Below are 72089 nucleotides of genomic sequence, written 5' to 3' on the forward strand. Positions count from 1 at the left end.
GGCCTCCCACCAGATCGGAAGGTCAGCTCTTTCCTCTCACTTTGGCTCTCTTCTCCACCGGAGTTGGCCGTTGGCTCCTGAGAGATCCTGGGACGGTTCGGGGGGGGGGGGGGGGTGGGGGTGTGATACGTCTCCGACGTATCGATAATTTCTTATGTTCCATGCCACATTATTGATGTTATCTACATGTTTTATGCACACTTTATGTCATATTTGTGCATTTTCTAGAACTAACCTATTAACAAGATGCCGAAGTGCCGATTCTTTGTTTCTGCTGTTTTTGGTTTCAGAAATCCTAGTAAGGAAATATTCTCGGAATTGGACGAAATCAAAGCCCAGGGGCCTATTTTTCCACGAAGCTTCCAGAAGTCCGAAGGAGAGACGAAGAGGGGCCACGGAGGGGCCACACCCTAGGGCGGCGCGGCCCCCCCTTGGCCGCGCGGCCCTGTGGTATGGGGCCCCCGTGCCGCCTCTTGACCTGCCCTTCCGCCTACAAATAGCCTCCGTGACGAAACCCCCAGTACCGAGAGCCACGATACGGAAAACCTTCCAGAGACGCCGCCAACGCCGATCCCATCTCGGGGGATCCAGGAGATCGCCTCCGGCACCCTGCCGGAGAGGGGAATCATCTCCCGGAGGACTCTACGCCGCCATGGTCGCCTCCGGTGTGATGTGTGAGTAGTCTACCCCTGGACTATGGGTCCATAGCAGTAGCTAGATGGTTGTCTTCTCCCCATTGTGCTATCATTGTCGGATCTTGTGAGCTGCCTAACATGATCAAGATTGTCTATCTGTAATTCTATATGTTGCGTTTGTTGGGATCCGATGAATAGAGAATACTTGTTATGTTGATTATCAAAGTTATATCTATGTGTTGTTTATGATCTTGCATGCTCTCCGTTATTAGTAGATGCTCTGGCCAAGTTGATGCTAGTAACTCCAAGAGGGAGTATTTATGCTCGATAGTGGGTTCATGTCTCCGTGAATCTGGAGGGGTGACAAGAACCTCTAAGGTTATGGATGTGCTGTTGCCACTAGGGATAAAACATTAGTGCTATGTTCAAGGATGTAGTCACTAGTTACATTACGCGCAATACTTAATGCAATTGTCTGTTGTTAGCAACTTAATACTGGAGGGGGTTCGGATGATAACCTGAAGGTGGACTTTTTAGGCATAGATGCAGTTGGATGGCGGTCTATGTACTTTGTCGTAATGCCCAATTAAATCTCACTATACTCATCATGATATGTATGTGCATGGTCATGCTCTCTTTATTTGTCAATTGCCCAACTGTAATTTGTTCACCCAACATGCTGTTCGTCTTATGGGAGAGACACCTCTAGTGAACTGTGGACCCCGGTCCAATTCTCTTTACTGAAATACAATCTACTGCAATACTTGTTCTACTGTTTTCTGCAAACAATCATCTTCCACACAATACGGTTAATCCTTTGTTACAGCAAGCCGGTGAGATTGACAACCTCACTGTTTCGTTGGGGCAAAGTACTTTGGTTGTGTTGTGCAGGTTCCACGTTGGCGCCGGAATCCCTGGTGTTGCGCCGCACTACATCCCGCCGCCATCAACCTTCAACGTGCTTCTTGACTCCTACTGGTCCGATTAAACCTTGGTTTCTTACTGAGGGAAACTTGCCGCTGTGCGCATCACACCTTCCTCTTGGGGTTCCCAACGGACGTGCCAACCACACGCATCAAGCAAATTTCTGGCGCCGTTGCCGGGGAGATCAAGACACGCTGCAAGGGGAGTCTCCACTTCTCAATCTCTTTACTTTGTTTTTGTCTTGCTTAGTTTTATTTACTACTTTGTTTGCTGCACTAAATCAAAATACAAAAAAATTAGTTGCTAGTTTTACTTTACTTGTTATCTTGTTTGCTATATCAAAAACACAAAAAAATTAGTTTACTTGCATTTACTTTATTTATTTCATCATGTTTCCTTTTAATTTTACCACAAAAGACATACCGGTAGGACGTGGGTCTATAGTTGGGAGAAATAATATAGAAGAATTTTTCAATCATGTTAGTACTATTGAAAATTTTGAAGATAGACACTTGGTAGACCTTGCGCCTACTTATGAAATTGCTGCTGCGCATTTAGTTCGCCTGTTGGAAACTAAATTTGTTAATCTTAATCCTATAATCCAACACATGTTTTTCACACTTGGCGATATGGAAGAAGGGGAAAAGAAAGATTTTGTTTTAGAAACCCTTCTTAGAGAATTTGGTGGTCTAGCAAGAGAAGCTAGAAAGGTCTTTGCTAAATTTAATATGCTTGGTTCTCATACTAATTTTGTTAGTCTCCTTGAAAAGATGGACATGGATAGAATAAGATACACTAATAATATTGATGATGGTGGGGAGATTAAAGCACCAATACCATGTAAACTCTTAGCTATGAATGATGCACTAGAAAATAACTATGCTTGGCTTGTTCCTGAAAATTTGTTTGATGAGAGTAGCACGCCTAAGACTAATGAAAAAGGAGATGCTAAAACTTATGTATCTAATATACTATGCCTGGTTGAGAAAACTCCGCACCCCGCTGAGAATGCAACACCCTTCGATAATACTTGATATACACTTTCTGCGCCTAGCTGAAAGGCGTTAAAGAAAAGCGCTTATGGGAGACAACCCATGTTTTTACCTACAGTACTTTGTTTTTATTTTGTGTCTTGGAAGTTGTTTACTACTGTAGCAACCTCTCCTTATCTTAGTTTTGTGTTTTGTTGTGCCAAGTTAAGCCGTTGATAGAAAAGTAAGTACTAGATTTGGATTACTGCACAGTTCCAGATTTCTTTGCTGTCACGAATCTGGGTCCACCTCCCTGTAGGTAGCTCAGAAAATTAATCCAATTTACGTGCATGATCCTCAGATATGTACGCAACTTTCATTCAATTTGAGCATTTTCATTTGAGCAAGTCTGGTGCCATTTTAAAATTCGTCAATACGAACTGTTCTGTTTTGACAGATTCTGCCTTTTATTTCGCGTTGCCTCTTTTGCTATGTTGGATGAATTTCTTTGATCCACTAATGTCCAGTAGCATTATCCAATGTCCAGAAGTGTTAAGAATGATTGTGTCACCTCTGAATATGTCAATTTATATTGTGCACTAACCCTCTAATGAGTTATTTCGAGTTTGGTGTGGAGGAAGTTTTCAAGGATCAAGAGAGGAGTATGATGCAACATGATCAAGGAGAGTGAAAGCTCTAAGCTTGGGGATGCCCCGGTGGTTCACCCCTGCATATATCAAGAAGACTCAAGCGTCTAAGCTTGGGGATGCCCAAGGCATCCCCTTCTTCATCGACAACATTATCAGGTTCCTCCCCTGAAACTATATTTTTATTCCATCACATCTTATGTGCTTTTCTTGGAGCGTCGGTTTGTTTTTGTTTTTTGTTTTGTTTGAATAAAATGGATCCTAGCATTCACTTTATGGGAGAGAGACACGCTCCGCTGTAGCATATGGACAAGTATGTCCTTGGTTTCTACTCATAGTATTCATGGCGAAGTTTCTCCTTCGTTAAATTGTTATATAGTTGGAATTGGAAAATGATACATGTAGTAATTGCTATAAATGTCTTGGGTAATGTGATACTTGGCAATTGTTGTGCTCATGATTAAGCTCTTGCATCATATGCTTTGCACCCATTAATGAAGAAATACATAGAGCATGCTAAAATTTTGTTTGCATATTTGGTTTCTCTAAGGTCTAGATAATTTCTAGTATTGAGTTTGAACAACAAGGAAGACGGTGTAGAGTCTTATAATGTTTTCAATATGTCTTTTATGTGAGTTTTGCTGCACCGGTTCATCCTTGTGTTTGTTTCAAATAAGCCTTGCTAGCCTAAACCTTGTATCGAGAGGGAATACTTCTCATGCATCCAAAATACTTGAGCCAACCACTATGCCATTTGTGTCCACCATACCTACCTACTACATGGTATTTTCCGCCATTCCAAAGTAAATTGCTTGAGTGCTACCTTTAAAATTCCATCATTCACCTTTGCAATATATAGCTCATGGGACAAATAGCTTAAAAACTATTGTGGTATTGAATATGTAATTATGCACTTTATCTCTTATTAAGTTGCTTGTTGTGCGATAACCATGTTCACTGGGGACGCCATCAACTATTCATTGTTGAATTTCATGTGAGTTGCTATGCATGTCCGTCTTGTCTGAAGTAAGAGAGATCTACCACCATATGGTTAAGCATGCATATGTTAGAGAAGAACATTGGGCCGCTAACTAAAGCCATGATCCATGGTGGAAGTTTCAGTTTTGGACAACAATCCTCAAATCTCAAATGAGAAAATTATTAATTGTTGTTATATGCTTATGCATAAAAGAGGAGTCCATTATCTGTTGTCTATGTTGTCCCGGTATGGATGTCTAAGTTGAAGAATAATCAATAGCGAGAAATCCAATGCGAGCTTTCTCCTTAGACCTTTGTACAGGCGGCATAGAGGTACCCCTTTGTGACACTTGGTAAAAACAATGCATTGTGATGATCCGGTAGTCCAAGCTAATTAGGACAAGGTGCGGGCACTATTAGTACACTATGCATGAGGCTTGCAACTTATAAAATATAATTTACATGATGCATATGCTTTATTACTACCGTTGACAAAATTGTTTCATGTTTTCAAAATCAAAGCTCTAGCACAAATATAACAATCGATGCTTTTCCTCTATGGAGGACCTTTCTTTTACTTTCAATGTTGAGTCAGTTCACCTATTTCTCTCCACCTCAAGAAGCAAACACTTGTGTGAACTGTGCATTGATTCCTACATACTTGCTTATTGCACTTATTATATTACTCTATGTTGACAATATCCATGAGATATACATGTTACAAGTTGAAAGCAACCGCTGAAACTTAATCTTCTTTTGTGTTGCTTCAATGTCTTTACTTTGAATTATTGCTTTATGAGTTAACTCTTATGCAAGACTTATTAATGCTTGTCTTGAAGTGCTATTCATGAAAAGTCTTTGCTTTATGATTCACTTGTTTACTCATGTCATATACATTGTTTTGATCGCTGCATTCACTACATATGCTTTACAAATAGTATGATCAAGATTATGATGGCATGTCACTCCAGAAATTATCTGTGTTATCGTTTTACCTGCTCGGGACGAGCAGAACTAAGCTTGGGGATGCTGATACGTCTCCGACGTATCGATAATTTCTTATGTTCCATGCCACATTATTGATGTTATCTACATGTTTTATGCACACTTTATGTCATATTTGTGCATTTTCTGGAACTAACCTATTAACAAGATGCCGAAGTGCCGATTCTTTGTTTTCTGCTGTTTTTGGTTTCAGAAATCCTAGTAAGGAAATATTCTCGGAATTGAACGAAATCAAAGCCCAGGGGCCTATTTTTCCACGAAGCTTCCAGAAGTCCGAAGGAGAGACGAAGAGGGGCCACGGAGGGGCCACACCCTAGGGCGGCGCGGCCCCCCCCCTTGGCCGCGCGGCCCTGTGGTGTGGGGCCCCCGTGCCGCCTCTTGACCTGCCCTTCCGCCTACAAATAGCCTCCGTGACGAAACCCCCAGTACCGAGAGCCACGATACGGAAAACCTTCCAGAGACGCCGCCAACGCCGATCCCATCTCGGGGATCCAGAGATCGCCTCCGGCACCCTGCCGGAGAGGGGAATCATCTCCCGGAGGACTCTACGCCGCCATGGTCGCCTCCGGTGTGATGTGTGAGTAGTCTACCCCTGGACTATGGGTCCATAGCAGTAGCTAGATGGTTGTCTTCTCCCCATTGTGCTATCATTGTCGGATCTTGTGAGCTGCCTAACATGATCAAGATCGTCTATATGTAATTCTATATGTTGCGTTTGTTGGGATCCGATGAATAGAGAATACTTGTTATGTTGATTATCAAAGTTATATCTATGTGTTGTTTATGATCTTGCATGCTCTCCGTTATTAGTAGATGCTCTGGCCAAGTTGATGCTAGTAACTCCAAGAGGGAGTATTTATGCTCGATAGTGGGTTCATGTCTCCGTGAATCTGGAGGGGTGACAAGAACCTCTAAGGTTATGGATGTGCTGTTGCCACTAGGGATAAAACATTAGTGCTATGTTCAAGGATGTAGTCACTAGTTACATTACGCGCAATACTTAATGCAATTGTCTGTTGTTAGCAACTTAATACTGGAGGGGGTTCGGATGATAACCTGAAGGTGGACTTTTTAGGCATAGATGCAGTTGGATGGCGGTCTATGTACTTTGTCGTAATGCCCAATTAAATCTCACTATACTCATCATGATATGTATGTGCATGGTCATGCTCTCTTTATTTGTCAATTGCCCAACTGTAATTTGTTCACCCAACATGCTGTTCGTCTTATGGGAGAGACACCTCTAGTGAACTGTGGACCCCGGTCCAATTCTCTTTACTGAAATACAATCTACTGCAATACTTGTTCTACTGTTTTCTGCAAACAATCATCTTCCACACAATACGGTTAATCCTTTGTTACAGCAAGCCGGTGAGATTGACAACCTCACTGTTTCGTTGGGGCAAAGTACTTTGGTTGTGTTGTGCAGGTTCCACGTTGGCGCCGGAATCCCTGGTGTTGCGCCGCACTACATCCCGCCGCCATCAACCTTCAACGTGCTTCTTGACTCCTACTGGTCCGATTAAACCTTGGTTTCTTACTGAGGGAACTTGCCGCTGTGCGCATCACACCTTCCTCTTGGGGTTCCCAACGGACGTGTCAACCACACGCATCAGGGTGGGGTGGTGTGAGATCGGGACCGGGGGAACCCATGGTTGGCTGTACTACCATGGCAGTGGCGACGTCCTAGGGCGCCGTTCTTCCTCTTGAGGCTCTATTGAGGTCCCAAGTTCTCCCCACCCCGGCCATGTTCCCGGGTGAAAACCCAAAATCCTCTGGATTGGGCGACGTCGTTGGCGCCATGGGCGTCGATTCCTCCTTGGGGGCATCGCTTGGGGAACGGTTGCCGGTTGAGGGCGGTGGTGGTGTTTGGCGGCTGGTAGTGATGTTGCCCGAATGCGCTCGGTGACCTGCTCTTTCATCAACGATCGTAGCCCCTGTTTGCATTCTTTGCGGCAGCTCCCTCGGAAGGTGGTAGTATAACCTCGGTGGCTTCGTCGGGTTCGGTGAGGCGTGTCTGGTTTCTGGCCAGGTTTGGCTTGTGGTGTGCATTCTCCATAACTAAGGGGAGCGTATTCAATGTTCGACGGTTCGGCGTCCTTCGAGCCAGGACGAGAGTGAATGGATCCCTCTTTGACATTGTAAATGGTTGTTGGTACTGCCCCTCCCAATCTATGTTGCAGATGACATCTTCCCTCAAGGCAGCAGGTGGCTCCATCGGACATGTGTTGCGTCTTCTTTGGTGGCTTCGCGAGGAGGCTTCGACATCGACAAGCTATTTTCTTGTTTATCTTGTGCTTTTGTTGTTCGTTGTGTTGTAAGCGGGTTAGCACCTTGAAATAAACCTTGGCTGTTTGAGGCTTTATTAATGGAACGTGCCGAGCGTCCCCCGGGGGATCAAGTCATACGATCCACCGGGTCCTCGGCCATCCGATGGTGCAGATATCAACCGTTCACATGGGTCAACGCTCCCGCACCCGCACAGCCAGAAAAAAGAGGAAAACACACCGCTGATAGCATGTGGCGCCCTTCTTTGTAGCACCTCGTCGGCACCGCGCCTAGCCCGCAGGGAGACGAGGGGATGCACCAAGTATGCGGCGTCGTTATCGGCGGGCTCGGCGCCATAACTCCGTGCCGTCACCCATGAGAGAGAGAGGGAAAAGAGAGGTGGAAGGAGCAGGCGCGGCGGGATAGGGGTGGAGGCGGTGCAGAGGGGGTGGAGGCGGCTCGCCGGTGGAAGTAGGTTGGTGTGCAAGAAGGCGCTGTCAACGTGGGGAGAATCAGAGGTTTTTCTTAGGGAGGATCAGTGGTGGTCTCGCAGGGAAGAAAGAAGGGAGGAAGAATGGTAGAGGAGATAACGTGTGAGGATAAGGTTTGATGGTAGCCCACCCTTTACTGACCACTAAAAAGGAACGCGTGGCGAGCGATGTGGGTGGAGGATGGAAGGATGTGATCCTCCGCCGGAACGCCAGCGTTTTCCTCTATTAATTTAAAGCTGAGCACTTGTGTCCTCTATTTAAAATCAGTAGGGCCATGGCCAGTGCCTCGTTCAGTAGCTGCTCCTCGCCATGCTAAGCCTCGGCCGGCTGCGCCTCAACCGGCAAGACCTGAGTGAAAGTCGCGTTCGCCCGCGCACGCGCCCACGACCGACGCTTCGTACTGCTTCCTTCCGCTAGGCCGGTCCGCGTCCATGTTATTGTCATGCTCATGGACATGGCCGGCGTCGTCACCACTGGCTGGGTTGTTAGGTCCCTCTGGAATTACGAATGTGCTTCAGTTCTTGAATTGGAAAAAGGACTCGTGCGGCGGCCGCTAGCTTCGGACATCTTGCATATATATCGGGCGCATGCTACCCACCGGGTGAGTAATAATTTCCGTCTGCGGACCGGCAGCTGCAGCTCTACGGTCGCTGTTCGGACTTCCGAGGCAGTGTACAGTCGAATACAAGGAGAACTCTTGTACGTAGGATCCACGCTTCACATGCTCGATCGGAAAGAAGAGAGAACATCTATTGTTTGCGGAGATAATTACAAAAATACAAAAAACCATCATATTACAGGCTAGTCTATATATATTTATACCTAATAATAAAGGAGCTAACATAAAAGAGTCTTACGTGATAGAATATAGCATAAATATAAAATTATCTCATTTTTTCAATCTACGGTTTCGCATTGCCATAAAAATTTCAACAATGGCACCATCTCTTACATTAATGAACACCCATCGCTCGATAAATGTCACTAAGCAATGGTTCAAAAGCTAATCACTCATACTATTTCTCAACTTGTTTTTCACTAAATCATAAACAACATGTTTTTTCTTTTCTTTCAACAAGCTTAATAGAGAGCTCACCTGAGATGATTGGCACATTTGAACCTATCATCTTTTCTCATGGTTCAATAAAGATCTCACTCTCGATATCGGATTGAACCGGAGGTGCGGAACCAAGGTACGCCAACAAAAGCCCACAATCTTCGACTTCTTCATCATCCACGATATCGGATTGGACCGGAGATGCAAATCTTCTTTGATGCTTGTTTATGAAAAAAGTAACGCAACTTGGCTATTCCTCTTCATTTCTATACAATTAAAACATTCAAATATTAACAATTTAGCAATTTTATGTACACATGTACACCGAACATACATACAGAGACACATGTACACAGAGCACTTCATCTGAAAATAGCTGAAATGCTGAATCTTCCCGAGAGTTCATCATACAGAGACTCACCTACACCTCGGTTCTGGTCGCTCGGCGTTCAGTGCGGTGGCCGAGGCGGCGGTGCTGGGTGACGCCGTGAGCCCGTCTGCCCGTGAGGGCAAGTCTGCAGAGAGCGGACGAGCGCCGTGAGGACAAGGGACAGCCAGACTGTGGCCGGCGGGCAGCGGCGGAGCCGGGTCCGGGGCGTGGGCGGCGATTGGAGCCTCGTGACAAACCTCCTGGGCAGTGTCCTGTGTACGTTGTGGCTGTACAACTTAAAACGTACGGAGCGAACTAGCGAAGGGAGGAATTGCACACCATGGTTCGAACAACCAGCGCGCTGGATGAGTCGCGTAAGTTATTAGTGAGTTGCATGGTGCAGTATGGAAAGCATTGAAAAACAACAAGTATGGTAGGGTAAGGATCGGTACATCCAACGATGCCGTCCCCTGGTTTATATATTGATCGATACAAGGATTACAACGTACAAGGCAAGATATGGTTTGCCAAACCTTCCAATCACAACAACTTAATTACAAAGATATGTTACGGTATATATATATATATATATAACGTGACAGACACGTTGTTTATCATCCTCCCTCAATCTCAACCGACTCCGAAAGGTTGAGATTGCGTCGACATGCCTCAAAAGCTGGTAAGGGGAGAGGTTTTGTGAATATATCAGCCACCTGATCTTTGGATGAAATAAACTTGATTTGAAGTTGTTTCTTAGCCACTCTTTCTCGAACAAAGTGAAAATCAACTTCAATGTGTTTTGTGCGAGCATGAAACACAGGATTGGACGACAAATAGGTAGCCCCAATATTGTCACACCATAATATAGGTATCCGACTCTGAGCCAAACCAAGCTCTGTGAGAAGAGACTGAACCCAAATAACTTCTGCTGTTGCATTTGCCACTGCCTTATACTCAGACTCAGTACTAGAATGAGACACCGTAGCTTGCTTACGTGCAGTCCAGGCGATCAAATTGCCACCATAAAAGATGGCATGTCCCCCAGTAGATCGCCTGTCATCAAGATTTCCAGCCCAATCAGCATCAGAAAAAGCTGACAGCAGTGTATCAGAGGTATGCCGTAGCTGCAGGCCATGAGAACAAGTAAACTTGATGAACCGAAGTATGCGCTTCACAGCTGTCCAGTGAGGATCTCGAGGAGCATGGAGAAATTGGCACACTTTGTTGACCGCAAAGGATATATCAGGACGAGTGAGGGTAAGGTACTGAAGCCCTCCAACTATACTGCGGTAACGAGTAGCTTCATCAGCAGTAAGAAGGTTTCCCTCATGAGCGGAAAGCCTGTCAGTCACAGTCATGGGAGTGGAAGCAGGAGCACACTTAAGCATCCCAGCACGCTGAAGGAGGTCAATAGCATACTTCTTCTGGGAAAGAACCAGACTAGAAGACTGATGGTGTACCTCAATACCGAGAAAATAATGAAGTCGACCGGTACTTGACAGCAAACGCAGCTCCCATAGCTCGAATCAACCTCTCAGTAGCTGAAGAGGATGAGCTGATCACAATAATATCATCCACATATACCAGGAGGAACATAGTAAGGCCAGACCGTGATAGAATAAATAAGGACGTATCAGCTGTAGATGCTCGAAAACCAAGAGATCCAAGCACAGAACTGAGTCTGGCATGCCATGCGCGAGGAGCCTGTTTCAGGCCATAGATGGCCTTCTGAAGATGACAGAGATGATGTGGGCGAGTAGGATCCTCAAATCCTGGAGGCTGCCGCATGAACACCTGTTCCTCAAGAACCCCATTCAGAAAAGCATTCTGTATATCTATCTGACGCAAGTGCCAACCACGGTACACTGCAACAGACAGAAGAAGACGTATCGTAGTAGGCTTCACAACTGGACTGAAAGTTTCTTCATAATCCTAACCATATCTCTGTCGGAAGCCCTTTGCCACTAGTCTTGCTTTGTACCGCTCAATGGACCCATCAGAATTTCTTTTAATTTTGTAGACCCACTTGGAGTCAATTACGTTAACCCCGGGTTGTGGAGGAACCAGCCGCCATGTGTGATTCTGCAGAAGAGCACGGTATTCAGTGTCCATACCTTGTTTCCAGGAGTTTGTACTGAGGGCATCATGAAGGTCCCGAGGCTCAGAAGCAGCACGCTCGGCTGCATGAGCCATGCACGTCGCACTCCAGGCGATAGTGCCATCCAGACGCTGTTTGGCTGTCTGATGCCACGCTGCAGGCGAGTCACAACCCGCTCGGGTGCTGCCGGAGGTGCAGGCGGAGGTAGATGGGCCGACGGCCCAGAAGCGACCGGTGACGAGAAATCGAGACGGCGGGGGCCTGGAGCTGGTGCCGAGGATGGTGGTGAGGCAGGCTCAGGAGCAGTAGCCGAGTCCGAGTGGGCCGAATGCGACCCAGCATTACGCTGCACGCTTGGCGAGGCATGCAGCTGATCGACGTGATCAGCATCCTGATCGCTGGTAAGAAGCTCCAGGCGAGCACCTCTGCCGTTTCCTGCACCGTGGTTAGGGAGAAGCAATTGTGTATATGCAATATCATCAAATTGGCCAAACTGAGGAGTGGAATGATTAGTATGATCAGGTGATGATGTTGGCAACTGAGAAAAGGGAAAAACACCTTCATCAAAAACTACATCACGAGAGATATAAACTCGATTGGTTGGGACATGTAGGCACTTGTATCCTTTGTGTAGGGAACTGTATCCGAGGAACACACATTTTTTGGAACGAAAATCCAATTTATGGTTATTGTATGGGCGCAAGTGAGGCCAGCATGCACACCCAAACACACGGAAAAAGGTATAGTCAGGGGCTTCACCAAGGAGACGCTCCAAAGGAGATTGCATGTCAATGACACGACTAGGAAGCCTATTGATGAGAAAGCATGCTGTAGAAAAAGCATCACTCCAAAAACGAAAAGGCACAGAGGCGTGTGCTAATAGAGTGAGCCCAGTTTCAACAATGTGTCTATGTTTTCTCTCGGCGGTTCCATTTTGTTGATGTGTATGGGGGCAGGAGACTCGATGAGACACACCAAGATCACTAAAGAATTTGTTCAGCTTGATATACTCGCCTCCCCAATCGGTTTGAACATGGATAATTTTGCGATTAAGAAGCCTCTCAACATGTCGTTGGAACTGAAGAAACACATTGAACACCTCATTTTTGCGTTTAAGCAAGTATAACCATGTAAAACGACTATAACCATCAACAAAACTGACATAGTATGTGTGTCCACTAACAGAAGTTTGGGCAGGACCCCATACATCCGAATATATTATCTCAAGAGGTTCTGAAATCACTCGACTAGACAGAGAAAAAGGCAACTGGTGACTCTTGCCCTGTTGACAAGCATCACAGATTACATTATTGGACAAATTTGATGAAGGAAGCTGGCGATGATGTAAAATATGCTGAACTATTTGTGTAGATGGATGTCCTAGGCGACAGTGCCACTTGTCACGCGACACTTTTATTCCACTGAAGATATGTTTGGTTGGAGATTCATCAAGTCGGTAGAGACCACCGTAACACCTCCCACTAAGCAGAATGGCCCTCGTGTCCCGGTCCTTAACAAAAAAGAAATTTGGGTGAAACTCAATGAATACTCGATTGTCTATGGTGAATCTTCTAACAGATAACAAGCTACGAGTGACGGAAGGAACATGTAAAACACCTCTAAGATGCAATGACTTAGATGAAGAAGTAGGTAAAGAGGAATGGCCAATGTGATGAATATGCATACCATTCCCATTCGCGGCGTGGACTTGATCGGTGCCGGTGTAGTTCTCCTTCACCGTGAGCTTGTCGAGGTGGTTTGTGAGATGGTCGGTGGCGCCGGTATCCATATACCACCCGGAATCAACATTGTATCAAGTGGTTTGGCCACCATGGCCATGTGTTGTAGCAGCAGCGACCTGACGGTCCATGTAGCGACCATCATTATCGACGCCAAGGTACTCGGTTTTGAACCGCTTGAAGCACCGTGACGCAACATGACCCACCTTATCACAGATTTGACAGATGGGTCGATTTCCTTCATCACCACGGCCTCCATTGCCATGGTTGTAGGAGTTGTAGCCTCCACCTCGGCCACCGTTGTTGTAGCCGCCGCCGCGGCCACCATGGTTGTATCCGCCGCCGCGGCCACCATGATTCGCAGAGCCTCCGCCACCACCGGAGTTGTAGCCCATGCCGGCCGGTTTGTTGAAGTAGACCGGCTTGCCCTGATTTCGAGGATCAGGGCGATACTCGCTGTGGTAGTCGCTGCGATAGGGCGCCTTGGCACCGCCTCCCTTGGACGCGGCATTGGCGGAGTGGAAATTATGACCGCCGTGCTGCTCGGCCTTCTTTGCCTCCACCCTTTGCTCCTTGCTCAGAAGCTGTGCAAATAGATCACGAGTAGATATAGGTGTAGTCCGATTGGAGATTACCTCGACGATAGCCTCGTAATCATCGTCAAGGCCTGCCAGGATATAGTCGATGAACTCCTCGGGGCGCAGAGGCTGGCCGATCGAGGCCAGTGTATCAGCCAGGCCCTTGACTTTGTTGAAGTAGACAGTCATGGTGGAGTCGAGTTTCTTCGCCTCCTGGAGTTGGCGACGGATCGCCATGTATCGCGCCGTGGACTGCGAGGAGAAGCTCGCAGCAAGGGCAGACCACGCATCATGCGCGGTGGTGGAGAAGATGACCATGCCCTGCACGGCTTCAGTAGAGGTAGACATGATGGCGGAGAGAATGGCCGCGTCTTGCTGATGCCACGCGGTGAACTCGTGGTTGTAGATGCGACGCGGCGCCTTTGCATCGTCGACGGCCTTGGGATTGTCGACTTCTTCCTCAGGGCAGGGAAAGCTGCCATCGATGAAGCCAAGAAGTAGATGGCTGCGAAGAACTTGGATTACCTGAGTGCGCCAATACAGGTAATTGTCGACGCCGAGTCGAACGGTGATGAGCGGGGCGAAGTTGAAGGGCCCTGCCAATGAGGACGACGATGAGGAGCCGGCGGAGAAGTTGAGTGTCGGATTGATCACCCTGGTGCCGATGCTGCCGATGCTGCTCTTGGATGAGGAGACAGAGTCGCTCCCGCTCGAGGTGGTCATGGCCATGGATGAACTAGATGCTAGGTAGATTGGATCTGGTAGATGATGAGCCGTGGCTCTGATACCATGAAAAACAACAAGTATGGTAGGGTAAGGATCGGTACATCCAACGATGCCGTCCCCTGGTTTATATATTGATCGATACAAGGATTACAACGTACAAGGCAAGATATGGTTTGCCAAACCTTCCAATCACAACAACTTAATTACAAAGATATGTTACGGTATATATATATATATATATATATATATATATATATATATATATATATATATATATATATATATATATATATATATAACGTGACAGACACGTTGTTTATCATCCTCCATCAATCTCAACCGACTCCGAAAGGTTGAGATTGCGTCGACATGCCTCAAAAGCTGGTAAGGGGAGAGGTTTTGTGAATATATCAGCCACCTGATCTTTGGATGAAATAAACTTGATTTGAAGTTGTTTCTTAGCCACTCTTTCTCGAACAAAGTGAAAATCAACTTCAATGTGTTTTGTGCGAGCATGAAACACAGATTGGACGACAAATAGGTAGCCCCAATATTGTCACACCATAATATAGGTATCCGACTCGAGCCAAACCAAGCTCGTGAGAAGAGATCGAACCCAAATAACTTCTCGCTGTTGCATTTGCCACGCCTTATACTCAGACTCAGTACTAGAATGAGACACCGTAGCTTGCTTACGTGCAGTCCAGGCGATCAAATTGCCACCATAAAAGATGGCATGTCCCCAAGAGATCGCCTGTCATCAAGATTTCCAGCCCAATCAGCATCAGAAAAAGCTGACAGCAGTGTATCAGAGGTATGCCGTAGCTGCAGGCCATGAGAACAAGTAAACTTGATGAACCGAAGTATGCGCTTCACAGCTGTCCAGTGAGGATCTCGAGGAGCATGGAGAAATTGGCACACTTTGTTGACCGCAAAGGATATATCAGGACGAGTGAGGGTAAGGTACTGAAGCCCTCCAACTATACTGCGGTAACGAGTAGCTTCATCAGCAGTAAGAAGGTTTCCCTCATGAGCGGAAAGCACATCACCATAGTCATGGGAGTGGAAGCAGGAGCACACTTAAGCATCCCAAAGACGTCGAAGGAGGTCAATAGCATACTTCTTCTGGGAAAGAACCAGACTAGAAGACTGATGGTGTACCTCAATACCGAGAAAATAATGAAGTCGACCGGTCCTTGACAGCAAACGCAGCTCCCATAGCTCGAATCAACCTCTCAGTAGCTGAAGAGGATGAGCTGATCACAATAATATCATCCACATATACCAGGAGGAACATAGTAAGGCCAGACCGTGATAGAATAAATAAGGACGTATCAGCTGTAGATGCTCGAAAACCAAGAGATCCAAGCACAGAATCGAGTCCGGCATGCCATGCGCGAGGAGTTCGCTTGTGCCATAGATGGCCTTCTGAAGATGACAGAGATGATGTGGGCGAGTAGGATCCTCAAATCCTGGAGGCTGCCGCATGAACACCTGTTCCTCAAGAACCCCATTCAGAAAAGCATGGCGGGGGCACAGCTCATCGGATGCCAGTGGCCATGTGCCCATGTCTGGATCGTGCTCATGCCTCGTGGTATGAGGCTGGTGTGTGGACTTGGTAACGATGAGCACAACAGAGGCAACTGAGACAAAAGTGGTAGCGCCGTCGACCGATCTCAACCCTGGTGGCACTTGCGCTCCAGGTCGGGTGTCAATGTTAGCGTCGGCCGAGCTGCTGTATGTATTGCTTGTGTTGAACGATGTGTGTGCGTGCTGAAAGTAATGGGGCGGGAGGTAGCTTTCATGGGTCTTTTTTTTGAGCTAATTACATCCCAGGTATAACAACTTGCACCTCATGTGCAAATTAGTACAATAAGTTGCAAAATGGGAAACCGGAGTGCAAGAACTTGTAAATCTGAATCATATTAGTTCAAAACGTCCCTAATGGTGCCATGGTGGACCCTGTAGCAATTTCAAGATTTATCCTTGAGCTATTTTTTCCCGTACTGGGTCCTTCCTCACGTTGACATGTTATCTATATCTAATAATAAAGGAGCTAAGGTTTCTGCCAAAAAGTTTCGTCAACGCTTTTTTTAGACTGTTTTACCCTCCCACCAAATCACATAATACATCAAATTGCCATGTAGCCGTTCGTTTGTTTTGTTTCCTCCGGCTTCTTCTTCCCGAACGATCCCCTCCTCCACCCGCACACATGCCCCAGTAGAAACGCGGCCGCCGATCCCCAATTTCTAACTTCACTCTACCAAATTTCTCTCCGTAGAATTGGATTCCTATGCTCCTACTCCCGATTAGATGCTACCGGTTCGCGTTCGCTCAAGCATCTCCGGCGCCTTGGTCACCCTCCCAACATCGTCCCGTGGCTGGCTACTACCTCGCCGCTGCTTTGCTCCGGAGCGGCTGCGGAAGAACGGTGAGGACACCACGACGAGGCCCCACGCTCTTCAGGTGAGGGCGGTGCGGACGAGCGTCGCGACGCAGTACGGACGAACATCGTGACGAAGGGGACAGGGGAGGAGGAAGATCTCGAGCAAGTGATCCCCACCGACGGAGTGGATGGTGGCGACCGGTGAAAGTAGGTACCTGCTCCGGCGGCGGTGCACCGTCACAGTCAGTCCATGGCGGTGTCTCGTGCAGGGGATACATGCGCAGTGAGGCATGCGTTGACTTGCCAAATGCGTGCTGCAGCAGCCGCCGAACAAGGACGGCGCGGCCGACGAGCCCAAGCATCAGAGCTGGGACAGCGAGCGGCGCCGAGCGCTGAGCGCCAGAACGTGAACAGCCGGCGGCGCGGAGCACGCTACGATGGTGGAATTCAGTTTTCGGATCGGGAGGCCAATTTCCGACGCGGGTTCCGCGCGCTCCTTGCAGAGGCAGAGCAAAGATTATCTTCTCTTTTTTCCTTTTTTTTTTATTATCAAAACCGAGAGCTTTTGTGAAAACGATTCGCTCCGATTGTTTTTTTCTAGAGCAAAGACGTTCGGGTTAGCTTGTTCCGTCGGTCCCATCGCTGGCTCGCTGCGAGCGTCGCTGTGGGCCGGCTTTGTTCATACTCGGCAGCGAGCGTCTTGGCGTTGCGGCCTGCGCGCTGGACATGGGATCCTTCATCCTTGGGACAAGCACAAGCTGCGGCAGGTCCAAAGCAAACAGAGGTGCCACGCGTAGTTTTTTTAATCAATAAATAGTCCCACCTCGCTATTTAAGATTGAGTCCGGCCTCTTTATATACGTAGACGTCTGGGAAATCAGCAAGAAATAGCACCGTTGGCAAAACTACTCAATGAAAGATTCTACTACAACCCATAGAAGGTGTAGAGTGCAAGCGTGAACCAGCTATGCAGAGAGGGACCGCCTAAACAGATATGACTCTAACGGAAGGGAAGGAAGGGCTGACGCTGATGAACCACAGCGAAGCCTTAGATCAAGGCGCAACATGCACGGGCGGGATATAGATGTGATAGAGCCCGAATGGGAAGGAAGGGCCGACGCCGCTGGACCATAGCGAAGCCTTAGATCAAGGCGCAACATGCACGGGCGGGATAGATGTGATAGAGCCCGAATGGGAAGGAAGGGCCGACGCCGCTGAACCATAGCGAAGCCTTAGATCAAGGCGCAACATGCACGGGCGGGATAGATGTGATAGAGCCCGAATGGGAAGGAAGGGCCGACGCCGCTGAACCATAGCGAAGCCTTAGATCAAGGCGCAACATGCACGGGCGGGATAGATGTGATAGAGCCCTATGTGATGGCCATAGTTAAACGGGAATTCCGTGAGCAGCTGAAGGAGGCAAGAGAGGTCAACCGGGGAGGCGGTTATTGGCAGCGCAAAGACCTGCTACACGGAGTACGACCCGTGCCCCTCACACCTGCTTTTTACCACATGTCCGTTGACAATCATCGGTGATGCAGTACTGTCCGTACAATATATTTCTTTCTCCCGGTGCAACGCACGAGCACTTAAAGGAGCTAAGGTTTCTGCCAAAAATTTCGTCCAACATTTTTTTGGACGGTTTTACCCTCCCACCAAACCGCATAATACAGCAGTTTTGCCATCATACCGGTTCGTTCTTTTCCTTCTCACCTACCCGATCGTACGAGACCGCTTCCTGCTGGAGCCGCTGGCGTCTGCTCGCGTGCGGTCGGGATTCGGGAACGAGCAGATCTGCGAGCGGTCCGAACTTTCCCAGATCGCCGAACGACCTCTGCTTTCTCTCCTCGAACGACCTCTGCTGCCGAACAGAAGTGCTCTTTTAGATCCTAGATCGGAGGGCCTCCACGCCTCAGATCGTTGGATCGATATGTCTATTCCGCAGCCTGGGCCAGCCCATTTTCTTGTTTTATGTATGGCTGGGTGTGAGCTTTGTTCCGCCCGAACGATCGAACCAGGCATCGATGCTAGATTTTAGTCCCACATCGCTCCATCATAGAGACTCATGCCTGTTTATATAGTCAAAATTTCAGGAATCAACAAGCCGCCTTGGAAACAATACCATTGATTGGTATATCATCTAATGGTCAGAAAGAAATTAGATGGAAAGAGAACAACGAGAAAGGGGAAAGCAAGCAAAGAGAGAAGAAAAAACTGAAAATACTTAGGCGTGGCGTCACGGGCGGCCGGAGACGGAAGACCGGCCGAACGGCACAACGGCCGGAGCTCGCAAAGCGAGTCGCGCTGCCAGAGGCGCTGGAAGGAATTTGGGGGGAGAAAGCTATTTCCTAGCAAGGGAGGGGCGGTGGTCGCCTTCGATTGAAGGGCCGCGGCAGCGGAGGATCCTGGCCGACAATGGAAGCGGGTCGATTCGATTTGGGGATTTTCTTTCCCCTGCCTCGCTAAACATAGCGTACGAACACATAGTTTAAAAACAAACATGTGTTTTTTTATAAAGAACGAAACCACTTTGTAAGCAACACTATGCCCATTTCATCTGAAATAATTATATCTAATACTTCCTCGTTTTATGAAAGTTGTATGAGATTTATCAAAATTTAGGTAAATTTCATAGACAAAGGAAGTATTACAGTTAAACTATATATATTAGTCATGGTTTGCATGACGCCGTTCCGGTACGACGAGGGGGCGTGATAAGGCAGAGAAAGATTTTTTTAAACGAGGTAAAAGTTTTGCCTTTCATTGGTATAGGAGAAAAGAGTTGGCCCGTTTATGAGGAAAACTGACTGAAAAACCGTTACAACACGACACCACACGCCAGCCCCGAGGCTGCGCTCCACACGGGTCGACGACCAACCAGGTCGACACCACACCTCAACACAACAGGCGGAGGCGAAAGACCGTTGCCACCGCTCCAACTACCACGCCGGCCCAAGGCCGCGCCCCGCCTGGCCGAAGACGAACCCGCCTCCGCCGAACCACCTAAACACTCCACAAGTCCCCCCATCCGGTGGACGTCCAAAGTGAGGCCCCAAGAGACAAAGCGACACAAGAGCGCCGCCCACGCCCGATCCCGCGAGGGATCTAGGGTTTCCCCCGGAGAGCCCGGACGGAGATCAAGAAACACCCGCTTCGACGATGCCTTCAAGAAGGATGCGGCGCCCTCGGGCATCACCGTCGTCGGTCCTAGCCAAGACAGAGCTTTCACCCAGCGAAGAGTCCCAAGACCTCGCGCCCGCCCAACAAGGACCGGCACAAACCACCACCTACATCCACCGCATCGCGACCCCCGGAGAGCCGTCATGCGCACCCCGCCTGGCAACCTGAAACGCTCGACTTCTTGCAGCATCCTCCAGGCCAACCTCTAGCCACCGCCGCGCAGTGGGCTGCACAACCTGAAGCCAACGGAGCACTGCCGAAGAGCACCGTGGGCGCCGCCAGAACGCCACATAGAGGGGACGCCGACCAACACCGATACGGGGCTCAAGGACGAACACCGAAGCCCGCAGACATGAGCTCCCCGCACACCACCAGCCGCCATCGCACTGCCTTCGCAGCCCAGGACCATGGCCAGCACCGCGCAGCCCTTGCGCCATGACGGAGACGCCGCCCAGCGCCAACAACAGCGGCCGTGGCCTGCATGACCCGACAGGCCCAGATCGGGACCCGCCCACCGCCGCGGCCTCCCGCGGGCACCACCGACGCGGCCTCCCGATGCAGCCCCGCCGCCGCGGCCTCCCGATGCAGCTCTGTCGGGTCGACGCTGGGCCGTCGCGAGCCCGCCCGTAGCCACCGCTGCCGCCTGCAGCGCCCCCGCGCCGGGGAACGCGAGGGGAAGAAGGGGAGGCGGAGAAGAAACCGCCCCGCCGCCACCATCCTTGAGGCGCGCGCGGCTTCGCCGGCGCCCCCTCCGGCGGCGGCGATGCGGGGGAGGGAGAGGGAGGGCCTAGGCGGCGGCGCTAGGGTTTCCCCCCGTGCCGCCAGAGGAGTGATGCGGGGGCTCAGTACTATAGTGAAGGCAAAGAAAGAATTAATGTCATATCAACCAGGGTCTACTTCCACTTAAGGTTGGATGTTGCCGAGGAGTACTTCCACTTTTGAAAGTCTCTCTCGCAGCAACGCGCGGGCATTGTCCTAGTCTATACCTAATAATAAAAGCAAAAGGGTTTCTCCCTCGGTCGTTTTTACCTTTTCCGATTTTACCCCTCCACTTGTAGTAATTACGGGGTAATGCCACCGCCAAGTGAAGTTTGCTTTTGTTCGGTCAACGCCCGAAACGTCGAGCCATGACTCCATGAGAGCGCCCCGCCCAGCCCCGCCCAGCGAGGTACGGCCGGCGTTTACTGCCCCCGCCCACCTCCGTCGGCAAGGTACGTCTTGGCTTCCCCGCCGCGCCCCGCCCCCATGGCCTCCCATCCTAGCTCCGCAGTTTCGACCCTGCGAAGGGGAGACGGCCGGAGCCGGCCGCACATGCCGAGCGGGCGGCGAGGTCACCGCCGGTAAGCCCCGTGCCCCTCCTCCTCCGGCGCGGCACGGACTGGCTCCATCCGAGTCCCCGGAGCCCCCCGTACCCATGGCCGCCCAGAAATCCCGGCTGCAGCCTCGATCGATCCGCCACCAGCTGACTTCGTGGCGCCGCCGCACCTCCCGACTCGGCTGCTGATTTTTTGGTTGATGCGCTTCTTCAATTTTTATACATTAACGGAAGAGAAACTTCTCGATGTGTTGCCGAGTAAAGAGAAACTTCCCTGTTTTTCTCTCTGGTTTAATGATGTGTTCAGAGTAGCTCCTGAATCATGCGTAATACGCATCAGTGCTAATGGCGGGATTTGCTTCTTTTTCATTCTTTCTTGTGGATAATGGCATTACTCATGTGTGTCTGAAGGCCTGAGTGCTTCTTTTTTCATTCGTTCTTATGCACAATGGCACTGCTCATCAGCTCATGTGTGAATGTTATGTCTCCGTTTCAACTTCAAGTGCTACTCATGGAGGCCAGCACCATAATTGCAGGTTCCAGCAGCCTCGTCTTTCCAAATCGCACATACCCTAGCCCGGCAATCTTCAATTATGCATGCAAAATTCAGAGGCACTTGTTCATCTAAACACTGCCAATCTGGGACACCCCGTCATCTGTTCTTGCCATCTTCTCCTTTCGTACACCTAGGCACTTTGGATGTGTTTATTTGCATTACTCAGCTAGCCTATTCCGGTGGTTAGTTATAAAATTTTATAAATTGTTCTCAGTAGTGTCTTACTTTGTTGGTCGTATTTCTGTGCATATATGTAAATTTTGTGGTTAACTGATCTTGTCGTGGCCGACTGTCGGCAACGTGTTCTACCGAAATTGACCAAAACATGTAGATTTTCGGAGTTCATCATCCTTCTCCCGGACTACAGCACGCAGCCCAAGGCGACGCAACAAACCCAGAGAACTCACCGCTGTTGACAGGTTACGTATGACCAGGACACATAGAGATTATGCATAGCAGGCAAGAACAAAGGATTCAAACTGAACTAAAAGCTGAATTTCTGTGGATTATTCATATCTAGGGTCAGAGGAACTCGGTCTGTTTGAGCAGGAGAGGGTTTGGAGAGCTGACTGAGCTGTACATCTTTAGCCCAGGATCCAAGTACGAGGGGTATGGAAAAACACAGTGCGCAAGGGGTGTTGGCGCCAGGGTTAGGGGCTCAGTGCCTTCGGCTTTGCGACCTGAACATGTCCGCTGTAGACATAGGCCTCTTCTGGATGAGGATGACCCTGCCTGGATTTGTCACACCGACCGTTTGTACATATATTGCTCATGGGCAAGATAATACATGTGAAACAGGGACATAAGTACATGTTTTGACGTTATCAAAAAATGTTTTCGCTTTCATCAAGTGATGTTGGCATTTGGATCATTCTTCCATATCTTGCCTGGTGATTGGTGAAGATGTTAATTTCTGAATTTCAGTGTTTCACTATTTACTGACATGAAAATATTCAGATTCGGTTCAATGGCAAGAGTTAGAATTTACAGTATGGATATACTAGCCTTTCACTTACTGAGTTTTTTGGCCCTTGAGTTTAGGATCATAATTGGTTTTCTTAGTCCATCTCTATCTCAAGTTGTTCTTTCTGATACTAAAGCGTTTTTGTTATTTGCAACTGAAATTTGGATGCCATTACTAATATGTCACCATGTAAGTAATCCCAAATATAATGAGCTATAATTGGTGTTTTGTTTCAGCATATAATTGTTTTTTTCCTGAAGAAAATTTCCATGGCCTGAAGACAGCTACCGTGGCCAACGGCCATCATCCGCCACTGGCGCCTCTCTCTGAGATCCTTTATTCTGGCCATGTGGACATATTTCAAAACAAGTCTTTCGCTTTTCTGGCCCTGTGGACATATTTGGTAGTTGCATACGATATATTTAGTGTTAAATTCGATCAGTGCTTCGGCATTTCTTCTTTAAAACTTGTGGATGTGTGGACTGATTAAAGTACAGGGAAAGGTTTTAGCAGCGCCGAGGTGTCTTTATTGTACTTTCCAGTTTGACATGTGTGCAGTTTGTTGGGTGATAGCCTGAATATCTTTGTGCTCGGAAGTGCTGAGCTCGGGCAGTCATCGAATTTACGAGCATGATACAGACACGTTGATGCACGGTGATCGCCGGCCACAATACGTTGTCGCAGGCCATGGGGATATTTTTTCAGCGCGAGAAAACGAGAAGAAGGCTTGTTGTTTGACATCGAATGTTGTCCACCGAGAATATGCATATGGTCGAGTAAGGGCTGACGTACTACCATATGTATGTTCAGAAACAGTACTACCACACGGAATCAAGAACTCAAATCATTTGGAACCGATTGAGGAATGGATCTAAACATAGTTGTTCATTCAATTTAATATGACATCGTAGCAACGCACGGGCTTTGTGCTAGTTTTTAATAAAAAGAGACCACACCTTTGTGTTTTTTTCCATCTATGTGCTTCCCTTTTCCTTTTCGTGGCAAACAGCCAAAAGGAGCAACAAAATTGCTGATTGAGATTCAGCGTATCTTCAACGGGGCGACGAGCGACCATTTGTGTCTGCTCGTGCTGAAAATGCGTCTGGTATCCTCTCTAACGGTGCGACGCAAAGTGATCGGGCCATCCGCAACGACAACATGGTCCAAAATTGCGTCAGGTTTGCGTCTCTGCGGACGCTATGCCGGACGCAGCGGTCGTCCACCCGGTCCTCGCACGGGCCCACCTAGCAGGGGCACAGCTGCTTCGTCTTCCCGACGTAACTTACGGGCGGCGCGCTACAGCTTTTCAGGGCCACGTTAATGGCGCGCCTCGGCTTCCGCGAGCGTGCGCTGCTGGGTGGCGTCGCAGTGGCAGAACACTGAAGGCGAGATGACATCTGAGCATTTTAAAGAAACGCTGCCGACGCCCATTTCCCCGACCACACTATTGACACAGCCCACCCTATCCACCCGACCGATGCCATGGGGAACAAATGCTGGCCGTTCCGCAAGACCAAGAACGACCACAAGGCTAGCGGCTCGCGGTCCGGCAAGAAGGCACGGGTCCGGCAAGAGGACGAGCAGGCGGAGCCTCGTCCTCGTCCTCGTCGTTGTTCTCCTCTTCTTCCGCGGCAATCTCGCGGTCGAAGTAGTCGACGTCGCCGAGGTAGCCAGTGCAGCGGCGCGTGTCGAACTCCCATGTCCCGATCGAGATCCAGTTGTAGGAGTTGAGCGCGTACGCCGGATCTTCTTGGAGATCGACCGGCAAGATCGCTCGGCGGCGGCGCACCTCGTCCCGACGCTCTCGGCCCTCACGTAGCACCGGGGGGGAGGGCTTGCACGCGCCTGGAGTTGAGGTACCAGCCTCCTCCAGACAGGTTTGCATCCGGCCATGGTATCGGCCTGTTTTCCTCCAAAAGGTGGCGCGCCAGCTCGATGCGGACATACCGCCCGACCCGTACCTTCTTGCTGGACCGCGAGCCGCTAGTCTCGTGCTCGTTCTTGGTCTTGCGGAACGGCCAGCATTTCTTCCCCATGGAGTCGGTCGGGTGGATAGGGTGGGCTGTGTCAATGGTGTGTTCGGGGAAATGGGCGCCGACAGCGTTCCTTTAAAAGGCTTGGACGCCATCTCGCCTTCAATGTTTTGCCACTGCGATGCCGCACAACAGCGCACACTCGCGGAAGCTGAGGCGCATGAAAGGATCGTATGCCGCACCTAGAGGGGGGGGTGAATAGGTGCTAACCAATTTTTAGTTCTTTTTCAATTTAGGCTTGACACAAAGGTAAATTCTCTAGATATGCAACTAAGTGAATTTACCTATATGACAAGGTTATCAACTAAGCAAGATATAGCTACGCAATATATAGGAGATAGAGTGGGATAGAGGTAAACGAGAGTGGAGCACGCGATGACACGGAGATGATTCCCGTAGTTCCCTTCCTTCGCAAGAAGGTACGTCTACGTTTGGAGGAGTGTGGTTGCTACGCAAGCCAAACCAACAGCCACGAAGGCTTCACTCAGATCTCCTGTGAGCAACGCCACGAAGGCCTAGTCCACTTCCACTAAGGGATTTCCTCGAGGCGGAAACCGGGCCTTTACAAGGTTCTTGGGGCACACATCCACAACCGAATTAGAGGCTCCCAAATCTGTAACAATACAACAATCAACAACAACACATCAACACAAATCAACTAGGGAACCAAATAGGAACACTAGCAAGGGGGCCCTCAACAAAATGAGGGGGAAATGCAAATTTCTTCGGTGAAGATGTAGATCGGGGTCTTCTCCTTCGATTCTCCAAAGCACAAGGGATTTGGGTGGTTGAGGGAGGAGATCCGATGAATTTGGTGTTCTTGGTGGCTCAACAATGGTGTCTTGCTTTTTGGGGAAGAAGTGAGCAGCCAAGCCATTTGGAGAAGAAGACTATAAGTAGTCGGTGGAGACGATCCGGCGATCCAGCCGTTGGAGAGGGGTGGCCGGTAGTACCGGCCAGGTTGGGCCGGTACTACCGCTCCTAGGCGAGCGGCGCGGCCAACGGGAGCGAGCCACGTGGCCGAGAGGGGCCTGGAGCGCGCGGGCCGGGAGGGGAGGCCGGAGCCTCCGGCCGGGGTACCGGCCAAGGTACCGCCGGGGCTCCAACCCCCCCTGGACATGTACTGAGCCTCTCGGGCCATCACCGGTACCACGGGCGGTACCTAGCCCGGATGCTCCGGCCGCTGCGTGGCCGGTGGTACCGCCCGCACCACCGCCGGCGACCTCCCCTCCTCACCTTTCTTCTTCTTCTCTTTTCTTTCTTCATTTCTTCTCTTTTCTTCTTTGCTCTTCTATTCTTTCTTCAACAAAAGATTCTCAAAAGGATAGCATAGCATATCTTCAAAATCTCTTCAACTTTTGGGCATACCGATCAACGCTACACCATACAAATCTTATATATCAAAATGATCATATAAAATTATTGTCATCAACACCAAAACCACAAATAAAAGATATATGTCCTTTCAGCGCGCCATTAACGCGACCCTGAAAAGCTGCAGCGCGCCGCCCATAAGTTTTGCCGGGGAAGACGAAGCAGTTGTGCCCCTACCAGGCGGGCACATGCGAGGCCCGGGTGGGGCGTTGCATCCGCGTAACGTCCGCAGAGATGCAAACCTCATGCAATTTTGGGCCATGTTTGCGTCGCTGCGGACAACCCCAGTCACTTTGTGTCGCATCGCTGGAGGGGTACCAGACGCATTTACAGCACGAGCGGACGCAAACGGTCGCTCAGCGTTGCTCGTCGGAGATGCCTGAATCTCAATCAGCGATTTTGTTGCTCTCTTTGGCTCTTTGCCACGAAAAAGGAAGCACATAGATAGAAAAAACATAAAGGTGCCTTCTCTTTTTATTAAAAAAAACATGTTAACGATGAGGAAGGACCCAGTCGGGGAAAAAATAGCTCAAGGACAAATCTTCAAATTGGTACAGGGTCCACCATGGCACCATTAGGGACGTTTTGGACTAATATGATTCAGATTTACAAGTTCTTGCACTCAGATTTCCCATTTTACAACTTATTGTACTAATTTGCACATGAGGTGCAAGTTGTTATACCTGGGATGTAATTAGCTCCTTTTTTTTCATGGATTTAGATTGCCGGCTACTTTTTGGGCCGACCATGTAACAATGGGTCTCTCGAAAAGTGTCTTTGGCTCATGGGCACCTCCTGCTGTTTAAATAAATTCAAAAATCATACATATTTATTTCAAAAAAATCTGAACATAAATCTAGACATAATAAATGACGTAAACTACAAGCGTGTAAAATTTTAATATAAAATTCTTCATATTGTAGACTACACAAAAAAGACAAAATTTGTTGAAATTTGGAGATTTGAAATATGTACACCCAGATCCACCCGTTTGTTATTTTTGTGTAGCCCAGAAATTTTTGTATTTGAAATTGAAATTTTGCACGTTTATGGGACAATTTATTGGCTACACCATGATTTTTTCTCTAATTTTTTTGAAACACGTAAATATGATTTTTATTTTTTTCTAAAATAGCGGGAGCACTGGTGCCCACGAGTACCAAATCTCTGCTAGGTCTCTTTCTTTTTTTCTTTTTGTACTTTTATGTTTCAATCATCTAAATTATTTGGAGGTTCACAATTCAACAAACTGCCACGAATATTATGAGCCCGATAGTCCCACCTCGCTCAGTTCGAACGAAAAAGCTACATGTCACGAATATTCTGAGTCCGATAGTCCCGCCTCCGTCCATTGCAACGAATTCATCAATTTTCCTGTAATTGATAAGCCACCTCGCCAAGATCTGGTTAGGAAGAAACAAACCTCCAATTGACAATGGGAGATAAGTGGGTGCGAAGGACAAGGAGAGGTGAAAGAAAAAAAAAAAGAGAAAGGAAATGAGCGATTCGAATTTGCCCTGAAATTGTGCGGATTGAGGCATTGTTTAAGGCGACCAAGCAAGGCCAGGGGTAACACATCAGGAGAAGGCCGGCGGGCAGGATATACTGGGCATCACGCCGAGCTTCGGCCGGGACGACGGAGCTCCACCGCATTGGTGAGGAACTAGAAGTCGGCGAGAGTGTGTGGGGGAGGTAGCGCTCCGCTAGGAATTAGCGGCCGAGAGAGTTGACCTGCGACAGAGGGTGGCGAGGAAACAGGGGTTCTCGTAGGTGAGTTAGGTGCTGGCTGCTGGACGCTGGTCCCTTTGGCCAGGCTGGGGCCGACCGGAGTGTTCTCTGAATTTATAAAAGAATTAACATGTGAAAACTTTCCTACCTTTTTGATGAGATTTTTGAATAATGGGGGCAAATTATTTTTACATCTTTCTATGCTCCTAAATTAGGATTGTTGTAAGCAGCGCTCTCTATCCATTCTCTTCTACGCTCGTAAATTAGAATTGTGAGAGCTGAAACAATCAGATTATTTGTTGTTATATGCGCTCAGATTAATGTATTTTATTTATTGTTCCAAAATACGCAGTTTCAGAGTTATGTGATGCATGTGAGATATTTTGGATGTTCAGATTGTTTTGGTGCATAAGAGTGAAAGTTAATGGGACTCAGGAGGTGAACATGGTGGATGCTAGCAACGGCAATGATGGTAATGATGATGCCAAGAATGGTGATGGAAATAATGGTAATGGTCATGCTATGGACATGGATCCCAAAGGTAATGCTACGGAGACTACATCAAATAACAATGGAAATGTTGCTTCAAATGTTAACAATGGAGTAGATGGGATGCAAGAGCAGCTGCATCAATTGGATGCGATTAAAATTGGGTCGATGAATATTAACCTCAGTCATGCAGGTAGTCATTCACTTGAACCAATTTTGAGTCAAAATGACCAGTCTTTTATTTTATCTACTGCTGAAAGTGTGCCACTAAAAAACAATTTGTTTGATGATTGCCATGCAGATATTCTACCCAGATCTGGCTTGGGATTGCCCATGTCCAGGCCTAGGGATCCGTGCCGGTCGGCTGGCAACGTGCAGCTGAGCACTGCGCCTGCAGGGGACAAGCAGCGGGCTCGGGACCCGAGCAGCCACTTGCGTGCCCAGCTCACACCAGGAGGAGCAGCTAGCCTGTCCAGGGATGCCACTTGTGCGTCGGTACTGCCTGAAGTTGCTGGAGGAGCAGCAGGCCTCTCCATGCCCGACACGCGTGCGGCGGGACAGTCAAAAGCTGCCCAGGCTGCGGGCCAGTTTGGCGAGCTGGCTCACTGCGCGCAGCAGGTGCAGCAGCAGACTGCATGCCCTGCACAGTGCGTCCTGGGATCTTCTGTGCACGAGGTGGCCGCGGGGGTAACAAGTGGTGCTGAGTCTGGGTTGCAGAAAATCGGCGGAGACAGAGAATCTGAGATGCTAGCAGATCTGCCAATGACTGGGATGCAGAATTTGGTTTCTCTGGGATCTTCTGTGCACCAGAAGGGTGCAGCAACTGGTAGGGGTTGTGTTATACATAATTTTAATGATACTTGGAAGGGTAATGTGGTATTTGATACAGGTTTTACCCCTCAGTTTGTATCTAATGGGCAAGATACATATGTTACAGGTACTACCAGTACATCCGTCATGGTTGACTCGTTGGACCAATCAAAGGATGGAACTAGGACAAGGGTGACACATGTGGAGATGGATACAATTGGTTTAAGTCAAACAGTGAGTACTGACTCACTCAACAAAGCCAATGGTATTTCTTCTGCTCCTTTAGTGATTCCCATATCCAGTAAAGTACCAACAATATCTTTATCCTTACTAGATAGTTCGTTTGTTTCACCAGTTCAACCCACTCTGGAGGAGGTCATTGCTTTTGGAGGGATACCCAAATCGTCTGTTCAAGTGAGATCTAGCTCTAGATTGGAAAACATGCCAAATGTGGACATGCCTCAGATGGAGAAGGCTAAGATGGCGACACAGTTGCGCCAGACTCCTGCCAGTTCAGGTAAATTGGTTATACCTAAACTTTCGATAGTTAATATCCCAAATGATGAAATTAGTCTGAGAGCGGAACGGTTAGGAATATCATTAGGGTGTTCGGAGAGGGAAGTGGAAAAATCGATTAAAGGAATTAAATTACTGGAGGAAAATCGGATACTTACGTTATTACATAATAATTCTCATGATAAAGTACACGAAGAGGAAGACTTGTCATCTCTTGTGATGTCAAAAGTCTCTACCTTATGTGAGGACTTAGTGGATGAAGATGATATCCCATTGGGGGTTGATGATGACATTGAGCCTCCAAGGCCAATTGGGAGGGAAAGAAAAACTAGACAGAAAAAAATTTATGATACTAACAATATTCGAAGGAGTTCTAGGAAACGCATTAAGAAACAATTCTCCTAATGCAGAATATAAAAGGAATAAATTGGAATCCGGGGGGTTTTGGTGATACAGCAAAGCACCTGTTTGTTAAAGAGGCAATTAGGGAACATAAGTTAGACTTCATAGCCTTATTGGAGACTGGAAGATCTAACTTCACTGTCCCCTTCTTAAATCAACTTGCAGCGGGGTATAATTTTGCTTGGTTTTGTTTACCACCACATGGGCGTTCTGGAGGTATTCTAGTGGGAATTAATTCGGATACACTTCAGGTGTTGAAGGTGACCACTGGTGACTATTGTGTCAAACTCCATATTAAATGCAAGAGAGATGGTTTCGAATGGGTTCTGGTGCCGGTCTATGGGGCTGCCCAAGATGCGCACAAGGCTGAATTCTTGGCGGAATTAGTGAGAACGTGTGAATCTGAATCACTTCCTATGCTGATAGGTGGAGATTTTAATATCATACGGAAAAGAGAAGAAAAGAATAATGACAATTTTAAGGCAAGGTGGCCTTTTGTCTTTAATGCAATTATTGAACACTTGAACCTACGTGAAATTGCACTCACTGGAAGACAATTTACGTGGGCTAGTCGGCGTGATGTACCTACCTATGAGAAGTTAGATAGAGTGTTGGCATCTATTGATTGGGAGCAGAAATTCCCTCTAGTTACAGTTCGTGCCTTATCTAGATCCGACTCCGATCATACTCCGATACTCATTGATTCAGGTGTGAAAGCACATCTGGGCAATAAGTCAAAATTCTCTTTTGAACTCTTTTGGTTGCGTCAAGAAGGTTTTTTTGATTTGATAGTAAAGGAGTGGAAGTCGGTTTTAATAGGGCCGGATCCTATGGAGAATTGGTTAAATAAACTTAGACACATAAGAAGATTTCTAAAGGGATGGGCAAAGAATCAAAGTGGAAGGTATAAAAAAGAAAAGGAGAGATTATTAATTATGATTGATCATTTAGATTTAAAAGCGGAATCGGTTCCTTTGAGTTTGAATGAAAGAGAGGAACTTAAAAAAGCAAATGAAAGCTTAAGCAAATTAAGGAGAGAAGAAGAGTCTAAATGGGCTCAAAGAGCAAAAGTGAAACACGTTCAGGAAGGGGGCAATAACACAAAATACTTTCACTTAATAGCAAATGGCAAACACCGCAAAAAGAAAATTTTCCAATTAGAACAAGACGAGGGAACTATTGTTGGGGAACATAATTTGAAGGTTTATATCACCGAATTTTATAAGAAATTATTTGGGACACCGGCACCTAGTCATATTTCTTTAGTGGAGAATGAAATTCATGATATACCGCAAATTTCACAAGCGGAAAATGAGATTCTAACAGCTCCTTTTACTGAAGAGGAGGTGTTTGAGGCAATCTCACAGATGGAACTCAATAAAGCTCCTGGCCCGGATGGTTTTCCGGCTGAGTTCTATCAAAAATTTTGGGAAGTAATAAAAGACGACTTGATGGCGTTATTCTTTCAATTTAGTAAGGGGGAATTGCCCCTTTACAAGCTGAATTTTGGCGTAATCACATTACTTCCTAAGAAAGAGGATGCGGTACAGATACAACAATATAGACCTATTTGCCTCCTAAATGTATGTTTTAAAATTTTTACAAAGGCTGGCACAAATCGCATCTCAGGGATTGCCCCAAGAGTGATAAAACCAACCCAATCAGCATTTATGCCGGGGAGGAATATTCTGGAAGGAGTGGTAATCCTTCATGAAACAATACATGAGTTACATACCAAAAAGATGGATGGGGTACTGTTTAAAATTGATTTTGAAAAAGCCTATGATAAAGTGAAATGGCCTTTTTTGCAACAGACCTTGAGGATGAAGGGTTTTGCTCCTGAATGGGGCCAAATAGTTCAACAATTTGTTCAAGGTGGAAGTGTAGGTGTTAAAGTTAATGATGACGTTGGTCATTATTTCCAAACAAAGAAAGGATTACGGCAAGGAGACCCTTTGTCTCCATTACTTTTTAATATTGTAGTAGATATGCTAGCTATCTTAATTCAGAGAGCAAAAGAGGATAGTCAAGTGGGAGGGCTGGTCCCCCATCTTGTTGAGGGTGGTCTCTCCATATTACAATATGCCGATGATACAATTCTTTTTTTGGAGCACGACCTCCAGAAAGCGATTAATATGAAATTAATATTATGCCTATTTGAGGAGTTATCAGGACTTAAGATTAATTTCCATAAGAGCGAGATTTTTTGTTTTGGAAAAGCCAAGGAGGAAGAGGATCAGTACAGACAGATCTTTGGATGTGATGCTGGCTCACTCCCCTTTAAGGCCCCGTTCGGAGCGAAAGATTCTAAAACAGGGGAATGCAGAGAACCACGGGAATGGAAAAGGTGTCCGGTGAGAAAACGGAGGATCACAAAAACGCAGGAAGTTTTGTAAAAGAGAGCGTTCAGAACAAAGGAGAGTTGATCACAGGAATCCAAAAGAACACGGACCCACAAAAGCCATGGCCTATTTGTCAGTATACTGTAATCAGTAATTAATGGCTGCCGAGCTTGCTTTTCTCGCGAGGCACGCCGCGCTCCATCCGTAGGAAAGTTTCCATGAGGTCTGGGTGGATTTTTGTTTTCCCGTGAAAAGTACAGGTAACAGGAACTTTCCAAAGGAATCCGATGGGTACAATCCTGCATCCCGAACGCTGCTCTCGTTAGTTTTCCTCCGGCTTCTATTCCTGTACTTTTTCCTTTGAAATTCCTCCAAACCGAACGGAGCCTAAATACTTGGGTATTCCCATTCATTACAGAAAACTAAGAAATTCTGATTGGTATCCAGTAGAGACCCGATTTGAAAGCAAGTTGGGATGTTGGAAAGGGAAATTACTATCCTATGGTGATAGGTTAGTCCTTATCAATTCAGTGTTATCTAGTTTACCTATGTTTATGTTGTCCTTCCTACAAATACCCGTTGGGGTAAGGAAACGTCTGGACTTCTATAGATCTAGGTTCTTCTGGCAGTCGGAGGAAAATAAAAGAAAATATAGACTTACTAAATGGAATATTGTGTGCCGACCCAAGGATCAAGGTGGGCTCGGTATTGAGGTTCTTGATATTAAAAATAAATGCCTACTGAGTAAATGGCTCTTTAAACTACTTAATGAAGAAGGGGTATGGCAAGAAATAATACAAAATAAATACCTAAGACACAATACGTTATCTGGTGTACAGGCTAAACCTACTGATTCTCCCTTTTGGAAGGGGTTGATGGAGGTTAAGGGGGAGTTCTTCTCTAGGGGTTTTTTCAAAGTGGGTAATGGATGCAATACCCGCTTCTGGGAAGATATATGGTTAGGAAAAACTCCTTTAGCACACCAGTATCCAACACTATATAATATAGTTCATCACAAAAATGTAACAGTTGCCCATGTACTAGCTCAAACCCCACTCAATATTACTTTTCGTAGAGTGTTGAGTGGTAATAAGTGGTCTTCATGGGTTAACTTGTGTCGTAAATTGATAAGGATAAATTTGAATGAAGATAATGATCGTTTTGTCTGGGATTTGACATCCACAGGACTCTTCACGGTTAAGTCTATGTATGAAGATCTTATGAATGATCATACTCCTTTTTTACGAAAATACCTCTGGAAGGTTAAGGTTCCTCTTAAGATAAAGATTTTTATGTGGTTCTTGAGTAATAAGGTTTTATTAACCAAAGATAATTTAGCCAAACGACACTGGAATGGGTGTACGAAATGTGTCTTTTGCGGTGAACAGGAGACTATTCAACATCTTTTTGTGGAGTGTCCTTTAGCTAAACTGCTTTGGCGTACAGTTAATTTCACTTATGATCTTCCGCCTCCATCAAATATTACTAATTTGTTTGGTAATTGGTTGAATGGAGTAGATAGACAATCTAAGGCTTTTATCCGTATTGGGGTTTCCGCTTTATGTTGGTCTATATGGAGGGTCAGAAATGATATTATCTTTAACAAGAAAAATTCTTTTCACTTTTTGCAGGTTACTCATATGGTGGCACATTGGGTCCAGCTTTGGTCTCTCCTTTCGCCGGAGGGACAGCGGGATGCTATGGCTACTGGGTGCACACGGCTCCTGATGGTTGCTCAGGATATCTTGTGCCAGGCTGGTTGGCGGCATACTAGGAGGCTTGGTTCTTGAGTTCTCTTTTTATGTCTTTTTTAGTAATGATTGATAGTTGTATCAATCATTGATGATACTTGAGATGTAATCTATACTTCTGTCGAACTTATTTTTAATAAATGGCCGTGTGCATCATCATGATGCAGAAGCCGGGGTATACCCCCATTTCGAAAAAAAAAAGAGTAAAATGATTGTCTAAATTTGTAACAATATTGATTTGAAGAGCATGGAGATCGGTTGGACTCAGACGTGGCTGAGTTCATCCACCTGTTTTACCCAGCGACGATGGTAGCCGGCCTCTCGCGCCAAATATGCATGTCACTGTTACGCATTTAAAATCAATGTCATATGATTTTCAATATTACACGGTACAAAAGACATGTTGATCAACAATTCTGTTCTATTTGGATTTAACTTGCATAGATTTGAAAAGCACATTTTATTTAATATTGTGTCGTAGCAACACACGAGGTTTGGTTGAAGTGTGCGGTATACAAATCAATGTAGCGACGGCTTCTCAACAACATCTTCTTAGGACGTTCTAGACACACGAGGTTTTTTTCTCTGGCCGACTCGATCGATTCTTGTTTGAGTTCAAGTAGAATTCTGTCCCGAACGTCCGTGCTCTCCCGTAAAATTCCTAATCCTCCCGACAAATCCAATCCTACAGACCAACGCTGACCCGAAAATTTCCGGCGCATGTCAGCACCATCGGCAACCTCGAGAATCGGAGGCCAGGCCACGACTGGCCGCCATTGTGGTCGGGATTCGGTCCAGATTAAGGATTTGGGGTTGGACGAAGATTTTGGGATAGGCTCACTGGGATTATCGCCGTGGTGGCCGACCTCCCTGCTTCGTTCAGGCTCAATCTCCTACCCGGTGGCGCCCGTGCGGGCGCTAAATCGCGGCGCGCTATACCGGCGATTGGGCGCACTGTATACCACTGGCGCGCGGCATAGCGAATTTGCCTCCGGTAGAGGCTCTATTTTGCAGCGCACGTTGGTGTGCGAAAAACGCACCTCCGGCAGAGGCTCTATTTTGCAGCGCGTGCGTCACAAACTGCTAATCCGACCGTTTTTTTTTTTGAAAATTCATCAAAGAAACTATGAAAATATGATCGAAAATACGAATATATTTTAAAAGTGCAACGATACAATGCGACATTTAAACGAAAATACTAAAATAAACTACTCCTCCGACTGGTCGTCGGACTCCCAGTCGAAGTCGGAGCTGCTCAGTGTCGTGTCCGACACCGGCGTTGACGTCGTCGTCCACTGGAAGTCGGAGGAGGAGGAGGAGAGGACGATGGTCGATGGCCCTGCGCCGTTCTTCTTTTCCTCCTTCCTCCTCGCCGCCGCCTCGGCCCTCGCCTTCTTCCTCGCCGCGGACTCGGCGCGGCGCTTCTCGCGGCTCGCCTTTTTCTTCGCTTTAATCGCCGTCTTCTCCTCCTCCTTCTACGCGTAGAAGGCCTCCATGGCGGCGACGTCCTCGGGGAAGCGGCGCGCCCATTCGAGGCGAAGCGCCTCGTCGCGCTCGGCGATGAGGAGGCGCTGCTCCAGCTCCCGATGTCGGCGCCGATGTTCGCGCGTGATCATCGGCGGCGGCGGCGCCAGCATCTCCGCTTGCTCCCGCGTGAAGACGTCGTGGAAGTTCATCGTCCACTGGGAGCGGCCGAGCCGCCAGGCGACGGCGTCGTACGCCCGCGCCGCCTCGTGCGCGGTGTCGAACGTGCCGAGGCGGATCCACTCCTCGCCGGAGCGGATTTCCGCGTCGAACCGGCCACTCGGCCGCGCCCGGACACCGTGGCAGCCGGAGGAGGGGCGGCGGCGCGGAGGCATCTCGCGGAGGCGGCGCGGTCGGAGGCGGAGCGGCCGGAGGTGGAGCTGCGCGGGAGGGAGAGAGGCGAGGAGGGAGACAGACGCGTGGAGGAAGTGGCAGTTGGACGCGTTCGCGCGTGGCGTGTTTATAGCGTGCGCGGCAGCGCACGCGGCAAGTTTCCCGCGCGGGATAGCGCAAAAGCGCGCGGGCGGCAAAATTTTTAGCGCTCGCGCCTTTTTCCCCGCCTCCGCTGGAGCAGCGCGGCAGCGCCCGCGCGCGGCAAACCGGCGGTTTTTTGCCGCGCGGGGCTTTTAGCGCGTTTGTTGGAGATGCTCTAAGTCGCTATTGCGGCCCTCTGCTTCTAGCTCCGTCCCACGTAGATGTGATGCAATCCTATTCCTATGGAGTTGAGGATAACATTCACCGCAGGGATTAAGGAGTTCACCGTATTTTGGGGAGAAATTTGAGCTTATTTCCTCCATGGAGATGATGACTCGTGAGATTGGAAAGAAATTTTCGGCAACGGGGAAGACGTCTTCAGAGAACGCGGAAGAAGACGAGGTAAAAACTGACACCATTAAAGTGCTGGTTTGTGACCACACAATATCTATATTCTTTCTTTTTTACGTTTTCAGACCACACGTTGGAGTAGCCAGCCAAGATGGCCGGCTGAGTTTGTGCTCGGGTGGTGTTATTTAGGTTATTCAACGGGTCGACGCAAAACGAATGCTAAAAGTATTCACTCGCTTTTGTTTGTGTTGGTTTGCGGACACTAAATTGGTTGTACAGGGTCTCCGAGTCCATTTGCGTGGGAAATACCTAGCAGGTCAGGACTGAGGCGGCAGCAGCGACCATGTCCCACCTGCAGGGGGAGCTCGCGGAGGCCAGGGCAGAACTCGTGGGGGCGAGGGTGGTGATGGCGTCGACCAGAAACGATCTGGAGGTGGTGGACCTGGCCACCATCATCCACGCCTTCGACGATGAGGAGGACGATGACATGGGATTCCTCCCCAACAATGAGGATGTGAGCGACGAGCAGCGGGTGCTGCTCGCGTCGTTTGAGAGCCTCTTGAGGCGGTCATCGTCAGGCCCTGGTGGCGGAGGCACAAGCTTGCGGCGATGCGCTCCGACCTGGCGGAGGTCGCGTGGATGGTCCGGGACCACATTGGCGCGTGGAGGTCTGCAAGCTCGACGAGGCAATGATCCCTCTACCATGCCGACCTGGTGGCAATCGTGGAGGAGGTGGCTCGCGCGGAGGCGGTGGAGGAGCAGGCGTGTGTGGCGGCGGAGGAGGAGGATCGACCGCGAGCTAGAGGAGGACATCATGGCGAGGGACGAGGCGATTGCGGCAGCAACGAGGCGATTGCAGCAACAAGTTTTGATTTTCTCCCGGTGCAACGCACGGGCACTTTTGCTAGTACATAAAAAAAAATCACGACTCTACGGGTAACACGTAACAGATAACACTGATTTAGCTAACACGCTAGTTTAATCACCAAATGGCATGTGGATCCCGTTGTCAAGCTGGAATGGCACATATGTAACAAACATAGGTGATAGATGTTGCACATTTACAAAATCTGGTTTTTTTTTGTAAAATTGCCAATCAGCGCCTTCTTTGTGGCCCCACTGTGTATCAATCATCTTCGCTCTCCCTGGACCATCATGTTGATGCCGCTGCCTACCTTCTCGCCGCCGCAGCTCTGGCTTCAGACAAAACGCGTCGCTCCTATCGCGGACCCGCGCCACCTTCCGCACCTCCCCCATTTCCGGATAATAGTGCTGATGTGACAAGGGATTAACTTGTCAATGCCTACGGGTTGTAGACTAGGGTTTAGTTAGAAGTAGAGGGCAAGTAGATCTCGAAGGTTTCAGCCGAAAAGTACTCGACGATATGAAAACTAGGGTTTGTGAGACAATGATTCGATGCTTTCTTTATCCCTCGACTCCCCCTTTTATAGGAGGTGGAGCCGAGGGATTCGTATTGTACAAGTTACAGAGTCCGGGAGGGTTTCCAACTCATCCCACAAGATTACAAATATTATCTCCTAATACAACTCTAACTTTCCTTAATAGTAATTTGGGCTTCCGATTCTTCTTATTTCTCGAGTCGTGGGCCTTCAGTAAACCCCGGGTACTATCTTCGGCAGGCCCATTGGGGATGCCTATGTTAGTAGCCCCCGAGATTTTGCTTGAATCGTGGAGTCAGGGAAAATCTCCACAGTTATATTTATTCGATAGCTTTGAACTTGTCCATATTTCTTTACATATGAATTTCTATATTGCACAGGGATAATGGTAGTTGGGGCTAATTCATCTGACGGATCAGGTACTAGTTAACTGCTCTAGTGGCAATCCGCAAAAACCTACTTCAAGATCACGTCCCTGGACATGATCTCGGGATACTGGTGTAAACTTCGACAGGTGCCGCTTAAGGTCTTACCATTCTGTCGAGTCCCAGTCATATTTATCGGGTACCTAACGCGTCTGTTAGGATTTTTCTTCGTATCTGTTGATACGGATAAAAGTAGCAAACCGACGTCAGAGACGGCGCCACGCCACACAGAACGGATCTGGGGTCTTATCTTCGCAAAGTTTTGCGGCATTCAGGAATTGCTCGCAACTTTGGCGTTCTGAGAATATATTGTCGAGTGCTTATTCGGCTGTTGGAATAGCACATTTTATTGAGTCAACGGATGACTTATATTGCTCTCCCGATGGGAGTATATGCAGAGTTATTTATAACTCGAAATATACTCTCTTGTTTTTCTTTCCCCTTTTTTATAATTTCATCGGGTACGCGAACAGCATTCCCGATGGGAGTAGCCCCCGAGGCTACAGCCAAGGACTTGTGCTTGGGTGTAGGCTCCACGCCTTATGTCACTATATTTTCTATCTCACTCGAAACTTTCAAATCTTTCGGGTGCGCGAACAGCGCTCCCGATGGGAGTAGCCCCCGAGGCTATGAGCAAATATTTGTATTTGATCATAGTAGGCTCACACCATTTCTATTTTGTCTTTTCTCGAATTTTTTCATTTTTCCAAAGTAGCCCCTTTTTGATCAAAGGCTCTCCAATATTTTTTGTTGTCGCCTTTTTTATGAAACTGTTGAGTCGAAATTTTCTCTTGCTAAGGTGACATCATTGCTGACGATAGCCACGACCGTTGTTCCTGAAAATCGCGAGAAGTTCTCTCTCGCTGCCTTGCGAGCCCAAGTTACGCATCGTATTGACACGTCGTGCAAGTGGGGGACACACGTCCTCCGCTTTTCCTGGCGCACACACTGTAACGCCTGTAGGGCAAAATTACTTTTTTACCCTTGCTCCACGTGTATACCATCTGCCTCACACTTTTTTCATCTAACGGTGCGCCGATTCGCCGCACCTCTATTTAAGGGCTTCATCTTCTTCCTTCCACACTTTCGCTTGCGCCGTTCTTCTGCTCTCCTCTGCAAAAATCTCCTCTCGCGCCCCATCGCTCCCTGAGCTCAACTACTCTCACGCTGTACTCCTGCGCCATTGTTGATGCCACCGCGCAGATTGATCAGGCACAGCACTCCGGAATCGAAGATGGCTTCCGCAGATCTGGGGAGCGCTGAGTGGGAGAGATCCAAAATCTCTGCCCAAGACATTAACTTGCTGAAGAAACTGGGGATCAGCAAGAAGCCAAAGGCGCCGTGCTTCCCCAGCGAAGAGAGCTACCCAACCCCTCCAATGGAGTATCGGGTTAGTTTTGTTGATCATCTCATCCGCGGCCTCTCTGGCCCCATTCACAATTTTCTTCGTGGGTTGCTTTTCGTTTACGGATTGCAACTTCATCACCTCACACCCAACTCTATCCTCCATATTTCCATCTTCATCACTCTTTGCGAATCCTTCCTCAGCGTCCAGCCTAACTGGGCGTTATGGAAACGCATCTTTTTGTGTCGCCGTAATGGCTCTGCCAATGTCGCCTATAACATAGGCGGTGTTTGTATCTGCGTTCGCCCTGATGTCGAGTACTTCGATGTCAAATTACCTGACTCAGTTCAAGGGTGGCGCAAAAAAAGGCTATACATCCACGAGGAGAATCATGGGTGTGTTGAAGACAACATTCCTCCTTTTGATGGTGCCGAGAAAATCTATCGCTGCCGCTCCTGGGATGCAGAGGCTACCGACGAAGAAAAAACGGCGACGGAGGCACTGATGACTCGCATCCACGAGCTTCAAAGCACCCGCGGTAAAGAACTGTCGGGTATCCAAATCACGGCATATTTCCTTAGAATCAGAGTGCAGCCTCTGCAGGCTCGCAAAAATCCCCTCTGGAAGTATGCTGGCGACAATGATGTGGATCGGCTGTCGGTGGATTTGTCGGTCAAGGATTTAGAAAAACTTGTCCGGAAAATCTCCTCCCTCAGCAAGAAAGATGCTGTCCCCTCTTCTTGTCGCGTAAAACCATATAGCGCCACCAATGCGCTTCCCAAGGTAACCTTTGTCGATTTGCTCATTTTTGTTTGACATCCTTTGCATAACTCTTTTATTGACATCCCCCTTTGTTTTTTATAGAACCATCCAGATCTTGTCTCTCTTCCTCCCCTTCCCGAAGGTGGAGAAGTCGAAGAACGAGCCGTTGTCACTGATGACAACCAGGGTGCTCCTTGCCCTGAGAGTGAACCCGCAGGTTCTCGAAAATCTGCCGGATCCTCTGAAAAGGATGCTGACTCCGAGGCTACCACATCGGCACACTCTCCTCCTCCTGCTGTTTCTCCAAGGAACAAGAGGAAAAGGACCGACGCCGAACATTCCGGCACCTCCAAAGCCGAAGAAGCTGCTCCTTCAAATCGGAAGGCAGCTTTCGATCCATACCTTGACGCCCTCGTCAGTTCGTAAGTTACCCCTTGTTTCTTACTGTTTTGCCTCTTGAAGACTTTTGTCTATCTTGCTTCTTATACTGTCGCCATTTAACCGTAGTGGTGACGAGGAAGAAACGCCAGCTATTGATGCGACTGCTCGAACGAGTACGTCGCATACTTTAGTTGTTTCTGAAGTGCACGTTGAAGGAGAAGAATCTTTGCCTCCTCAACAAAACACCGACGCACCTACTCCTCCTGCAAGCCCCCTCGTCCCTTCACCAAAAAGGGCGAGGGTTGAATCAATCACAGAGCCTACCTTACAATTGGGTAGCTCCTCGACTCCTCTTTTGGATGATGTAAGTCCTTGAATACTTTCTGATGCTATCGATGTTTTCAATGTTTGCTTCTTTTCATTTTGTGCTATCGCACTTTTTCCCATACTGACGCTTTCTTTATCTATCTTTCTTTAACAGCCTTTGATTAAGGAATTCATCCGCTTCGGTGCCCAATTCGTCGGGTACCGCGAATATGCTAGCAAAGCTGAAGGTAATGTCTTTCTGCTTCTCTTTACCCTTGCCTTCTCACTCCTTTCTTGTCGTGATTTTGACTGGATTTGACTATTTTGGCAGAAAAACTTGCGGAGGCCAACAAACGTGCCGACACACTTGCTCAAAAATTAGAGCAAAGTGAGGAGGCTCGTAAGAAGGCCGAATCAGATGCTAGTAAGGCTAGGGCAGATGCTGACAAGGCCAAGGCAGACGCTGCTGGTGTCGAAGAACTTCAGAAGAGGCTTCACGACACCGAGACTGCTTTGAGCGAGCATATAGCCGCACAATCTGCTCGTGAAGACGCGATTACTAAACGCCTGGAATCGCAAAGCCGTCGCTTTGTCAGTGAGTGCCCGAACTATTTTTCATTCTTTGGACTTGCTTTTATTTACTCGTTTGTTGATCAATAAATTTCTGCCTCGACAGGGAAAACATCTCAAGAATATGAACATGAAGATCCCGACAATGATCCTCTTCTTGACGCACTTGCTTTCCATGAGTTTCACAGAGATGAAGCACGCGAAGGTCTTACTGTGGCTAGGGAAGGATTGTCGCGGCTCTACCCTTACTTCTTCCCGAAGAAAAAGGAACCCACGACCTTCCTTGCTCTTGCCAAGTGCTTCAATCCCCCAGAAGATCTTGGACTTAAGCTTCGCCAAGAAAATATGAAGGTGGCCATGGAAAGCACTATTGCTCTGGTTGCTGATAGCCAGCAAAACATCGACTGGACCAAAGTTGGCGACACACAGGAGATGGAGACCACGAAGTGGCAATCGCTGATCAGGGCTTTGATACGTCTCCGACGTATCGATAATTTCTTATGTTCCATGCCACATTATTGATGTTATCTACATGTTTTATGCACACTTTATGTCATATTCGTGCATTTTCTGGAACTAACCTATTAACAAGATGCCGAAGTGCCGATTCTGTTTTCTGCTGTTTTTGGTTTCAGAAATCCTAGTAAGGAAATATTCTCGGAATTGGACGAAATCAAAGCCCAGGGGCCTATTTTCTCACGAAGCTTCCAGAAGTCCGAAGGAGAGACGAAGAGGGGCCACGAAGGGGCCACACCATAGGGCGGCGCGGCCCCCCCTTGGCCGCGCCGGCCTGTGGTGTGGGGCCCCCGTGCCGCCTCTTGACCTGCCCTTCCGCCTATAAAAAGTCTCCGTGACGAAACCCCCAGTACCGAGAGCCACGATACGGAAAACCTTCCAGAGACGCCGCCGCCGCCGATCCCATCTCGGGGGATCCAGGAGATCGCCTCCGGCACCCTGCCGGAGAGGGGAATCATCTCCCGGAGGACTCTACGCCGCCATGGTCGCCTCCGGTGTGATGTGTGAGTAGTCTACCCCTGGACTATGGGTCCATAGCAGTAGCTAGATGGTTGTCTTCTCCCCATTGTGCTATCATTGTCGGATCTTGTGAGCTGCCTAACATGATCAAGATCGTCTATCTGTAATTCTATATGTTGCGTTTGTTGGGATCCGATGAATAGAGAATACTTGTTATGTTGATTATCAAAGTTATCTATGTGTTGTTTATGATCTTGCATGCTCTCCGTTACTAGTAGATGCTCTGGCCAAGTAGATGCTTGTAACTCCAAGAAGGAGTACTTATGCTCGATAGTGGGTTCATGCCTGCATTGACACCGGGACGTGATGTAAAAGTTCTAAGGTTGTGTTGTGCTGTTGCCACTAGGGATAAAACATTAGTGCTATGTTCAAGGATGTAGTCACTAGTTACATTACGCACCATACTTAATGCAATTGTCTGTTGTTAGCAACTTAATACTGGAGGGGGTTCGGATGATAACCTGAAGGTGGACTTTTTAGGCATAGATGCAGTTGGATGACGGTCTATGTACTTTGTCGTAATGCCCAATTAAATCTCACTATACTCATCATGATATGTATGTGCATGGTCATGCTCTCTTTATTTGTCAATTGCCCAACTGTAATTTGTTCACCCAACATGCCGTTCGTCTTATGGGAGAGACACCTCTAGTGAACTGTGGACCCCGGTCCAATTCTCTTTACTGAAATACAATCTACTGCAATACTTGTTCTACTGTTTTCTGCAAACAATCATCTTCCACACAATACGGTTAACTCTTTGTTACAGCAAGCCGGTGAGATTGACAACCTCAGCACATTTCGTTGGGGCAAAGTATTTTGGTTGTGTTGTGCAGGTTCCACGTTGGCGCCGGAATCACTGGTGTTGCGCCGCACTACATCTCGCCGCCATCAACCTTCAACGTGCTTCTTGACTCCTACTGGTCCGATTAAACCTTGGTTTCTTACTGAGGGAAACTTGCCGCTGTGCGCATCACACCTTCCTCTTGGGGTTCCCAACGGACGTGCCAACCACACGCATCAAGCAAATTTCTGGCGCCGTTGCCGGGGACCTGAAGAAAAGTTACACCACAAAGATTTCTATCTCCCACGCCAACTTCACGCCAGCAGTAAATTTCTGGCGCCGTTGCCGGGGAGATCAAGACACGCTGCAAGGGGAGTCTCCACTTCTCAATCTCTTTACTTTGTTTTTGTCTTGCTTAGTTTTATTTACTACTTTGTTTGATGCACTAAATCAAAATACAAAAAAATTAGTTGCTAGTTTTACTTTATTTGCTATCTTGTTTGCTATATCAAAAACACAAAAAAATTAGTTTACTTGCATTTACTTTATCTAGTTTGTTTTATTTACTGTTGCTAAAATGGCCAACGCTGAAAATACTAAGTTGTGCGACTTCACAACCACAAATAATAATGATTTCTTATGCACACCTATTGCTCCACCTGCTACTACAGCAGAATTCTTTGAAATTAAACCTGCTTTACTGAATCTTGTTATGCGAGAGCAATTTTCTGGTGTTAGTTCTGATGATGCTGCTGCCCATCTTAATAATTTTGTTGAACTATGTGAAATGCAAAAATATAAAGATGTAGATAGTGATATTATTAAACTAAAATTGTTCCCTTTCTCATTAAGAGGAAGAGCTAAAGATTGGTTGCTATCTCTGCCTAAGAATAGTATTGATTCATGGACTAAATGCAAGGATGCTTTTATTGGTAGATATTATCCCCCTGCTAAAATTATATCTTTGAGGAGTAGCATAATGAATTTTAAACAATTAGATACTGAACATGTTGCTCAAGCTTGGGAAAGAATGAAATCCTTGGTTAAAAATTGCCCAACCCATGGACTGACTACTTGGATGATCATCCAAACCTTCTATGCAGGACTAAATTTTTCTTCACGGAATTTATTGGATTCAGCTGCTGGAGGTACCTTTATGTCCATCACTCTTGGTGAAGCAACAAAGCTTCTTGATAATATGATGATCAACTACTCTGAATGGCACACGGAAAGAGCTCCACAAGGTAAGAAGGTAAATTCTGTCGAAGAAACCTCTTCCTTGAGTGATAAGATTGATGCTATTATGTCTATGCTTGTGAATGATAGGACTAATATTGATCCTAATAATGTTCCATTAGCTTCATTGGTTGCACAAGAAGAACATGTTGATGTAAACTTCATTAAAAATAATAATTTCAACAACAATGCTTACCGGAACAATTCTAGTAACAACTATAGGCCATATCCTTATAATAATGGCAACGGCTATGGTAATTCTTATGGGAATTCTTACAACAATAATAGGAGTTCACCCCCTGGACTTGAAGCCATGCTTAAAAAATTTATTAGTACACAAACTGCTTTTAACAAATCTGTTGAAGAAAAGCTTGGGAAAATTGATATACTTACTTCTAAAGTCGATAGTCTTGCTGCTGATGTTGATCTTTTGAAATCAAAAGTTTTGCCTAATGAGAATCATCATAATAAAATTACTACTACAGCAAATGCCATTCAAGTTAGAATTAATGAGAATATAAGATTAATGGCTGAACTGCGTGCTAGGTGGGATAGAGAAGAAAATGAAAAACTAGCTAAAGAAAAGAATATAGCTAAAGTTTGGACTATTACCACCACTAGTAATGCTAATGCTACACATGTTGCTGCACCTCCTACTCATACTAATAAAAGAATTGGTGTTAGCAATGTTTCCACTTCGAATGCAAAGCGCGAAAAACTGCCTGAAACTGCTAAAATTGTTGAAACTGCTTGTGATAAAGCTGCTGAAATTTTTTCCAACATTGGGGATGATGATCCCATTGCTTTAGATTATAATGGTTTGAATTTTGATGATTGCCACATCTCTGAAGTTATAAAGTTCTTGCAAAAACTTGCTAAAAGTCCTAATGCTAGTGCTATAAATTTGGCTTTCACGCATCATATTACAAATGCTCTCATAAAAGCTAGAGAAGAGAAACTAGAGCGTGAAGCCTCTATTCCTAAAAAGTTAGAGGATGGTTGGGAGCCCATCATTAAGATGAAGGTTAAAGATTTTGATTGTAATGCTTTATGTGATCTTGGTGCAAGTATCTCTGTTATGCCTAAGAAAATTTATAATATGCTTGACTTGCCACCGCTGAAAAATTGTTATTTGGATGTTAATCTTGCTGATCATTCTACAAAGAAACCTTTGGGTAAAGTTGATAATGTTCGCATTACTGTTAACAATAACCTTGTCCCTGTTGATTTTGTTGTCTTGGATATCGAATACAATGCATCTTGTCCCAATATATTGGGAAGACCTTTTCTTCGAACTGTTGGTGCTATTATTGATATGAAGGAAGGTAATATAAAATATCAATTTCCTCTCAAGAAAGGTATGGAACACTTCCCTAGAAAGAGAATGAAGGTACCTTTTGATTCTATTATGAGAACAAATTATGATGTTGACACTTCGTCTCTTGATAATACTTGATACACACTTTCTGCGCCTAGCTGAAAGGCGTTAAAGAAAAGCGCTTATGGGAGACAACCCATGTTTTTTTTTAACCTACAGTACTTTGTTTTTATTTTGTGTCTTGGAAGTTGTTTACTACTGTAGCAACCTCTCCTTATCTTAGTTTTGTGTTTTGTTGTGCCAAGTTAAGCCGTTGATAGAAAAGTAAGTACTAGATTTGGATTACTGCACAGTTCCAGATTTCTTTGCTGTCACGAATCTGGGTCCACCTCCCTGTAGGTAGCTCAGAAAATTATGCCAATTTACGTGCATGATCCTCAGATATGTACGCAACTTTCATTCAATTTGAGCATTTTCATTTGAGCAAGTCTGGTGCCATTTTAAAATTCGTCAATACAAACTGTTCTGTTTTGACAGATTCTGCCTTTTATTTCGCATTGCCTCTTTCGCTATGTTGGATGAATTTCTTTGATCCATTAATGTCCAGTAGCATTATGCAATGTCCAGAAGTGTTAAGAATGATTGTGTCACCTCTGAATATGTCAATTTATAATGTGCACTAACCCTCTAATGAGTTGTTTCGAGTTTGGTGTGGAGGAAGTTTTCAAGGATCAAGAGAGGAGTATGATGCAACATGATCAAGGAGAGTGAAAGCTCTAAGCTTGGGGATGCCCCGGTGGTTCACCCCTGCATATATCAAGAAGACTCAAGCGTCTAAGCTTGGGGATGCCCAAGGCATCCCCTTCTTCATCGACAACATTATCAGGTTCCTCCCCTGAAACTATATTTTTATTCCATCACATCTTATGTGCTTTTTCTTGGAGCGTCGGTTTGTTTTTGTTTTTGTTTTGTTTGAATAAAATGGATCCTAGCATTCACTTTATGGGAGAGAGACACGCTCCGCTGTAGCATATGGACAAGTATGTCCTTGGTTTCTACTCATAGTATTCATGGCGAAGTTTCTCCTTCGTTAAATTGTTATATGGTTGGAATTGGAAAATGATACATGTAGTAATTGCTATAAATGTTTTGGGTAATGTGATACTTGGCAATTGTTGTGCTCATGATTAAGCTCTTGCATCATATGCTTTGCACCCATTAATGAAGAAATACATAGAGCATGCTAAAGTTTGGTTTGCATATTTGGTTTCTCTAAGGTCTAGATAATTTCTAGTATTGAGTTTGAACAACAAGGAAGACGGTGTAGAGTCTTATAATGTTTTCAATATGTCTTTTATGTGAGTCTTGCTGCACCGGTTCATCCTTGTGTTTGTTTCAAATAAGCCTTGCTAGCCTAAACCTTGTATCGAGAGGGAATACTTCTCATGCATCCAAAATACTTGAGCCAACCACTATGCCATATGTGTCCACCATACCTACCTATACTACATGGTATTTTCCGCCATTCCAAAGTAAATTGCTTGAGTGCTACCTTTAAAATTCCATCATTCACCTTTGCAATATATAGCTCATGGGACAAATAGCTTAAAAACTATTGTGGTATTGAATATGTCATTATGCACTTTATCTCTTTTTAAGTTGCTTGTTGTGCGATAACCATGTTCACTGGGGACGCCATCAACTTTTCATTGGTTGAATTTCATGTGAGTTGCTATGCATGTTCATCTTGTCTGAAGTAAGAGAGATCTACCACCATAGGGTTAAGCATGCATATGTTAGAGAAGAACATTGGGCCGCTAACTAAAGCCATGCTCCATGGTGGAAGTTTCAGTTTTGGACAATAATCCTCAAATCTCAAATGAGAAAATTATTAATTGTTGTTATATGCTTATGCATAAAAGAGGAGTCCATTATCTGTTGTCTATGTTGTCCCGGTATGGATGTCTAAGTTGAAGAATAATCAATAGCGAGAAATCCAATGCGAGCTTTCTCCTTAGACCTTTGTACAGGCGGCATAGAGGTACCCCTTTGTGACACTTGGTAAAAACAATGCATTGTGATGATCCGGTAGTCCAAGCTAATTAGGACAAGGTGCGGGCACTATTAGTACACTATGCATGAGGCTTGCAACTTATAAGATATAATTTACATGATGCATATGCTTTATTACTACCGTTGACAAAATTGTTTCATGTTTTCAAAATCAAGGCTCTAGCACAAATATAGCAATCGATGCTTTTCCTCTATGAAGGACCATTCTTTTACTTTCAATGTTGAGTCAGTTCACCTATCTCTCTCCACCTCAAGAAGCAAACACTTGTGTGAACTGTGCATTGATTCCTACATACTTGCTTATTGCACTTATTATATTACTCTATGTTGACAATATCCATTAGATATACATGTTACAAGTTGAAAGCAACCGCTGAAACTTAATCTTCTTTTGTGTTGCTTCAATATCTCTACTATGAATTATTGCTTTATGAGTTAACTCTTATGCAAGACTTATTGATGCTTGTCTTGAAGTGCTATTCATGAAAAGTCTTTGCTATATGATTCACTTGTTTACTCATGTCATATACATTGTTTCGATCGCTGCATTCACTACATATGCTTTACAAATAGTATGATCAAGATTATGATGGCATGTCACTCCAGAAATTATCTGTGTTATCGTTTTACCTGCTCGGGACGAGCAGAACTAAGCTTGGGGATGCTGATACGTCTCCGACGTATCGATAATTTCTTATGTTCCATGCCACATTATTGATGTTATCTACATGTTTTATGCACACTTTATGTCATATTCGTGCATTTTCTGGAACTAACCTATTAACAAGATGCCGAAGTGCCGATTCTTTGTTTTCTTTGTTTTTGGTTTCAGAAATCCTAGTAAGGAAATATTCTCGGAATTGGACGAAATCAAAGCCCGGGGGCCTCATTTTCTCACGAAGCTTCCGTAAGTCCGAAGGAGAGACGAAGAGGGGCCACGGAGGGGCCACACCATAGGGCGGCGCGGCCCCCCCCTTGGCCGCGCCGGCCTGTGGTGTGGGGCCCCCGTGCCGCCTCTTGACCTGCCCTTCCGCCTATAAAAAGTCTCCGTGACGAAACCCCCAGTACCGAGAGCCACGATACGGAAAACCTTCCAGAGACGCCGCCGCCGGCGATCCCATCTCGGGGGATCCAGGAGATCGCCTCCGGCACCCTGCCAGAGAGGGGAATCATCTCCCGGAGGACTCTACGCCGCCATGGTCGCCTCCGGTGTGATGTGTGAGTAGTCTACCCCTGGACTATGGGTCCATAGCAGTAGCTAGATGGTTGTCTTCTCCCCATTGTGCTATCATTGTCGGATCTTGTGAGCTGCCTAACATGATCAAGATCGTCTATCTGTAATTCTATATGTTGCGTTTGTTGGGATCCGATGAATAGAGAATACTTGTTATGTTGATTATCAAAGTTATCTATGTGTTGTTTATGATCTTGCATGCTCTCCGTTACTAGTAGATGCTCTGGCCAAGTAGATGCTTGTAACTCCAAGAGGGAGTACTTATGCTCGATAGTGGGTTCATGCCTGCATTGACACCTGGGACAGTGACAGAAAGTTCTAAGGTTGTGTTGTGCTGTTGCCACTAGGGATAAAACATTAGTGCTATGTTCAAGGATGTAGTCACTAGTTACATTACGCACCATACTTAATGCAATTGTCTGTTGTTAGCAACTTAATACTGGAGGGGGTTCGGATGATAACCTGAAGGTGGACTTTTTAGGCATAGATGCAGTTGGATGACGGTCTATGTACTTTGTCGTAATGCCCAATTAAATCTCACTATACTCATCATGATATGTATGTGCATGGTCATGCTCTCTTTATTTGTCAATTGCCCAACTGTAATTTGTTCACCCAACATGCTGTTCGTCTTATGGGAGAGACACCTCTAGTGAACTGTGGACCCCGGTCCAATTCTCTTTACTGAAATACAATCTACTGCAATACTTGTTCTACTGTTTTCTGCCAACAATCATCTTCCACACAATACGGTTAACTCTTTGTTACAGCAAGCCGGTGAGATTGACAACCTCACTGTTTCGTTGGGGCAAAGTATTTTGGTTGTGTTGTGCAGGTTCCACGTTGGCGCCGGAATCACTGGTGTTGCGCCGCACTACATCTCGCCGCCATCAACCTTCAACGTGCTTCTTGACTCCTACTGGTCCGATTAAACCTTGGTTTCTTACTGAGGGAAACTTGCCGCTGTGCGCATCACACCTTCCTCTTGGGGTTCCCAACGGACGTGCCAACCACACGCATCAGGCTTCAAAGCCCAACTCAAAGAAGATCCTTGCCTATCTTGGATGCAAGCCTACTCCTGCTCCTAGCTCTTCGAAGCCGGAGGTCTAGTAGAATGCCCTATCTTTTTCTGTTTTTATTTTTACTGTATCTTTTGATGTTGTCGTCACAGTAGTCTTGGCGACAACTGTCGTAGTAATTCTTTTGAAGACTCCTTCTGTAATATCTGTGTAAATTTCCCGAAGATCAATGGAATTCTATTTTGCGTGATCATTAATACTGAAATTTTCTTTTCCAGTTGATATTTGATAACTACTCCGCAAATCCTCATCCTGCCGATACTTTTCCTGCTTCCTCCTTCTCGAAGAAAACACTTGTCGATGATGACCTTATCGAAGGTTCTTCAAGTAAACACTCCTCGCAAGATTTGCGAGAAATTCGCCAACAACTTCAGTCCATGAAAAAGCAAACTCTTGCGATGATGGAGCAATCCCGCAAAGCATCGGAAAGAGAGAAAATTGCCCTTCAACAAGCTAAAGAAGCCATAACTGCCAAGGAAGCTGCTATTTCGGAAGCTGAAAAAGCAAACACTCGAGAAAATAGTATGCTCGAGCTAATGAATGAAGCTAGTGTGGATATGTTAGGTACGCTTTTTCAACCCAGAACTTCTTCTGTCTTTTGCTGTACCCCCTTTTTTTTGAATTTCTTGTTCTTTCGCTTAATAGGTTTTGTTCTCGACGCTGCTGCTGAAGATGAAAGGGTGAATGTAAGAACGAACCTCCTCGTTAACCTTTCTCTTAACCACGGCTGTCTGTTCTGGGCCACTCCCGAGCGGACCCAACATATTGTCAGGTTCCAAGACCGCACCTGTCAGGTTTGCGAATTCCTTAATTTCTGCACGAGAACCTTGACCCTTGTTTACAAGACTATGTTCCCTCGAGATGAAGCTCCCGATACTCTTCTTGGATTGATGGAAAAGTTTTGAGATGTCCCTCGTATTCATAACTTTGTACGAGCTCAGTTGACTGCTGGAGCAAGATTCGCCATAATCATGATACATATTTGCCATCCAAAATTAGATCTGACGAAGATTGTCTCTGACTGCCTGGCCAAGAAATCGAGACGAAAGAATAACGTCGACGAAATCAATGACATGGTGACTCCTGTGGCTGAAGCGATGATGGATGAACTTCTTCGGATGGATTCTGAATTCTTTGTCAAGGGGAGCTATGCTGATCACAAGACAACTGCTGCAAATAACAAAGGTTTATCCATAGATAGTATATTAGGAATTGACTGAGTTGTACTATATTGCGAAAAGTTATGTCTATATTTTTCGTCGAATTCTTTGCTTTGATGAGGTTGTCTATATTGTAAAGTGTAATCTATATTGCGAAGCCCCCGAGCCTTTCGCCGGAGCTTATACTATTTTGTCGTGAAGAATTTACTGTTTTGCGAGAATATATGTATTTTGCTGTCGTGGGTTATAAGCCCCCGAGCCTGTCGAAGAAAAAGATGTATATCATCACTATCTTTTACTATATTGCAGCACCACGAGCCCGCCTCATTAAAACCCTTTCCAGCCCCACTCGGTGCCCTGAAAAGGAAAAGAGTGCGTCTGAAAACTCGCGGGCATTTCGGTACATTGTATTTTTACAAAGGAGGACTATATTTCGGCTCTAAGCGTAGAACCGCCTGAGCTGCGCCACGTTCCAGGGGTTTTTCTCGGGAACCCCTGTCTTCTTGTCCTTGATCATGTATGCTCCTCCTTCAATTACTTCTGTGACGATGTAAGGGCCAAGCCATGGCGACTCGAGTTTTTCAGTACTTTGCTGATTGAGCCGTAGTACTAAATCTCTGACTTGAAAAGATCTTGGCCGTAATCGTCGACTGTGGTAGTTTTTTAGTTCTTGTTGGTACTTGGTAACCCGTGAAAGTACTTCATCTCGAGCTTCACCGAGTGCATCTACATCATCCTCCAAAGCTCTTCTTGAGGTTTCTTCATCATACGCTGTGACTCTTGGGGAGTCATGCTCTATTTCGATCGGTAGTACTGCCTCAGCTCCATGGACTAAGAAGAACGGAGTTTCTTATGTCGCCGTGTTTGGTGTTGTTCGAATACTCCACAAGACACTTGGCAATTCTTCTGGCCAGGTATGTCGAGCCTTTTCAAGCGGTCCTAGCAGGCGCTTTTTAATACCGTTGCAGATGATACCATTGGCTTTCTCGACTTGACCGTTGGTTTGCGGGTGCCCAACTGACGCGAAGTGCAATTTGATGCCTACTTCTGCGCAGTATGCCTTGAACTCCTTGGACGTAAAGTTACTACCATTGTCTGTGACGATGCTGTGAGGTACTCCAAATCGAAAAACGATGCCCTTCACGAATTTTATTGCTGGCGCTGCATCTGGTGAATTTATCGGCTTTGCTTCTATCCACTTGGTGAATTTATCGACAGCAACCAACATGTACTCGTATCCTCCTGGCGAAGCCTTGTGTAATTTTCCCACCATATCGAGACCCATTGGGCAAAAGGCCAAGACAATGGTATTGGCATCAGCTCTGCTGCCGGAGAGTGGGGTTTTGCGGCGAATCTCTGGCACGCGTCGCAGGTTCGTACTATCTCTTTTGCATCCTCGATTGCTGTCAACCAGTAAAATCCAGCCCGAAAAACCTTGGCCGCAATAGCTCGACTGCTCGCGTGGTGACCACATATTCCCTCGTGTACGTCCTTTAAGATTATCCTTCCTTCTTTGGGTGTAACGCACCTTTGCAGCACGCCCGAAATACTTCGCTTATACAACTCCCCATTGACCACTGTAAAGGCTTTGGATCATCGAATAACTCGCCTTGCTTCAACTGGATCGTCGGGTATTTCTTTCTTTAGGATATACGATATGTACGCTTGCATCCATGGTACTTCCACCATAATCACTAGCTCATGGTCTTCTTCTTCGTCTGGAGCTTCTTTGAGAGGCGCCGAAGTTTTCTCCTCCTTCTCCTTCTTCTGCACCTTCTTTGGTTTTGTGGATCTCTCAGCTATCTCTTCCCAAAACACGCCTGGCGGAATTGCGAGGCACTGCGACCCGATGTTTGCGAGAACATCGGCTTCATCATTGCTCAGCCTACTGATGTGATTTACTTCGCATCCATCAAACAGCTTCTCAAGCTCGTTGTACACTTCCTTGTATGCCACCATGCTTTCATTGACTGCATCACATTGGTTCATAACCTGCTGAGCTACCAATTGTGAGTCGCCAATGATTTTTAATTGGGTTGCGCCACAAGCTTTCGCCATCTTCATCCCGTGTATGAGAGCTTCATATTCTGCTTCATTGTTAGATGCGTTTGGGAACGTCATCCGTAGGACATACTTCAGTTTGTCGCCTTCAGGTGATATAAGTATCACGCCTGCACCAGCTCCTTCTACCCTTTTGGACCCGTCAAAATTCATGGTCCAAGTTCTCGATAAATCTGGAGGTCCTGTATTTTGCAGCTCCATCCACTCTGCAATGAAATCTGGCAGAATTTGCGACTTGATTGCCTTTCTTTTTTCATACGTGATGTCCCGAGGGGAAAGTTCTATTCCCCAAAGGGAGACACGTCCTGTAGCTTCTGGATTGTTCAGTATATTTGATAGAGGTGCTTCATTGACCACTATTATCGGGTGTGCCGAAAAATAGTGGCGCAATTTTCTTGCTGTTGTGAACACTCCATATGCTAACTTCTGGTACTGCGGGTACCGCTGTTTAGAAGGCGATAAAACTTCACTGATGAAATATACCGGCCTTTGCACTCCATGGAGTTTTCCTTCTTCCTCTCTTTCAACGACTAGCGTCGTGCTAACCACCTGAGGTGTGGCTGCGATGTATAGCAGGAGAGATTCCTTCTCTTTCAGCGCCACCAAGATTGGTGGTGTCGAAATTGTGCGCTTTAAATCCTCGAAGGCTCTATCGGCCTCTTCGTTCCACTAGAATTTTTCTCCTTGCTTGATTAAAGCATAGAACGGTAACGCTTTTTCTCCTAGTCTGGCGACAAATCTGCTTAAAGCTGCGACTCGCCCAGTTAACTGCTGTATTACTTTCAACTTTGTTGGCTTCCTCATTTTTACGATAGCTTGGATTTTTTTGGGATTTGCATCAATCCCTCTTGCTGAAATGAGAAAACCAAGAAGTTCTCCTGCAGGGACACCAAAGGAACACTTCGTTGGGTTCAACTTGAGGCAGAACTTGTCGAGGTTGTCGAAGGTTTCCTTCAGATCCTCGATTAGCGTCGTCCCCTTTTTTGATGTTATGACAACATCATCGATGTACACTTGTACGTTTTTTCCAATCTGTGTTGCTAAGCACTTCTGCATCATCCTCTGGTATGTTGCTCCCGCGTTTTTCAGACCGAAAGGCATTGTTCTATAGCAAAACACGCCATAAGGTGTGATGAACGCTGTTTTGACCTCATCTTCTTCTTTCAATCTGATCTGGTTATAACCAGAATATGCATCCAGGAAGGAAAGACGTTCACATCCTGCCGTGGAGTCGATAATTTGATCGATCCTTGGGAGGGGAAAGTGATCCTTTGGACAATGTTTATTGAGACACTAAAATCGACGCACATGCGAAGGACTTTAGTGTTTTTCTTCGGCACCAACACTGGATTTGCTACCCATGTGGCCTCTGTATGCAGCTCCTTGATAAAACCAGCTTCTCTCAGTCGATCGATTTCTGACAGCATAGCTTTGCGGTTTGGCTCCGAAAAACGCCGAAAAGGTTGTTTGATTGGTCTCGCTAATGGATCCAAGTTTAGGTGGTGCTCGGCAAGTTCCCTGGGTACTCCTGGCATGTCAGCTGGACACCATGCGAAGATTTTCCAGTGCTCACGGAGGAACTCGACGAGCGCGCTTTCCTATGCGAGGTCCATGTCTTTTGCAATGGACGTCGTCTTTTTCGGGTCTGTCGGGTGAATCTGCACCTCCTTAGAATTTTTCTCAGTGTTGAAAGTTGATTCTTTGTTTGGCCTTCCTACATCTGGCAACACATCATAGTCAGTCGTGAGCCTTGACGCCATGTACTCTGCTTGCATCCCGAAAGTTTCTGACAGTCGATGAAAATCCTTATCACACTTATCGGCTAGCGCAAAGCTTCCTTTGACTGTGATTGGTCCCTTAGGTCCAGGCATCCTCCACAACAGGTACGTGTAATGTGGTACCGCCATAAACCTGGCATATGCTGGTCGTTCCAACAAAGCGTGGTATTGTGATGGGAAATCCACAACTTCAAATTCCAGCATTTCTATTCTGTAGTTTTCTCGGGTCCCAAACTGAACATCGAGATTAATCTTTCCTAGTGGATAACTTGGCTTCTCCGGTGTAATACCGTGGAATCGCGTGTCGGTTGGTTTCAGGTTTGCTAGGGATATGTTCATCTTCCTTAATGTATCTGCATACATAAGGTTTAAACTGCTGCCGCCATCTATGAACACTCGAGATACGTCGAATCCTGCAATTACTGCTGGTAAGATAAGTGCTGATTGCCCTGGTCGAAGGACTTGCTGTGGATGATCCGCTATTGTGAAGCCAATACCTTGCCCTGACCAGTTAAGATACTCAACCGTTGGTGGAGGCATCTTCTCTGCCATGAACACCTGTCGCGAGATTACTTTCTGAGCTCTATTGGATGGCCTGCCTTTCTGAATCATCGAGACTGCTCCGTTGGAATTGGGATCAACATAAGGCGGTGGTGCAGGTGTTGCCGCTATTCTGAGCTGATGTCGATTTTCGTCCGTAATTGCGGGAGGAGGTGGCAAGTTAATCTCACTCATGGGTCCTTGAGGATTTCTGTGTGCTTCCTGGGCATTGGCATGCCCTGCCCACCTTAACATTGCTTGGAAATTTCGGCAATCCTTTTGCAAGTGTCCTGACTGTCTTTTTCCGTTATTGTCGAGATAAAAATGCATCTGACACGGCCCGTTCATCATCTCCTCGGGAGACACGAAAGGTCTCTGAAACCTTGACCCGGTATTTTGCCTATTGTTTCGAGAGTCATCTCTATTGTCGCCTCGCTGCTCGTTGCTCCTCTGATAATCATCTCTATTGTTTCCTACGGCGCTTGCTCGGAAGCCAGCCGAAATTTGCCCAGGAGCATCATAGCCTGAGTATTGCCGAGGAAATCGTCGCCTATTTTGATAATTTCGGCCGCGGTCCTCCTCTGGTGACCTATGCCGTTTGTTGTGAACAGCATCTTCTCCATCTGCCCATCTGTTTGCTATCTCCATTAATGCGGATACTGTCTTTGGATTGGTTCTCCCCAAATCCTCGACAAAATCTCCTCGCCTGATTCCTGCGACAAACGCATCTATCGCTCTCTCGTCAGATATATTCTCTGCCGAGTTTTTAATGATATTCCACCTTTGGATGTATTTCCTCATTGATTCGTCTGGCTTTTGTCGACACGCCCTCAATTCCTCTAGTGATGCAGGTTTTTTGCAGGTGGACCGGAAATTCTTGACGAACACGTCCTCGAAGCTATACCTGCTGTCGATAGATCCTGGAGGAAGCTTTTTTATCCAAGATCGCGCGGCTCCACTTAAATGCACCTGGATGCTTTGCATAGCTGTTGCTCTGGTTCCTCCTGTAAGCTTCACCGTCTCGAGGTAATCAACTAGCCAATCCTCTGGATCTTGTAGGCCGTCGAATTTTTTGAAGTTATCAAGCAGTTTAAACCCCAAAGGGACTCGAGTTTTCCGGACTCTCCTCGTGAAGCATGGCAAACCGCACATATCCTCGTCATTTAGTTCCGGGGAATGCCGATGTTCCCTTCTACTTTGTCGTGCTCTGTCCACCCTTGCTTGCGCTGCCGTGTCTCTTGCTCCACTTGTTCCTTCGGGAACCGCTGCTGCTGTCGCAGGTCGTGGACTATTTTGCCTTGCTGTTCCTTCGGGAGGTGTTGATGCAAATGCCGTTCCCATGGCTCCGACTCCTGCCATTGCCATGTTGTACAATGCCTCCCTTGGATCTCCTGGAGGTGGCCTAGATGCAAGGATAAAGGCCTGTGTCGCCATATACCCAGCTTCTGGTGTCTTGCGGATAATATTCCCTCTCGTGTCTATTGACATAAAAGACATGTCGAGGTTTTGAACCAAGTGCTCTCTTTCTCCCTCAGGTATGTTTTGTAGCCTTGATCTTGCTCTGTTCCGAGCTTCCCTGTGGCTCTCTCCCGAAGTTCCAGATTGTCGACTTAACTCCGCTCTTCGCCTGCTTGACGCGGAGGCTGCCTCCCTTCTTCTGTTTAGAGCAGCTGTCTGTTTTTCCAATTCCCTTGCAGCTCGTGCGAGCCTATATTGATATGCTTGCAATTCTTCTGGTGTGGCTGTTGTGGCCATTGGTTCTGAGCCATCCATAGCTCTTGCGGCTCTATCCCATGCTGCTTGTGGTAGTTGAACCCTAACACGTGGTGTAGGTCCGACATATTTGCTGCCTAGACCTCGTCGTAAATCAGAGGGATCAACGTATGGATTTCCCAAATCGTCGAAAGCCTCAGACGTTTCCTCCTGATCGCGGCTCGGCTCTCCAATGGCATAAATCTGATGATATTTTGTATTCAGATCACTGCTGGGTTTGGTGGCACCATCATAAAGATTGGTGAAGACCTTGCCCACTGTAGTGGATTTGTCGATGAAGTTGAAGTTGTCGACACTGCTCGAGTCATCGCTTATATAGGAGTCCGCAGATGACTCGAAGGACATGTCGCTGAAGATCTTGGCGAGCTTTTCGCTTGCCCTGGTGCTGATGAAGCGTGGCGACGAAGTCTCCTCTTCGTCTGACTCGATTGACGATGCTGAGTTCGAAAAATCGGAATCGACCGCTGATAATCCCGACGAGATCGGAATTTCGAGACGATACGCTCCCTCGTTCTCGACGCGAAAGTGGAATCTTCCGAACGTCATCTCCATAGGCTCCTCCAGATACGCATATGCGTCCAAACGGGAGGGCGGGTGAGGAACAAAATCGACAGGACCAGTTGCGATCTGTTTACCTCGATCCATCGCGTTGCTTGCTGTTGATGAAGTCGACGATCTTGAACGTGCCATCGAGATCAGTTCCTTGACGCCTCTAATTCCCACAGACGGCGCCAATTGACAAGGGATTAACTTATCAATGCCTACGGGTTGTAGACTAGGGTTTAGTTAGAAGTAGAGGGCAAGTAGATCTCGAAGGTTTCAGCCGAAAAGTACTCGACGATATGAAAACTAGGGTTTGTGAGACAGTGATTCGATGCTTTCTTTGTCTCTCGACTCCCCCTTATATAGGAGGTGGAGCCGAGGGATTCGTATTGTACAAGTTACAGAGTCCGGGAGGGTTTCCAACTCATCCCGCAAGATTACAAACATTATCTCCTAATACAACTCTAACTTTCCTTAATAGTAATTTGGGCTTCCGATTCTTCTTATTTCTCGAGTCGTGGGCCTTCAGTAAACCCCGGGTACTATCTTCGGCAGGCCCATTGGGGATGCCTATGTCATGATGGCCACAGGCCGTAGCTCTACCGAGCGCAATGGCATCGGCCAACACGAACTATCGCCCGAGGAGTGTCTCAACCTCCGTCTGGCAGCGAGACCAGACACGCACAGCATGCGCGAGTGTGCTACGGACATGCCCCGCTCGCCAGAGTTGTTGATGATGAGGCCTCCTACCCATGAGGGCTCGCCAGCATCGAAGACGGGGAGGACGCCTCGATGTGTACGCTTGTCGGTGCCGCCGTCCCTGCTCGCACTCCTGCCCATGCTGCACCTCCACGGCGGGGATCCAGGGCACGAAGGTGATCACACCATGGAGAAGACCGCGGAGGGGCACACATGCCTAGGATTAGGTGGAGGCCGGGGAAAGTGATTGGGGCAGTGCGGAGGAGGTAGTGGGAAGGGCTTGCACCGACATCGGCGGTCGGGCATGGAGGAGATGGTGCTGCTGCCCGGGCACAGAGGATCGGTCTTTTCTTCCTTCTTATTTTGAGTTTTCTTCCTTCTTTATTGAATAGGCAGCTGTGAAAAATAGACAAAAAAGAAAGGAGCTATCCTGTTTTTGAAAATTTACAATAAAGTTCAAACATTTGCTGTCTTGAACCATTTTCATTGTGCCACGTCAGCCTGATAGCGGGGATTATCATTCAGTTTGGTGATTAAATGGGTGTTAGAGATGAATCTGCTTTTTTTTGTAATGTGTTACCTTTAAAGTGGTGGTTTTTTAAATTGTAACGTAATGTGGTGGTTTTTTGATACACCAGGCTACAATGTGGTGGTTTTTCCTAATTATCTATTTGTCGTGTGATGAGCCACATGCGTGTACCAGGGCGGGCCCACTTCAATTCAAGGGTATTAAAGTGAATACCCACAAATTTTGACAAAAAACTACATATATATATATATATTCATAGGAGGTATATATATGAGAAAAATAGAAAAACTAGAGACATAGCCCAACATCCGGTGCAAAACAGAAGAAAGCCTACCTCCCTGTACGTAGCCCAACTAAATCTGGCGCAGTTAGCTCCATGTCCACTCCACCGAGCTGCCCACGGGGAGCCCCTATACATCGCGTTTAGCGAGCCGGACACGCCGCGCCGCTCAAGGCGTTTCCAAGATAGGCCTGGCCCAGCGCGACAATCACGCACGCAGTTGTGCGCACCAGCGTAACTTGAACTTGTTTAGCATGCTTGTTGGCTGGCTGCGCAGATTTCAGCTAGTGTAGTTGCATAGGTATTCAGGGCAAGGTGAGGTTAACGTGCAAATGCATGCAAGTTTTCATCCAGGGACATTTCCAGTTTTCAAAAAATTAAACATTTTCTTAAAAAAACTGAGCATTTTTTAATCAGAACATTTTCTGAATTTGAACATTAATTAAATTTGAACAAATTTCGAAACAATCATTTTTAAAACTACTTATTCAAAATTCTATTTATTAAATTTCTAACGAATTTCGATTTTAAACAAATTTTAAATCTGAACAATTTTAAATCTGAACAAAATTTAAAAAGTTCAAATCTCAAAAAAGTTTAGATTTGAAAAATGTTCAAACCCAAAATATGTTCAAACTTTGAAAACTGTTCGAAACTTTAAACTCTTCAAAAGTTGAAAATGTTCAGAAAAAACTTAATGAGAAACAGCAGAGAATAGGTGAAACTAGAAGAAATCTCGTACAGTATAAGGAAAGCCAGATCAAACAAACCGAGTCATGTACGGGGAGCGCCTATCCACCGCTTTTAGCGGGAGCGAAGGCGCTTAGGTTCTTCCTACCGGGCCATTCCAAACGTGACCCAATTCAGAAAATCCTCGCCATGGACCCATTTCAGAAAATCCTTGATCTGGCTACAAAGGAGGGTGCTCTTTCCAAGCTGCCGGGCCGACGTATGGTGATTCGTGCCTCTCTTTATGCCGATGACGTCGCCCTGTTCATAAACCCCTCCCGTCGAGACGCAACGATGATCAGGCATGTACTTGACGTGTACGCTGATGTTACCGGTCTGTCGACAAATCTGGCGAAAAGCTCGGCCTTACCCATCCGATGTGGTGGAATGGATCTTAGTGAAATTCTGCAGCCTTTAAACATTGCCGTGAAAAGCTTCCCATGCAAGTATCTTGGAATGCCTCTCTCCTTGCAAAAACTTCGTAAGGGGGACTATCAAGCTCTTCTGGAAAAAATTGATGGCCTCCTTGCCGCCTGGAAGGGTAGCTTGATTTCTAGGGAAGGCCGCCTTGTGCTGCTCAAGAGTGTGCTTGCATCGATGGTCATCTACATGATGACAACCCACAGGTTGCCGGCCTGGGTGATTGCACAAATTGAGAAAAAATGTAGAGCCTGGTTTTGGAGAGGGGAAGGTACCTGCAGCGGCGGGCAGTGCCGCGTTAGTTGGTCCGTTGTTTGCAGACCGAAGGAGATGGGCGGACTAGGCGTCCATGACTTGACAAAGCTTGGGCGCGCCTTGCGACTACGTTGGCTTTGGCTCGCTTGGAAAAAACCTGCAAGACCTTGGGTTGGTACTAACCTGCCTTGTGATGAATTGGATCATGATCTATTCTCGGCTGCCACAGAGATCACCATTGGAGATGGCTCGATTGCAAATTTCTGGAAGGACCGCTGGTTACAAGGAATGGCGCCGAAAGATATTGCGCCTTCTCTCTTTGCAATTGCCTCTAGAAAAAATCGAACGGTCAAGATGGCCTTGCAAAGCGACACATGGCTCTCTGATCTCAAGTATGGCTTGTCTCATGACCTGATGCCGGAGCTCGTCGCCCTTGCTCAGCTGATCGATGAGGTGCAGCTTATCGATGGCTTTTCTGACTCCATTCGGTGGAGGCTAGAGGATTCGGGCGAATACACTGCAAAATCTGCCTACCTTGTACAGTTTTCGGGCGCCATCTCCTCTAATCTTACCACTACAGTTTGGCACTGTTGGGCTCCGGGGAAGTGCAAATTCTTCATGTGGACCGCTGCACTTGGACGTATTCTTACTGCCGATGCACTCCAAAGGAGGGGTCTGGAGAATAATTACTTCTGCCAGCTTTGTTTTCGGAATCTTGAAACACCGTGGCACCTACTCACAGAATGCACTTGGGTAAGGCAAGTGTGGTCGGCGCTAGCCTCCTTGTCTTGTACTCAGGCCTTGGTACCCGCGTCCTGGACAGGCATATCTTCGATCGCAGAGTGGCTTGATCTTTGCCACGCCAACTCGCCGGCAGAAAAAAGAAAGGGAATGAAATCGCTTATGCTCCTGGCTGCTTGGGAAATATGGAAAGAAAGGAATCGGAGGATCTTCCAGCACGAGGAACTATCAGTTGCTGCCCTCGTTGCACGGATACGAGATGAGGCGATCCTCTGGAACATGGCAGGAGCGCAGATCCCCTTCGACCCGGGCTGAGTTTTGTTTGCTCTTGTTTCTATTTTGCAATTTCTTTTCCTTTTGCGTTGGCGACTAGGGCTCTTCATGCCTTAGTTATCGCTTTTTGTGTAACACAACTTCTATCTAATCAATGCATTTAGCAGCTCTCCTGCTAACATTCAAAAAAAAAAAACGTGACCCAATAAGTTTAGTTTAGATTTCAAAATTCAAACTAAATTCTAAACAGAACAAAATTCAAAATCAAACAAATTCAAAACGGAACAATTTGAAAACAAAGAATTTTAAAATCAAACAAATTTTAGATTTGAACAAAATTCGAATTTGAACAAATCTCGAATTGAAACAAATTTCGAATTTGAACAAATTTCAGATTTGAATAAATTTCAAATTTGAACAAATTTCGAATTTGAACAGTTTTTAAATCATAACAAAAAATAAATCTGAACAAATTTTGAAATCAGCAAAACCAGCAAAAACCAAAAAGAAAAAAAACAGAACCAAAAAAAACATGGGAAAGCCCGAAAAAAAAAACAAAGGAAAAAATACTGTACAAGGTAGGCGCTAATGGGCCGGCCCATCCCGTCCGCCGCTTCAGGCGGGAGCGAATCGCTCCCGCTATGAGCGGGGAATAGGGATTGCCCTGCCCACGCACGCCAAGCGACAGACTCCAGAACGACGTCTCGTATTTCGCGTAACTTCCTCCTCGGCTCCTCCCCGATCGCCCTGATTCCTCAACCATTCTGGAATTTGTACGCTCGTCGGCGTCAGGTCGATTGAACCCTAGAAGATGGTGACGCGGCGGCCGGCTGCCGATGATATCGACGAGATGATGACAGAATCCCAGCCAGCGTGTCCCCGCATCCTCATTCCTCATCCCCAAAGGTACAGCAAGAATTCAGTTCCGAACTTCAAATCACCATCTCCTTTAATTTTTATTTTCGGTTTTGGGAAATTTCTAGACGATGATAAGCTCCTTTAAATACGTACCCTGTTCATGTATGCTAGAAGTATTTGAGTCATCTTCACCTAGGCAATCTCATTCACGTCTCCACCTGGGAAAAATTTCTAGAAAGATTTTGCTGCAATCTCATTCACATCTGCACCTTGGCAATTTTTTTGCCAAACACAAAATTCAAACGTGGATGTCAATGTGTAGTTAAGATGCCTGCCTGTATGTATGTTCTGTAAATGTATTATCCCAATTCCCCAAACCTTAGTAATTATTGATTTGAAGGAGGCTCTAAATTCAGTATATCCAATTGTTGTTTTTGTTTTGTTTAAATTCTGTAGGTTGCTTTTGATCTGAACATGAGGAGAAAGATAGTAGCAGGAGCTGCTATTGATTTGAAATCCTTTATGGAAAGAGCTGCATCAAAGAAGAAACAAACTCAAACTGAAAATCAATGCAATCAATTGGTGATATTCCAACGGCTAGATGGCAATGAGAGTGGGACAAGTGTGCCAGTGCCACCAGAACCGGAGATAGCTGTTGTGGTGACCCAGCATACCACTGCATGGTGTAGTATACAAGTCTGATATAACACCAATGAAACACCGTTCCACTAGTATTATATCGCTCAGAGTGGTACAACAGAAACATATGCGGGTTCAAGGCATGTCTATAGAATTACATACAGACTCTATTACAGAAGATCAGTACAGCCTCCTACTTTACAATGAGGTAAAACTGCAAATAAACTCCAGGAGAACGACTCGTAGTCTAATCTTATCACTAACTCTACTTGTAGAGGTTTTGACTAGTTATAGGGGTTATGAATAGATTCTAGCTAAATAGGAGCTAGGTTTAGGAATCTAGTTCCCTTCTACTGCTTAATCTAGGTTTTCTCCATGGTGGATGTGGTATATGACTCTTCCGGCAGGTTCCTGTCCCTTGAAGTAGTTGTTGACTCCTCGGTCTTCGAGTGGTACTGTAGATCCTCCTTCGTGGCCTCCATATCTAAGCAGGGGATTTAAGAGTGGGATGAGTACGAGCGTACTCAACAAGTTTATTATAGGAAAGAGGTGTTTAATGCACTAGCTACGGCATTAGACTAGAAAGTCTAATACAAATGCAGGTTTTCATAACCATTTCTTTAAAAGGTTGCTTTTATTCAGAAGAACTATGTCCGTCAGCCTTCACCGGTTTACTAGAACTTCATGGAGTTCCTTTCCGACAGCGTTCGCAGTTCCAAACCCGGAACAGGGAGTGACAGGTCACGATTCATTACACTCTGCAGAGGTGTGTTGCTTTACCCATAAGAGATCTTAACCTTGGTGCCAACCGAGCATGTTACCCGTTCACACTTCATTTGGTGTGAGGCCCGGTATAAGGTCATAGCCAATCATATTCCTCCGCTACCTCATACACCCACCCTTTGTTGCAAACTCCGACCCTGGGTCCTCGCCGGTGTACTTATACCAATTAAGGATGGCCCCCGACCACGACAACAGTTCTGGGCTATCTACCATGAACTCCTTCGCCGGGAGATGCAACCCATCATAGACCGCAATAACCGTGGGGACTTAGGACTCCCCAACCTCACCGCTTGCTCCTCGGGATACAAGTGTACTACGAACAATGCCGTTGGGACTTAGGACTCCCCAGCCTCACCGCTTGTTCCCTCGGAATACAAGTGTACTACGATAAAGCGCATCCGTTGATGTACAAGAGGTGGAAATACAATTGACTATTCCGTCCCACTCCAGATCTTATGGTTAACACGGGTATTACGGCACAAGAATCACTGGACGCCATTTGTTGTTTAATCCTAGATGGATATAAACCCTTGCAATAGAACCTCCACCATATCAACACAATCCATGGTTCCATTGCCCACCACATAGTCATATTCATAGTTATGAAAATAGTGGTTTTGCTTTTTATGCAATCGTGATAAACATAGTACTTTGCAATTAATTTGGTAAAAATACTCAAATGACATGAGCAAGTGATGAACTTGCCTTTCTTGACTGCAAGATTATGCAGACAAGGTCTTCGATACGCAATAACTCCAAATTCTGAAATAGCATCATCGTCCGGTAAGGACGATGTTTAAAAGATTGGCAAGGATGCAATAATGCATAAGTATGAGATGCAATCGCTCGAAGCGTGACCTAACCCCGATGATTTAGGATTAGTTAGTTGAAATGATTTGCTTAGGGTGTGTTGCACTTTTAGAGTGATTCCACAAACAAGGTTCTTATTATGGTTTTGTTGTCTTAGATTCATAAACAAGTGGTATAATTGAAAGTAACAATCATACATACCAAAGAATAGTAGTTATATAATAAGTAAAGAGCAGTTTGTCACTTTTAAGTCCTATAGTGCATGGTTGATGATTACTTATTATATCATTCAAAAGATTAACTTTTGAAGAACATGTTCTTTAATGAAGAATAAGTATAATAATTAGGTTTGTGGTTTCTAGGGTTTTCTATGGTTTTCAACTGGTTTCTAGGTAAGTTTTAGATGGATCGCAACAGAGTTTGATTCATCAATAGCTAGAGATCATATGGTTTAAGTAAAGCATAAGTATCTTAAGCAATTATTGGTTGCTATCATGGTGATATATCTTAGTGGTAATAGATAGCTAGGATTCATAGGTCCTGTTAGGCAAGGTTGACGACTACTTCCTATTTATTTCAAAAGAATAACTTTTGAAGAACATACTTCTTAAGTAATAAGAAGTATTGCAATTAGGGTTGAGGTTGTCTATAGTTTCCTATTGGATTTACTAAGTAAGGAATGGTGGTTTCCTAAATAGGATGATTAATAATTATCTCACCCTAGTAGGGTTTAGTGTGTATGGAATAGGATGCACAATATTGGCATGGTTGCTATTGGAGTTCATCATAATGGTATGATGCTAAGCATGGATGAATAAGGATGATGGTTTTGGCATTAGAAACTAGGTTTTAGACTTGGTTGATCCTAATTTGATAATCTAGGTAGGATAGGTATGCATACATGGAATACTGAATTACTGATGAAGATGAACACATGTAATACCAATGTATTAGAGATGGGTCTCTATTATTTTATGAAGACATGGCAATTGTTTAGTTGCTACTATGGAGCTATGAATGAAATCAAAGTATTATGATCACATGTTCTAACCTAGGGTTTAGGTTTAGAAACAAATTGAGGTTCACATGAAATAGTGGACCTAGGGTCCTGAATGGATTAGGTTTTTTAGGGTTCCACATAAAATGATGGAACTACTACTTTATGTATAAAGGAACTAGGGTTTCCTAATTACTATATAGTATTTAGGTTAATAACTTCATTATAAGATTGAAGTTATTAATAGTTTTGAAATAAAAATAATATTGAATTTGTCATATTATTATTTTTAGTGAATTAATAATTAAGGTAATTATGATTTAGGGTTTAATCCCTCTAATAAGGATTTAACAAAATAACAAATAAAGAAAATTAGTTTTAATGTTTTCTTTATTTTATTACTGGTTTTTATTTATTTTAGAAGGTTTTCCTAATTATTGAATTTTAATTCAATTAAGAATAGAAGAAAAGAATGAATTAATAAGTATTAAATAATGAAATTTTTATTAAAATTAAAAATTTCATATTATATTTTTATTGGATAGATTTTACTTTTCTAAGAATTTTGATATCTTATTTATATTTTTCTGAGTTATAATGAATTTTATAAATTCATTCAAAGTTTCAGCAATTATTGAATTTGAAATAAAACAAAAGAAAGACTAAATCTACCCGGGATTTCTACCCAAACAGACACTGACTGGTGGGCCAGTGGCCAGGTCACCTGCCACGCGTGTTTGACCGAGTCAAAATTGCCAACGAGGCAAGGGGCACGGTCGCCGGCGTTGGGCTCCTCCTGCGGGCGCGCACGTGGGTTGGCTCGACGCAGGGCAATGCGCTGAGCCATAAGGTGGCGGCGCCGCCCCGATACGGTCACCGGAGCATGGCCGTCGTCGTGGTTCTGCGGCGGCGGGCACGGGTGAACGGCGCGGCGAAGCTACGGCGTGCTAGAGAGCAAGGCGAGCATGCTAGTCAGTAGAGGGGCTCACCGTGGTTACAACGAGCGTGTCGGCGAGGTTTGCGGTGGTCTAGTTCGACGACCTTTATGACTCTGGCCGTCAGAGAAACGAGGTTGACGACGGCGCTACAAGCTGCTTCGGCTCGATTCCTCCTACACGGTGATGATGTCGAGCATGGCGGTGACGACGGTGGTCACGACGAGGCCTGTGGCTTCCCCAATCGGCGGCGAGGTGGTGGTCTGAGGGTTAGGGTTTCGGGATTTTGGCCGATTGAGACGAAGAGAGGGGAAATCGAGGGCTTCCTCTTGATGTCTACGTTCCCCCTCCTTTCCTGTAGACAGTGTTGGGCCTCCAAGAGCAGAGGTTTGTAGAACAGCAGCAAGTTTTCCCTTAAGTGGATCACCCAAGGTTTATCGAACTCAGGGAGGAAGAGGTCAAAGATATCCCTCTCATGCAACCCTGCAACCACAAAGCAAGAAGTCTCTTGTGTCCCCAACACACCTAATAGGTGCACTAGTTCAGCGAAGAGATAGTGAAATACAGGTGGTATGAATATATATGAGCAGTAGCAACGGTGCCAGAAAATAGCTTGCTGGCGTGTAGTTGATGGTGGTGGTATTGCAGCAGTAGTAACACAGTAAAACAGTAAACAAGCAGCGATAGCAGTATTTAGGAACAAGGCCTAGGGATTACACTTTCACTAGTGGACACTCTCAACATTGATCACATAACAGAATAGATAAATGCATACTCTACACTTTTGTTGGATGATGAACGCATTGCGTAGGATTACACGAACCCTCAATGCCGGAGTTAACAAGCTCCACAATTTGTTCATATTTAAGTAACCTTATAGTGTAAGATAGATCAACAGACTAAACCAAGTACTAGCATAGCATGCACACTGTCACCTTCATGCATATGTAGGAGGAATAGATCACATCAATATTATCATAGCAATAGTTAACTTCGCAATCTACAAGAGATCATGATCATAGTATAAACCAAGTACTAACACGGTGCACACACTGTCACCTTTACACACGTGCAGGAGGAATAGAACTACTTTAATAACTTTGCTAGAGTAGCACATAGATAGTAGTGATACAAAACTCATATGAATCTCAATCATGTAAAGCAGCTCATGAGATTATTGTATTGAGGTACATGGGAGAGAGATGAACCACATAGCTACAGCGAAGCCCTCAGCCTCAGGGGTGGATTACTCCCTCCTCATCATGGGGGCAGCGATGGCGGTGAAGATGGCGGTGAAGACGGCGGTGGAGATGGCTCCGGGGGCAATTCCCCGTCCGGCAGGGTGCCGGAACAGAGAGTTCTGTCCCCCGAATTGGAGTTTCGCGATGGCGGCGGCGCCCCTGGAGTCTTTCTGGAGTTTCGTCAATTGGTATCGAAGTTTTAGGACACGACGGCTTAAATAGGCGAAGAATCGGAGTCGGAGGGTCTCTGGGGGGCCCACACTATAGGGGGGCGCGGCCCCCCCCCCCTGGCCGCGCCGGGGTGTGATGTGGGGCCCCCAGGGCTCCCCTCTGGTCCTTCCCGGGTGTTCTGGATGCTTCCGATGAAAATAGGAACTTGGGCATTGATTTCGTCCGATTCCGAGAAGATGTCGTTACTACGATTTCTGAAACCACACACAGCAGAAAACAAGAAGCGGCCTCTCGGCATCTCGTCAATAGGTTAGTTCCGGAAAACGCATAAAAATGATATAAAGTGTGAACAAAACATGTTGGTATTGTCATAAAACAAGCATGGAACATCGGAAATTATAGATACATTGGAGACGTATCAGCATCCCCAAGCTTAGTTCCTACTCGTCCTCGGGTAGGTAAACGATAAAAGATAATTTCTGAGGTGACATGCTACCAACATAATCTTAATCATACCATTGTAAAGCATATGAGATGAATGCAGCGATTCAAAACAATGTAAATGCAATGAGTAAACAATTGAATCATATAGCAAAGACTTTTCATGAATAGTACTTTCGAGACAAGCATCAACAAGTCTTGCATAAGAGTTACTCATAAAGCAATAAATTCTTAGTAAAGGTATTGAAGCAACACAATGGAAGATTAAGTTTCAGTGGTTGCTTTCAACTTGTAACATATATATCTCATAGATAGTTGTCAATGCAGAGCAATATAACAAATGCAATAAGCAAGTATGTAAGAATCAATGCACAGTTCACACAAATGTTTGCTTCTTGAGGTGGAGAGAAATAGGTGAACTGACTCAACAATAAAAGTAAAAGAATGGTCCTTCAAAGAGGAAAGCATCGATTGCTATATTTGTGCTAGAGCTTTGGTTTTGAAAACATATAGAGAGCATAAAAAGTAAAGTTTTGAGAGGTGTTTGTTATTGTCAACGAATGGTAATGGGTACACTAACTACCTCGCCAACCGGACTTCCAAGAGCGGCTCCCATGAATTATTTTATTTTTGGGTGGCACTCCTTCCAACCTTTCTTTCACAAACCATGGCTAACCGAATCCTCGGGTGCCTGCCAACAATCTCATACCATGAAGGAGTGCCTTTTTATTTTAGTTTTATTATGATGACACTCCTCCCAACCTTTGCTTACACAAGCCATGGCTAACCGAATCCTTCGGGTGCCGTCCAACAATCACATACCATGGAGGAGTGTCTATTTTTGTTAATTAATTTGGGACTGGGAATCCCATTGCCAGCTCTTTTTGCAAAATTATTGGATAAGCGGATGTGCCACTAGTCCATATGAGAGTCCGTCAAAAGTAAATGACAAGGTTGAAAGCTAAACACCACATACTTCCTCATGAGCTATAAAACATTGACACAAATCAGAGGTGATAAATTTTGAATTGTTTAAAGGTAGCACTCAAGCAATTTACTTTGGAATGGCAGGAAATACCACATAGTAGGTAGGTATGGTGGACACAAATGGCATAGTGGTTGGCTCAAGGATTTTGGATGCATGAGAAGTATTCCCTCTCGATACAAGGCTTAGGCTAGCAAGGTTGTTTGAAGCAAACACAAGTATAAACCGGTACAGCAAAACTCACATAAAAGACATATTACAAGCATTATAAGACTATACATCGTCTTCCTTGTTGTTCAAACACCTCACTAGAAAATATCTAGACTCTAGAGAAACCACTCATGCAAACCAAATTTTAACAAGCTCTATGTATTTCTTCACTAATAGGTGCAAAGTATATGATGCAAGAGCTTAAACAAGAGCACAACAATTGCCAAGTATCACATTACCCAAGACATTATAGCAATTACTACATGTAGCATTTTCCAATTCCAACCATATAACAATTAACGAAGCAGTTTCAACCTTCGTCATGAATATTATGAGCTAAGAACACATGTGTTCATACGAACCAGCGGAGCGTGTCTCTTTCCCACACAAGCATTTATTCAAACAAAAACAAAAACAAGAAACATACAGACGCTCCAAGTAAAGCACATAAGATGTGACCGAATAAAAATATAGTTTCAGGGGAGGAACCTGATAATGTTGTCGATGAAGAAGGGGATGCCTTGGGCATCCCCAAGCTTAGACGCTTGAGTCTTCTTGATATATGCAGGGGTGAACCACCGGGTGCATCCCCAAGCTTAGAGCTTTCACTCTCCTTGATCATGTTGCATCATACTCCTCTCTTGATCCTTGAAAACTTCCTTCACACCAAACTCGAAATAACTCATTAGAGGGTTAGTGCACATTATAAATTGACATATTCAGAGGTGACACAATCATTCTTAACACTTCTGGACATTGCATAATGCTACTGGACATTAACGGATCAAAGAAATCATCCAACATAGCGAAAGAGGCAATGCGAAATAAAAGGCAGAATCTGTCAAAACAGAACAGTTCGTATTGACGAATTTTAAAATGGCACCAGACTTGCTCAAATGAAAATGCTCAAATTGAATGAAAGTTGCGTACATATCTGAGGATCATGCACGTAAATTGGCTTAATTTTCTGAGCTATCTACAGGGAGGTGGACCCAGATTCGTGACAGCAAAGAAATCTGGAACTGTGCAGTAATCCAAATCTAGTACTTACTTTTCTATCAACGGCTTAACTTGGCACAACAAAACACAAAACTAAGATAAGGAGAGGTTGCTACAGTAGTAAACAACTTCCAAGACACAAAATAAAAACAAAGTACTGTAGGTAAAAACATGGGTTGTCTCCCATAAGCGCTTTTCTTTAACGCCTTTCAGCTAGGCGCAGAAAGTGTGTATCAAGTATTATCAAGAGACGAAGTGTCAACATCATAATTTGTTCTCATAATAGAATCAAAAGGTACCTTCATTCTCTTTCTAGGGAAGTGTTCCATACCTTTCTTGAGAGGAAATTGATATTTTATATTACCTTCCTTCATATCAATGATAGCACCAACAGTTCGAAGAAAAGGTCTTCCCAATATAATGGGACAAGATGCATTGCATTCAATATCCAAGACAACAAAATCAACAGGGACTAGGTTATTGTTAACGGTAATACGAACATTATCAACTTTACCCAAAGGTTTCTTTGTAGAATGATCAGCAAGATTAACATCCAAATAACAATTTTTCAGCGGTGGCAAGTCAAGCATATTATAGATTTTCTTAGGCA

General features: G+C 45.9%; 2 protein-coding genes and 2 long non-coding RNA genes across 4 annotated transcripts; 2 read left to right on the forward strand and 2 right to left on the reverse strand.

Moving 5' to 3' along the window:
- Window positions 1-18405: 18405 nt before the first annotated feature.
- Window positions 18406-19320, reverse strand: LOC127313960 (uncharacterized). Its single transcript, XR_007859273.1, has 2 exons — window positions 19097-19320; window positions 18406-18941 (listed from the first exon to the last, which is right to left on the reverse strand). It is a non-coding gene; the product is annotated as an uncharacterized lncRNA (long non-coding RNA).
- Window positions 19321-20882: 1562 nt separating this feature from the next.
- LOC127313961 (uncharacterized) lies at window positions 20883-22787 on the forward strand. Its single transcript, XR_007859274.1, has 2 exons — window positions 20883-22342; window positions 22444-22787. It is a non-coding gene; the product is annotated as an uncharacterized lncRNA (long non-coding RNA).
- A 2187-nt stretch (window positions 22788-24974) lies between these two features.
- LOC127313962 (uncharacterized) lies at window positions 24975-34578 on the forward strand. The gene is made up of 7 exons (XM_051344434.2): window positions 24975-25091; window positions 28238-28280; window positions 28375-28704; window positions 28813-29337; window positions 29449-29586; window positions 29677-29838; window positions 34213-34578. Exons 1-7 carry the CDS (start codon window positions 24975-24977, stop codon window positions 34353-34355), a joined length of 1458 nt encoding a protein of 485 aa, XP_051200394.2. The 3' UTR covers window positions 34356-34578.
- Window positions 34579-35807: 1229 nt separating this feature from the next.
- On the reverse strand, window positions 35808-36191 carry LOC127315494 (ethylene-responsive transcription factor ERF110-like). The gene has a single exon (XM_051345980.1). The coding sequence runs from the start codon at window positions 36189-36191 to the stop codon at window positions 35808-35810; it is 384 nt and encodes a 127-aa protein (XP_051201940.1).
- Between the last annotated feature and the right edge of the window lie 35898 nt (window positions 36192-72089).

The sequence above is a fragment of the Lolium perenne genome, chromosome 7 (genome assembly GCF_019359855.2).
Source record: "Lolium perenne isolate Kyuss_39 chromosome 7, Kyuss_2.0, whole genome shotgun sequence".
Classification (NCBI taxonomy): Eukaryota; Viridiplantae; Streptophyta; class Magnoliopsida; order Poales; family Poaceae; genus Lolium; species Lolium perenne.

Bases quoted from the DNA above. Each gene is read 5' to 3' on its own strand.
- LOC127315494 (XM_051345980.1), bottom strand. From the start codon at position 36,191: ATGCCTCCGCGCCGCCGCCCCTCCTCCGGCTGCCACGGTGTCCGGGCG.
- LOC127313962 (XM_051344434.2), top strand. From the start codon at position 24,975: ATGGGCGCCGACAGCGTTCCTTTAAAAGGCTTGGACGCCATCTCGCCT. The intron at 25,092-28,237 runs GTATGCCGCACC...CTCCTAAATTAG, and splicing joins CTGAGGCGCATGAAAGGATC to GATTGTTGTAAGCAGCGCTC. The intron at 29,587-29,676 runs GTATTTCTTCTG...TTGTTTCACCAG, and splicing joins CTCACTCAACAAAGCCAATG to TTCAACCCACTCTGGAGGAG.